The sequence below is a fragment of the Arachis stenosperma genome, chromosome 4 (genome assembly GCF_014773155.1).
Source record: "Arachis stenosperma cultivar V10309 chromosome 4, arast.V10309.gnm1.PFL2, whole genome shotgun sequence".
Taxonomy (NCBI): Eukaryota; Viridiplantae; Streptophyta; class Magnoliopsida; order Fabales; family Fabaceae; genus Arachis; species Arachis stenosperma.
Window position 1 is genome coordinate 44,515,686 of NC_080380.1, and position 62,204 is coordinate 44,577,889.

General features: G+C 40.1%; 3 protein-coding genes and 1 non-coding gene across 4 annotated transcripts; all 4 read left to right on the plus strand.

Moving 5' to 3' along the window:
• Positions 1–3,666: 3,666 nt before the first annotated feature.
• On the plus strand, positions 3,667–3,770 carry LOC130977276 (small nucleolar RNA R71). Its single transcript, XR_009084976.1, has one exon. It is a non-coding gene; the product is annotated as a small nucleolar RNA R71 (small nucleolar RNA).
• A 26,466-nt stretch (positions 3,771–30,236) lies between these two features.
• LOC130974936 (uncharacterized) lies at positions 30,237–30,722 on the plus strand. Its single transcript, XM_057899775.1, has 2 exons — positions 30,237–30,431; positions 30,513–30,722. The coding sequence occupies exons 1-2, from the start codon at positions 30,237–30,239 to the stop codon at positions 30,720–30,722; spliced, it is 405 nt and encodes a 134-aa protein (XP_057755758.1).
• A 6-nt stretch (positions 30,723–30,728) lies between these two features.
• On the plus strand, positions 30,729–31,649 carry LOC130974937 (uncharacterized). Its single transcript, XM_057899776.1, has one exon. The coding sequence runs from the start codon at positions 30,729–30,731 to the stop codon at positions 31,647–31,649; it is 921 nt and encodes a 306-aa protein (XP_057755759.1).
• Positions 31,650–33,643: 1,994 nt separating this feature from the next.
• LOC130974938 (uncharacterized) lies at positions 33,644–36,961 on the plus strand. Its single transcript, XM_057899777.1, has 4 exons — positions 33,644–33,793; positions 33,855–34,115; positions 34,222–34,681; positions 36,882–36,961. Exons 1-4 carry the CDS (start codon positions 33,644–33,646, stop codon positions 36,959–36,961), a joined length of 951 nt encoding a protein of 316 aa, XP_057755760.1.
• The last annotated feature ends 25,243 nt before the right edge of the window (positions 36,962–62,204 follow it).

The window sequence follows — 62,204 nt, forward strand, 5'->3', positions numbered from 1 at the left end:
CTCAAGGATTTCTTGTTGAGGTAGTTCCACATGCTCTTGCTGTGGTCCATGTGCTAGCTCTCTAGTTTGCTCCATCCTCTTCTTGATGATGGGCTTGTCCTCCTCAATAGGAATGTCTTCTTCTATAATAATTCCAGTTGAACTGCATAGATGACAGATAAAGTGGGGGAATGCTAACCTTGCTAAGGGGGAAGGCTTTTCAGCTTTCTTGTACAACTCTTGAGGTATTACCTCATGTACCTCAACCTCACTTCTAATCATGATGCAATGAATCATGATGGCTCTGTCAATGGTCACTTCTAACCGATTGCTAGTATGGATGATAGAGCGTTGGATAAATTCCAACCATCCTCTAGCTACAGGCTTGAGGTCAAGCCTTCTCAGTTGGATAAGCTTGCTTTGAGCATCCCTCTTCCACTAAGCTCCTTCCACACAAATGTTTGAAAGGATCTGGTCCAGCTTCTGGTCAATATTGACTCTCCTAGTATAAGGGTGTGGATCTCTTTGCATCATTGGCAAATAGAGCGCCAACCTTACACTCTCTGGGTTGAAATCCAAGGGTCGCCCTCGGACTATGGTGCTCCAATTTTTTGGATGTGGGTTCACACTAGTGTCATGATTTTTAGTAACCCAGGAATTAGCAAAGAACTCTAGCACCAACAAGATTCCAACTTCCAGAATCGGATTGGTTAGGACTTCCCAATTTCTCCTCCGGATTTCTCTTCGGATCTCCGGGTACTCATTCTTTTTTAGCCTAAAGGGGTCTTCAAGAATTGTCCTTTTCTTTGCCACTACTTCATAGAAGTGGTCTTGATGAGCTTTGGTGATGAATCTCTCCATCTTCCAAGATTCGGAGGTAGAAGCAGCTACTTTCCCTTTCATCTTTCTAGAAGATTCTCTCACTTTGGGTGCCATAAGTGTGAATGAAAAAAAAAGCAAGGATTTTCCAACACCAAACTTAAAAACTTTGCTCGTCCTCGAGCAAAATGTGAAGAAAAGAGTAGAAGAAGAAGAGAATAGAGGAGACGGAGAGGGATAGTGGATTCGGCCAAAAAGGGCTTTAGTGTATAAAGGGTGTATGAAGGCTAGAAAGATGGGGTATTTATAGGAGTAGGATAGGTTGGGTTCGAATGAATGGGTGGGAATTGGGTGGAAAATTTTGAATTTGAAGTAGGTGGGGGTTGGTGGGAGTTATGATGGTTTTGGGAAGTGATATGGATGTGATTGGGTTAGGATTTATTGGGAAGAGTGTATGGGGAAGAGTGAAAAGAAGGCGGGGTAGGTGGAAATTCTGTGGGACCCACTGATCCTGAAAGGCTAGGGAGTTCAAGTTCCCTGCCCCCTTGTGGGCGTTGAACGCCCAGCTCTTGCTCTTGGCTGGCGTTAAACGCCAGCTATGTGCCTCTCATTGGGCGTTGAACGATCTTGAGGGACATCCTCCCTGGCGTTCAATGCCAGGTCTGTGCCTTTGTTGGGCACGTTGAACACCCAGGTTCTGCCCCCTGACTGGCGTTCAATGCCAGTAGTGTGCTCCTTGGCTGGAGTTCAATGCCAGCAAGGTCTCTTCTCCAGGGTGTTCTGTTTCCAGCTATGACTGTTTTTGTTTTTGTTCTAATTACTGCACATGATCATAAACTTAAACAAATATGAAAATTAAACTGAAATAACTTAATTAAACTTAAAAAATGACAAGAAAACATTAATTATTGTTGGGTTGCCTCCCAACAAGCACTTTTTTAACGTCACTAGCTTGACAGTTAGCTCCTTATGGAGATGGATAAGGGCTCAGAATTTTGACCATTGCCTGTGCTCTCATGGATAAGTTCTACATGTTTCAGAGACAGGATCCTGTTCACAGTGTGTGGAATTATTGAATTGTCAGTGAAGATGACTCTCATGCCAGGTGAGAGGCCTTCAGTGGGGATTTTCTTATCACCCCAGCCTTTGGATACTTTCTTCTTAATACCTTTGTTCTCAGTGCTTGATAATGGCTGTCCGACACCAAACTTAGAATTGGTGTCTGGGGGCTCTGTATAACTTTGCACTGAGAGAGAGGGTTAGAACGCTAAGTGTTGCACAACTGTTTCTCTATTGTCTGAGGGAGAGTTAGGGTTAGGCATATTGAATAAGATGTGGTCCTCCCATAACTGTAGAATCAGCTCTACACGACCATAAGCCTTTTTCATTGACCTGTCTGCCATCTCTAGTGAGATTCTTATAGCTTGTACTTCAAAGATTTCCAACTTCTCCATTATAGAGAGTGCTATAAAGTTTATGCTTGACCTTAGGTCACACAGAGCCTTATCAAAGGTAATGGTGCCTATGGTGCAGAAAATCAAGAAGTGTCCAGGATCTAGCAGCTTCTGAGGTAGTTTCTGCTGAACCAAGGCATTGAGTTCCATGGTGAGCACTGGAGGTTCTTCCTCCAAGGTCTATGTGCCAAAAAACTTGGCATTCAGCTTCATCAGAAATCCTAGGTACCGAGCAACTTGCTCTTTCCTAGTTTCATCTTCTTCATCAGAGGAAGAGTACTTTGTAGATTCTATGATCTTCAACCAAGCATTCAAGGGAACTTCAATGGGCTCCTCATAAACCTTTGGTTCTATCAGTTCTTCAATAGGGAAGTTCTCAGTGGGCTTAGGGTTGCCAACTATCCCTATTGTGGCGTTCAACGTTAGGACTTGTGTGTCTTTGGGTGTTGAACGCCCATCATGCATACCTTTACTGGAGTTCAATGCCAGTGGTTGTGCTACCTTGGGCATTGAAGGCCCAGTAAAGTGCTCCTTACTGGCGTTCAATGCCAATGATGGTGCCTCATTGGGCGCTGAACTCCCAGTAAGGTCTTCCTTATTGGTGTTCAATTCCATTGCATCCTCTTCAGATTTGGCCTCCACCTCTACAGTGATGGCCTTGCACTCTTCTCTTGGGTTCACCTCAGTGTTACTGGGTTGAGTGTTAGGAGGGGTCTCAGGGATTCTCTTGCTCAGTTAACCAACTTGTACCTCCATATTTCTAATGGAGGACCTAGTTTCTGTTATGAAACTGTGAGTGGTCTTAGAAAGTTCAGAGACTATGGTTGCAAAGTCAGAAATGCTTTGTTTAGAAGTCTCCATCTGGTGCTGAGAAGATGGGAATGGTGGTTTATTGTTAAACCTATTCTGGGTTCTTCCACCTTGATTATTGTTGAAGCCTTGTTGAGGTTTCTGTTGATCCTTCCATGAAAGGTTAGAATGATTTTTCCATGAGGAGTTATAGGTGTTTCCATAGGATTCTCCCATATAATTCACCTCTTCCATTATGGGTTGATCTAGATCATAGTCATCTCCATCATAGGAGGTGTCATGAGTGTTGCTAGTTGTAGCTTGCACTCCAATCAAGTACTGAGAGATCATATTGACTTGTTGAGTTAATATCTTATTTTGAGCCAATATGGCATTCAGAGTTTCAACTTCCAGGACTCCTTTCTTCTGAGCTACCCCATTGTTCACAGGGTTCCTCTCAGAAGTGTACATGAATTGGTTGTTTGAAACCATTTCAATAAGTTCCTGAGCCTCTTCAGGCATTTTCTTCAAATAGAGTGATCCACCAGCAGAATGATCCAAGGACATCTTGGATATCTCAGATAGGCCATCATAGAAAATTCCTAGGATAGACCATTCTGAGAATATGTCAGGAGGACACCTCTTTATCAGTTGCTTGTATCCTTCCCAAGCTTCATAGAGGGATTCACCCTCTTTTTGTCTGAAAGTTTGAAATTCCACCCTGAGCTTGCTCATCTTTTGGGGTGGAAAGAACTTGGCGAAGAAAGAATTGACTAGCTTTTCCCAAGAGTTTAGGCTTTCCTTAGTGTTTCGGGGGTTACCTGAAATGGTAGGTCGATCTTTCTCGAGCTCTGTGGTGGTGGCTCGAGCTGTCGTGTCTGACTTGTTGAACTTGGTGGAGCTACTGATCCTTCGTCACCGGAGGGTGGTGGTACCTGCAATGGACTCCGATGCTTAACTTAGCACGTGCTTTAGGCAGGTTTTTGTAGAATCAGAGTATGAGTTATACCTGAGTGCTCCAGTGTATTTATAATGGTGAAGAGTGACTGATGAGCGGATAATTTATACGCTTTTTGGCATTGTTTTTAGGTAGTTTTTAGTATGATCCAGTTACTTTTAGGGATATTTTCATTAGTTTTTATGCTAAATTCACATTTCTGGACTTTACTATGAGTTTGTGTGTTTTTCTGTGATTTCAGGTAATTTCTGGCTGAAATTGAGGGACCTGAGCAAAACTCTGATAGGAGGCTGACAAAGGACTGCTGATGCTGTTGGAATCTGACCTCCCTGCACTCAAAATGAATTTTCTGGAGCTACAGAACTCCAAATGGCGCGCTCTAAACGGCATTGGAAAGTAAACATCCAGAGATTTCCAGCAATATATAATAGTCCATACTTTATTCGTGATTAGATGACGTAAACTGGCGCTCAATGCCAGCTCCATGTTGCTGTCTGGAGTCAAACGCCAGAAACACGTCACGAACCGGAGTTGAACGCCCAAAACACGTTACAACTTGGCGTTCAACTCCAAAAGAAGCCTAAGCTCGTGGATAGATCAAGCTCAGCCCAAACATACACCAAGTGGGCCCTAGAAGTGAATTTATGCATCAATTACTTACTTCTGTAAACCCTAGTAGCTAGTTTAGTATAAATAGAACTTTTTACTAGTTTATTAAGAGTCTTTGATCATTCGGTCTTGTGACCACATTTGGGGGCTGGCCATTTGGCCATGCCTGAACCTTTCACTTATGTATTTTCAACGGTGGAGTTTCTACACACCATAGATTAAGGGTGTGGAGCTCTGCTGTACCTCAAGTTTCAATGCAATTACTATTATTTTCTATTCAATTCGATTTATTCCTGTTCTAAGATATTCGTTGCACTTCAACATGATGAATGTGATGATCCATGACACTCATAATCATTCTCACCTATGAACGCACGTGACTGACAACCACTTCCGTTCTACCTTAGACCGGGCGCATATCTCTTGGATTCCTTAATCAGAATCTTCGTGGTATAAGCTAGAATTGATGGTGGCATTCATGGGAATCCGAAAAGTCTAACCTTGTCTGTGGTATACCGAGTAGGATTCCAGGATTGAATGACTGTGATGAGCTTCAAACTCCTGAAGGCTGGGCGTTAATGACAGACGCAAAAGAATCACGGGATTCTATTCCAACCTCAAGTTTCAATGCAAGTACTACTATTTTCTATTCAATTCGACTTATTCTTATTCTAAGATATTCGTTGCACTTCAACATGATGAATGTGATGATCCGTGACACTCATCATCATTCTCACCTATGAACGCGTGACTGACAACCACTTCCGTTCTACCTTAGACCGGGCGCATATCTCTTGGATTCCTTAATCAGAATCTTCGTGGTATAAGCTAGAATTGATGGCGGCATTCATGGGAATCCGGAAAGTCTAACCTTCTCTGTGGTATTTCGAGTAGGATTCTGGGACTGAATGACTGTGACGAGCTTCAAACTCATGATTGCTAGGCGTGATGACAAACGCAAAAGAATCAAGGAATTCTATTCCAACATGATCGAGAACTGACAGATGATTAGCCGTGCTGTGACAGAGCATTTGGACCATTTTCACTGAGAGGATGGGATGTAGCCATTGACAACGGTGATGCCCTACATACAGCTTGCCATGGAAAGGAAGAAGAAGGATTGAATGGATGCAGTAGGAAAGCAGAGATTCAGAAGGAACATAGCATCTCCATATACCTATCTGAAATTCCCACCATTGGATTACATGAGTAACTTTATCTTTATTTTATGTTTATTTACTATTATTTGATTTTCTAAATTCCATAATTTATTTGAATTCGCCTGACTGGGATTTACAAGATGACCATAGCTTGCTTCATACCAACAATCTCTGTGGGATCGACCCTTACTCACGTAAGGTATTACTTGGACGACCCAGTACACTTGCTGGTTAGTTGTGCGAAGTTGTGAAGTTATGTTTGGACCATGGTATTGCGCACCAGGTTTTGGCGCCATCACCAGGGACAATCAATTTCGAACAACAATTTAAGCATGAGTAACAATTTCGCTCACCAAATTTTTGGCGCCGTTGCCGGGGATTGTTCGAGTATTGACAACTAACGGTTCGTCTTGTTCCTCAGATTAGGTAATTTTCTTTTCAAAAAGTTTTCAAAAAAATTTTCAAAAACATTTTTCTTTATTTTCGTTTTTCTAAAGAATATTTTCGAAAAAATAATAAAAATACAAAAAAATCATAACATCATAAAAATAAAAAATATTTTGTGTTTCTTGTTTAAGTCTTGAGTCAACTTTTAAGTGTGGTGTCAATTGCATGCTTTAAAAATTTTTGTTGCATTTTTCGAAAATTCATGCATTCATGGTGTTCTTCATGATCTTCAAGTTGTTCTTGACAAGTCTTCTTGTTTGATCTTGATGTTTTCTTGTTTTGTGTTGTTTGTTGTTTTTCATATGCATTTTTCATTTGTTAGAGTCCATGCATTAAAGATTTCTAAGTTTGGTGTCTTGCATGTTTTCTTTGCATAAAAAATTTTTCAAAATTATGTTCTTGATGTTCATCATGATCTTCAAAGTGTTCTTGGTGTTCATCTTGACATTCATAGTGTTCTTGCATGCATCATATGTTTTGATTCATAATTTTCATGTTGTGAGTCATTTTTATGTTTTTCTCTCTCATAATTAAAAATTCAAAAATAAAAAAATATCTTTTCCTTATTTCTCTCAAAAATTTGAAATTTTGGGTTGACTTGGTCAAAAATTTTTAAAAATAAGTTGTTTTCTTGTTAGTCAAGTCAAAATTTCAATTTTAAAAATATTATCTTTTCAAAACTTTTTCAAAAATCAAATCTTTTTCAATTTTTTTTATATATTTTCGAAAATTACTTTTAAATTAGTTTTCAAAATCTTTTTTTTATCTTTATTTCATAATTTTCGAAATTACACTAACAATTAATGTGATTGATTCAAAAATTTGAAGTTTTTACTTTCTTGTTAAGAAAGGTTCAATCTTTAAATTCTAGAATCATATCTTTTAGTTTCTTGTTAGCTAAGTAATCAATTTTAATTTTAAAAATTAAATCTTTTTCAATCCTATCTTTTTATCATATCTTCTTATCTTATCTTATATCATATCTTTTTCAAAATTTTATCTTTTTTTCAAAAATTTGATTTTAAAATATCTTTTCTAACTTCTTATCTTCTTATCTTCTTATCTTTTCAAATTTGATTTTCAAATTTTTTTTCAACTAACTATTTGACTTTTTGTTTGTTTCCTATCTTTTTCAAAACCACCTAACTACTTCTCTCTCTCTAATTTTCGAAAATATCTCATCCTTTTTCAAAATTATTTTTAATTAATTAATTGTTTTAAATTTTAATTTTAATTATATCTTATCTCTAATTTTCGAAAATCACTAACTACTTTTTCAAAATTATTTTCGAAATTCTCTATCTCTCCTCTTCTTCTATTTATTTATTTATTTACTAACACTTCTCTTCACCTCTCTTCATCTCTTATCACCTCCCCTATCCTTACTCTTTATACAGACTATTCATCCATATCCTTTCTTTATTCCCTTTCTTCTTCTACTAACAATAAGGAACCTCTTTACTGTGACATAGAGGATTTTTCTTTCTTTTCTTGTTCTCTTCTTCCCTATATGAGCAGGAACAAGGAAAAAGATATTCTTGTTGAAGCTGATCCAGAACCTGAAAGGACTCTAAAAAGGAAACTAAGAGAAGCTAAAGTACAACAATCCAGAGACAACCTTTTTGAAATTTTCGAACAAGAGAAGGAGATGGCAGCCGAACCCAACAACAATAATGCAAGGAGAATGCTAGGTGATTTCACTAAACCAACGTCCAAATTTGATGGAAGAAGCATCTCCATTCCGGCCATTGGAGCAAACAATTTTGAGCTGAAACCTCAACTAGTTGCTCTAATGCAACAAAACTGCAAGTTTCATGGACTTCCATCAGAAGATCCCTATCAGTTTTTAACTGAGTTCTTGCAGATTTGTGAGACTGTAAAGACGAATGGAGTAGATCCTGAAGTTTACAGGCTCATGCTTTTCCCTTTTGCTGTAAGAGACAGAGCTAGAACATGGTTGGATTCACAACCTAAAGATAGCCTGGACTCCTGGGATAAGCTGGTCACGGCCTTCTTGGCTAAGTTCTTTCCTCCTCAAAAGCTGAGCAAGCTTAGAGTGGATGTTCAGACCTTCAAACAAAAAGATGGTGAATCTCTCTATGAAGCTTGGGAAAGATACAAACAGATGACCAAAAAGTGTCGTTCTGACATGTTTTTAGAATGGACCATATTAGATATATTCTATTATGGTCTATCTGAGTTTTCCAAAATGTCATTGGACCATTCTGTAGGTGGATCCATTTACATAAAGAAAATGCCTGCAGAAGCTCAAGAACTTATTGACATGGTTGTAAATAACCAATTCATGTACACTTTTGAGAGAAATTCCGTGAATAATGGGAAGCCGCAGAGGAAGGGAGATCTTGAAATTGATGCTCTGAATGCCATATTGGCTCAGAACAAAGTGTTGACTAAGCAAGTCAACATGATTTCTCAAGGTCTGAATGGATGGCTAAATGCATCCAACAGTAGTAAAGAGGCAGCTTCTGAAGAAGCTTATGATCCTGAAAACCCTGCAATAGCAGAGGTAAATTACATAGGTGAATCTTATGGAAACACCTATAATTCATCATGGAGAAATCATCCAAATTTCTCATGGAAGGATCAACAAAAGCCTCAACAAGGCTTTAACAATGGTGGACGAAATAGGCTGAGCAATAGCAAGCCTTTTCCATCATCTTCTCAGCAACAGACAGAGAATTCTGAACAAAGCACTTCTAATTTAGCTAATCTAGTCTCTGATCTGTCTAAGGCCACTTTAAGTTTCATGAGTGAAATAAGATCCTCTATTAGAAATTTGGAGGCACAAGTTGGCCAGCTGAGCAGGAAATTAACTGAAACTCCTCCTAATATTCTCCCAAGCAATACAGAAGAGAATCCAAAAGGAGAGTGCAAGGCCATTGATGTGATCAAAATGGCCGAATGCACAAGGGAGGAAAAGGACGAAAATCCTAGTGAGGAAGACCTCCTGGGACGTCTCTCAAACAAGAAGGAGTTCCTTATTAAGGACCTTAAGGAATCTGAGGCTCATATAGAGACCATAGAGATTCTACTAAATCTCCTTCTGCCATTCATGAGTTCTGAAGACTATTCTTCCTCTGAAGAGGATGAAGATGTAACTGGAGAGCAAGTTGCTCAATGTCTAGGAGCCATCATAAAGCTAAATGCCAAGTTATTTGGTAATGAGAGGAAGCATGAACAGCTTCTCTCAATGCAGAGTCAAACAGAGCCCCCACAGCCAAACTCTAAGTTTGGTGTTGGGAGGCCACAACCAAACTCTAAGTTTGGTGTTGAACCCCCACATTCAAACTCTAAGTTTGGTGTTGGGAGGTCCCAACAATGCTCTGAACATCTGTGAAGCTCCATGAGAGCTCACTGTCAAGCTATTGACATTAAAGAAGCGCTTATTAGGAGGCAACCTAATCTTTATTTATCTAATTTTATTTTATTTTCATTGTTCTTTTATGTTTTATTAGGTTCATGATCATGTGGAGTCACGAAAAAAATATTAAAATTAAAAACAAAATAAAAAACAGCAGAAAAAAAACCACACCCTGGAGGAAGGACTTACTGACGTTTAAACACCAGTAAGGAGCATCTGGCTGGCGTTCAACGCCAGAACAGAGCATAGAGCTGGTGCTGAACGCCAGAAACAAGCATGGAACTGGCGTTCAACACCAGAAACATGCTGCACATGGGCGTTGAACGCCCAGAACGTGCATCACTTCGGTGTTCAAATGCCAGAATTGTATGCAAAGGCGTTTTACATGCCTCATTGGTGCAGGGATGTAAATCCTTGACACCTTAGGATATGTGAATCCCACAGGATTATCTCAGGATCTGTGGACCCCACAAGATTCCCACCTACCTCAACTCACCTTCTCTCTTCTTCACCAATCACCTCAATATCTCTTCCCCTTCACCTCTTTACCACTCACATCCATCCCTCTCTTCATCTCTTCCCCAACCAATCCCACCCAACCCCACCCAGATGGCCAAAACACAAACATCTCTCCCTCTCCCCCATATCTTCTTCTCCTTCTTCTATTCTTTCTTCTTTTGCTTGAGGGCGAGCAACATTCTAAGTTTGGTGTGGTAAAAGTATAGCTTTTTTGCTTTTCTTACTTTTCGATAACCATTGATGGCACCTAAGGCCAGAGAAACCTCAAAAAAAAAAAAAGAGAGAAAAGAAAGAGAAGAGAAAAGAGAAGACAAAAGCTTCCACCTTTGAGTCATGGGAGATGGAGAAATTCATCTCAAGGGTCCATAGCTCAGTAGAAGAGCATTTGACTGCACATCAAGAGAGCATGAGAAATTTCCTCTTCAAGAAATCCCTGAGATACCTCAGGGGATATATGTTCCTCCACATAATTATTGGAAGCAACTAAGGATAGGAACACCAAAATCACTAGGGATCATGCAACAGAAGCAAGGAAGAGACATAAAGGAGCTCAAAAAGCACCATTGGACCTTCAAGAAGGCGCCACCCTCACTCAGGTGGACTCATTTCTTGTTCTTATTTTCTCTACTTTTCAATTTTTATGCTTCATGTCTATTTATGTTTTGTATCTCTACTTCATGATCATTAGTATGTAGTAACTATGTCTTAAAGCTATGAATAAATTCCATAAATCCTTCACCTCTCTTAAATAAAAAAATGTTTTTAATTCAAAAGAACAAGAAGTACATAAATTTTGAAAATTGTCCTTGAATTTAATTTAATCATATTGATGTGGTGACAATACTTTTTGTTTTCTGAATGAATGCTTAAACAGTGCATATTTTTTATCTTGTTGTTTATGAATGTTAAAATTGTTGGCTCTTGAAAGAATGATGAACAAAGAGAAATGTTATTGATGATCTGAAAAATCATAAAATTGATTCTTGAAGCAAGAAAAAGCAGTGAAAAAGCAAAGGTTTGCGAAAACAAATAGAAAGAAAAAGAAAAAGCAAGCAGAAAAAGCCAATAGCCCTTAAAACCAAAAGGCAAGGGTAAAAAGGATCCAAGACTTTGAGCATCAATGGATAGGAGGGCCCAAGGAAATAAAATCCAGGCCTAAGCGGCTAAATCAAGCTGTCCCTAACCATGTGCTTGTGACATGCAGGTCCAAGTGAAAACAAAATGCTGGAAAACAAAATGCTTAGGGCCACGGCCAAGACTCATAAAAGTAGCTGTGTTCAAGAATCAACATACTTAACTAGGAGAATCAATAACACTATCCGAAATTCTAAGTTCCTAGAGAAGCCAATCATTCTAAACTTCAAAGGAAAAAGTAAGATGCCAAAAAGCTACAAGTCCCGCTCATCTAATTAGAATTAATATTCATTGATATTTTGGGATTTATAGTATATTCTCTTCTTTTTATCCTAATTGATTTTCAGTTGCTTGGGGACAAGCAACAATTTAAGTTTAGTGTTGTGATGAGCGGATAATTTATACGCTTTTTGGCATTGTTTTTAGGTAGTTTTTAGTATGATCCAGTTACTTTTAGGGATGTTTTCATTAGTTTTTATGCTAAATTTACATTTCTGGACTTTACTATGAGTTTCTGTGTTTTTCTATGATTCAGGTAATTTTTGGCTGAAATTGAGGGGCCTAAGCAAAACTCTGATAGGAGGCTGACAAAGGACTGCTGATGCTGTTGGAATCTGACTTCCCTGCACTCAAAATGGATTTTCTGGAGCTACAAAACTACAAATGGCGCGCTCTCAACGGAGTTGGAAAGTAGACATTCAGAGCTTTCCAGCAATATATAATAGTTCATACTTTATTCGTGATTAGATGACGTAAACTGGCGCTCAACACCAGCTCCATGTTGCTGTCTGGAGTCAAATGCCAGAAACACGTCACGAATTGGAGTTGAACGCCCAAAACACGTTACAACTTGGTGTTCAACTCCAAAAGAAGCCTCAGCTCGTGGATAGATCAAGCTCAGCCCAAACATACACCAAGTGGGCCCTGGAAGTGGATTTATGCATCAATTACTTACTTCTGTAAACCCTAGTAGCTAGTTTAGTATAAATAGAACTTTTTACTAGTTTATTAAGAGTCTTTGATCATTCGGTCTTGTGACCACGTTTGGGGGCTGGCCATTCGGCCATGCCTGAACCTTTCACTTATGTATTTTCAACGGTGGAGTTTCTACACACCATAGATTAAGGGTGTAGAGCTCTGCTGTACCTCAATTTTCAATGCAATTACTATTATTTTCTATTCAATTCGATTTATTCCTGTTCTAAGATATTCGTTGCACTTCAACATGATGAATGTGATGATCCGTGACACTCATCATCATTCTCACCTATGAACGTGCGTGACTGACAACCACTTCCGTTCTACCTTAGACCGGGCGCATATCTCTTGGATTCCTTAATCAGAATCTTCGGGGTATAAGCTAGAATTGATGGCGGCATTCATGGGAATCCGGAAAGTCTAACCTTGTCTGTGGTATTCCGAGTAGGATTTCGGGATTGAATGACTGTGATGAGCTTCAAACTCCTAAAGGTTTGGCGTTAGTGACAGACGCAAAAGAATCACGGGATTCTATTCCAACCTGATTGAGAACCGACAGATGATTAGCCGTGCTGTGACAGAGTATTTGGACCATTTTCACTGAGAGGATGGGATGTAGCCATTGACAATGGTGATGCCCTACATACAGCTTGCCATGAAAAGAAATAAGAAGGATTTAATGGATGCAGTAGGAAAGCAGAGATTCAGAAGGAACATAGCATCTCCATATACCTATCTGAAATTCCCACCATTGGATTACATGAGTAACTTTATCTTTATTTTATGTTTATTTACTATTATTTGATTTTCCAAATTCCATAATTTATTTGAATGCGCCTAACTGGGATTTACAAGATGGCCATAGGTTGCTTCATACCAACAATCTCTGTGGGATCGACCATTACTCACGTAAGGTATTACTTGGACGACCTAGTAGTTAGTTGTGCAAAGTTGTGAAGTTATGTTTGGACCATGGTATTGCGCACCAGGTTTTGGCACCATCACCAGGGACAATCAATTTCGAACAACAATTTAAGCATGAGTAACAATTTCGCTCACCAGTGACCTTTCTGGGGATAAGATAGTTATCTTATCTTATCTTTGAGTGAAATCATCTTTATCTTTTCAGGGGAACCACATTATCTTTCTAGGCTTTGTCTGCCTTTAGATTTGGGCTGTGTTCCTTTGTTTTGGGCCTGGTTTGGGCTCCTCTTGTGATTTGGCCGATCTATTTGAGAAGAGGTCGGTAATGGGCCAACCTTCCAAGAGGTCGGTCATGGGCCAACCTTCTAAGAGGTCGGCCAACCCCATCCATTATAGCTCGAACCGATGCATGAACAGTGCCCCTGCTTGTGTTCGGACCTTTCCGTGAGATCATGCTTTCAGAGCTTCGATCTCTTTGGGGAAGTCGTGCTCAAGCATCCTGACTTTGAGTAGTTTCTCCTTGTGCGAGTCTGGTATTGCCCTTTTTAGTTTGTTAAGAGGACTTTTCAGCCTTCTTTCGACTTGTTTGTCTTCACTGCTCGGGCTTTCTAGTCATAATCCAACAACTTTTTTAGGTAGTGTTCCGATGGGGAATCTTTTTATAGTTTGTTTGGATGACTTTTTAGCGCCGTTTTGATTTGTGATTTTTCCTTTTAAGTAGTGTCTTTTTTCAAGACTTTGTAACTTTCAGTAAAGCATTCCTGACCATCCTCTGGCTGTTTGTGAGATGTCTTTGTCCCTTTTGTGGATCTTTGTAGAGTGTTGATACTTTTTTGTCCGACCTCTTTTGATCACTTCTGGTTTTGTCCACTTTCTGCTTGGTCGAGGTGGTCCTTGGGGCTAACTTGTTCGACGACTTTTTAGTGTTCTCGTAGAACACTTTTTAGTCAGTCTGAACAATTTTGATAGCCTTGTCATGGAGTCGTGGCTTTTTGGGCAAAGTTGTGTCCCTTTTAGCGCACGCCCTTCGTTGGTCCGACTTCTCTTGTCGATCCTTCTCGAGTTATTTTTAGTAATCCATTTTTTAATCAGGGCTGGCCATGCCTCTTTCTATGGATTACTTTTTATAACTTTGTCGCTTTGGTTAGTCTGGTCCGACTTCTTCATGTCGGTCTATTCTAAGTTATTTTTAGCAATCCATTTTTTCTCAGTCCTCGTCAGGCCTCTTTTTATGGATTACTTTTTATAACTTTTGTCGCTTTGGTCGATCTGGTCCAACTTCTTCATGTCGATCCATCCTAAGTTATTTTTAGCAATCCATTTTTTCTCAGACCTCGTCAGGCCTCTTTCTATGGATCACTTTTTATAACTTTTTGTAGCTTTGGTCGATTGGTCCGACTTCTTCATGTCGGTCTGTTCGAAGTTATTTTTAGTAATCCATTTTTATGGGTTACTCTTTTAACTTCTTGCATTAATCTGTTTTTGTCGCTTTTTCATTTTGCCAATTTTGTAGAAATCGGGCGGTGAGTTTGGTTCTCACTTGGCCAATCTTGTCGAAGTCGGGTGATGAATTTGGTTTTCACCTTGCCGACCTTTATCAAAATCGGACGATGAATTCGATTTTCATCGTGATCAAGCGGTGAATTTGGTTTTCACCTTGCCGACCTGTAGCTTTGTAATCGGGCGATGAATTTTTTGCGCTCAAATTAATGCGTCTTGGTAGTGAGACTTTGTAGAGAATCTAAAAAAGTTTTATTCAAGTAGAAAATAGACATGTAGGTATAAAAATATATACATGTGGGTGCTTACCCTTCTAGATCTTGGTTTGGTGCCTTGTTAAAAAACCTTTTCAGGAAAAAGAGTGCACCTTGGCCTAAGATCCTAACTATAATACCTTCTTAGGTTGCAGGCATGCCATGACCTTGGTAGCTCTTGCCCCTCGAGTTCGGACACCCTGTAGTAGCCTTTTACCTAGTACCTCTGTGACTCGGTAGGGTCCTTTCCAGTTAGCTGCTAGATTCCCCTCTCCTGGTCGACTTGTTCCGATATCCTTTCAGATTAGGATGAGGTCGTTGTTAGCAAATCTTCGTTGTACTACCTTTCGATTGTATCTTGAGGCCATTCGGCGTTTTAACGCCTCCTCCCTGATCCGAGCTTTTTCCCGGATTTCTGGAAGTAGGTCGAGCTCTTCCCTTTGAAGTTGGAAGTTGGCCTCTTCGCTGTATAAGATCGTTCTGGGGGACCCTTCTTCGACTTCCACTGGGATCATTGCCTCCATTCCATAAGCTAGTCGGAAGGGTGATTCCCTCGTCGTGGAGTGTGGAGTTGTCCGATATGTCCATAGGACTTGTGGGAGTTCTTCAGCCTAGGCTCCTTTTGCATCTTGTAGTCTCCGTTTTAACCCGACTAGTATGACTTTGTTGGCAGCTTCTGCTTGTCCATTAGCCCTGGGGTGTTCTACAGATGTGAATTGGTGCTTTATTTTCAGGTCAACTATTAACTTCCTGAAACCTGCGCCTGTAAACTGAGTGCCATTGTCTGTGGTGATGGAGTGGGGAACCTCAAACCTTGTGACAATGTTTCTGTATAAGAACTTCCGACTTCTTTGAGTAGTGGCATTAGCTAGGGGCTCTGCCTCAATCCATTTCATAAAGTAATCGACCCCTACAATGAGGAACTTGACTTGTCCTGATCCTTGGGGAAAGGGTCCCAGGAGGTCGAGTCCCCACTTTGCGAACGGCCAGGGTGATGTTACGCTAATGAGCTCCTCTGGTGGGGCGATGTGGTAATTAGCATGTTTCTGACATGGTGGACATGTCTTTACGAACTCTGTTGCTTCCTTTTGTAAAGTCGGCCAAAAAGAATCCGGCTCGGAGTACTTTTTTGGAGAGAGCTTGTGCTCCAAGATGGTTGCCACATATGCCAATGTGTATTTCTTTCAAGACCTCTTTTGTGTTGGAGGTGGGCACACATTTTAATAGGGGTGTCGAGATCCCTCTTTTGTATAGAGTGTTGTTTATGATGGTGTAGTATTGTGCTTCTCACCTTAGTTTCTTCGCCTGCTTCTTATCTGTAGGGAGTGTCTCCGATTTGAGGTTGTTGATTATAGGGGTCATCCATCCAGGATCCTGTCCTGATATGGCTAGGACCTTTTCTTCCTTTGAAATTGACGGACTCTGTAGTATTTCCTGGATGAGGCTTCTATTATTGCCCCCTGGTTTGGTGCTGGCAAGTTTTGAGAGTGCATCAACTCGAGCATTCTGTTCCCTCGGTATATGGCAAACCTCATATTGCCCGAGTTGTCCGAGATATTCCCTGGTTTTGTCCAGGTACTTTTTCATGGTGGGATCTTTAGCTTGGTAGCTTCCTTCTATTTGTGAGGTGACTACTTGTGAATCGCTGAAGATGATAAGCTTTTGAACACCCACCTCCTTAGCCAGCCTCAAACCAGCTAGTAATGCCTCGTATTCGGCTTGGTTGTTTGAAGCAGGGAACTCAAATTTTAGGGAGAGTTCGATTTGGGTTCCCTGGTCACTTTTTATTATCACCCCCGCACCACTCCCAATTTTGTTTGAAGAGCCGTTTACATAAAGATTCCATTTTATAGGAGTTACCAGAGTGTCAGTGTACTCAGCGACGAAGTCGGCCAAATATTGTGACTTGATGGCCGTCCGAGCTTCATATTGCATATCGAATTTAGATAGCTCGACTGTGTAAGAACCGCAACTAATCAATTGGTTAATTAAGTGATTAATTTCCTAAATCAGATTCTGAAAAGTTAGAGAGAGAATTTGAGGATTTAATGGAAATTTTTGAACTCAGTGGGTCTTTCTAAGTCAGAAAATGTGCTTTCTGTGAAAAACCATGAAAAATCACAAATCGGTAGTCAAACCGATTGAACCAGTTTAAGTTTGCCCGGTACCGCACGAGAAAAGTAAAAACCGTGAAAAACCTTAGAAAAACATTAGAAATGGAAAACCGGGTGTTAATTTTAAAGATTTAGCCCGAAGTTGGGCCAAACAGGCTAAAAATGCTAACGGGTTGGACCGGAGCCAAGCCCAACTTATAAAAGGTTCATTAATGAACCCATTTCCAGCACACACACACATAAACACAACACTCATGCTGAAAAGAGAAAGGGGAGGAGAGGAAGAAGAAACATTATTCACCTCATGCTTATCTAGCTAATATCTTGAGCTTCGGTGCTCCAATTTGCATGCCGTCAGTAGCTACGCGTTCCTCGTGAAGATCTCTACAAATCCCACGCAAGAAACCTTCAAGATAATCATGAAATATTCTCAGTTTCTCTCCTCAAAATTTTGGGTTTATAGGGTTCTTGATTAAATGAGTTTTTGTGATTTTGGATGTTTAGCTTTGCTCTAATCCTTGCTTAGCCTTGGATTCTTGCTATTAAATCTGTAGGAGAAGGTAAAAGCCACTAAACCCTTGTGAATTTATGTTTAATTGGAACCCTAGGTTGATTTGAGGTGATTTATATGTATCTAGTTTGATTATTGTGGCTTTGGGAGCTCTTGGAACCTATTTGTGCTTATTGAAGTGGAATTGAAAGCTTGGTTTGTGGTTGGAAGCTTGGTTGTGCTAAGTTGGAATTTGGGTGCATAAAGAGAATCGGCCAAGGTATGGTTTCGGTTTCCTCTATGTAGTATATAATATTCATGGACACATAGGCTAGTGACCAATAGGATAAGCTGAACCAAAATGATGGTTGGTGTGTTAAATGTTGATGAATTGATGATTGTTGGGTTGAGGGTGATAAATGATGGTAATATGATAGTGATGATTGATTGTGTAATTTGAAAAGGCATAATGATGATATAAGTGATGTTGAATTGGATGATTTGGTATTATGGTTGTAAAAGTGTGATATGTTGGTGTTGATGTTGAATATGATGAAATGTGAAAGAAAATGTGAAAATGTTGGTGTATTAAGGCACAACAGGTCAGTTTTGATGAAAGATGAGGTTTTTGAATGGTTTTGGTATGATTTGGAATGTGTAGGGTAAGAAATTGTGTAAATAGTGAAGTTTGGTAAAATTGGATTTTTGGTAAACTTTGTTCGATCAAAACTTTTGCCTCGGTTTCTAAACTTTGTTCGATCATAACTTTGAAAAGCCTTTAATTTGATATAAAGTTTGCCAAATTTGGAATTTTGTAGAGGAAGTTATGATCATTCAAAGTTGGTATGAAAAATCTAAAATTCTGATATGTGCGGGCGCACATTCTTGTGCGGACGCACAACCTGCAAAAATTTTGACCTGTGCGCACGCACAGGCGAAGAAGTGCATTCAGTTTGCCGTGCTAGCACAGCTTGTGCGCGCACATATCTAAGGGAAAACTTCAATCTATGCGGACGCACAGGCCTGTGAGGTCGCACACGTTGAGAAGGCCAATCTATTGGGGGCGCTGGCACGGGTTGTGCGAGTGAACAGATTCTGAAAGTTTTGCCACCTGTGCGTACGCACACCCCTGTGCGTACACACACATTTTAAAATTTTCTGGGCGTGTGCACGCACAGACCCCTGTGCAGTCGCACACGTCCTGTTTCTCAAATTTACTTGTTTTTTAACTATTTTACCTTCCCAACAAGGTTGTAAGCTTCTATAACACCATTTTATGACTTTTGGGCTTGGTTTTGAGTATTAGCAAACGGAGGTCTAGGTTTCTAGCGGGCGGAGGATGGTTTGATGTCACATGAAGTGTGTTGGATATAGGAGATGAGAAATTATGATTTGTTGATGTTTGGAAACTGAATTGTGAATGAACATTGGTTGAGATGCTTTTTGAAAACCACTGAAATAATGTTTTTATTGAGATTTTGAGACGCTATGCACCTGGCAGGGACGGTGGTTAATCCCGTCTGTCGAGGTAGCGGCGGCGGCGTAAGGACGGTGGTTAATCCCGTTTATGTTGAGATGTGAGGTATGAGGCAGAGTATCCCCCTCGCATCCCTTTGGATCTATAGGGCGTGCAGGCGCCGGTACCTGGGCAGTGATCCGGGCACTATATCTCGGAGGTTCCCATATGAGAAATCCGAAGGGCGACGTCTCCATGGAGATGTGTCGGGTTGGAAGTTGAACCGACAATGTGATATCACAGCCAGTAGGGCAGGCATTCATCATATGCATTTTCTATCTGTTTGTATGCTTTATTTACTTGAAATGGCTTGCCTAAGTGAATCACATGCTTACTTGCTATCTAAATTATTTGCCTTATATGCTTCTACTTATGCTTTACTTGCATTGTATATTACTTGTGTTTTCTGCTGGGATTGAGGAGGTTCGGAAGGCGATGGTGATGGGATCGCATGGAGGATCCGTTGGTGAAGGCTGTGGGATAGCGGTGTTTGGTTAGAGTAGAAATCCCCTAAGAATATATTACTTGGACATTTTAGTCAATGTTGGTATATTATGCTTATTTGTTTTAGAATGCTTTTAAGTTGAAATTTGTGATGGATATGGAGCTTAGGATTGCCTTTGGTGTCCCGGGGTTTTATATCATACATCACTGGAAACTGTTACCATATTGAGAACCTCCTGTTCTCATGCCATATCTTTGTTGTATTTTTCAAATGCTGGTCGCAACCCACCTCGGTAAGTTGCTTTGGATGGTGACAGCAACGGAGAATCTTGGATTCTTTTGGAGTCTTTTGTTTATTTTTGTGTATGCATCTCTCACTTTTGTATTTTGTCCTTGCCTAAAGGTTGGTATATGAGAGAACCAAATTTGTATAAGCTATTTCTTAAACTGTCAAGTTTCTGTATGGTCTGTATATGGTTAGCCGGCTTAAACTCCGCGAGTCGAGGCTAGTTCCTTTTGATATACACTATTATACTATTATCCTATTTATATTTCATCTATATATTGTACCTTAAGTTAGTAGCTGATTTAGTTCACTTTGTGCTTTTAAATCCTATTTTGAGCTATATTCTTCATCGGGCTTCTAGATATTAATAATTCCTTCTTTATATGATATGTATGAGTGATGAGCGGATAATTTATACGCTTTTTGGCATTGTTTTTAGGTAGTTTTTAGTAAGTTCAAGCTACTTTTAGGGATGTTTTCCTTAGTTTTTATGATAAATTCACATTTCTGGACTTTACTATGAGTTTGTGTGTTTTTCTGTGATTTCAGGTAATTTCTGGCTGAAATTGAGGGATTTGAGCAAAACTCTGAAAAAGGCTGACAAAAGGACTGCTGATGCTGTTGGATTCTGACCTCCCTGCACTCAAAATGGATTTTCTGGAGCTACAGATCCAATTGGCGCGCTCTCAACGGCGTTGGAAAGTAGACATCCAGGGCTTTCCAGCAATATATAATAGTCCATACTTTATTCGGAAATTGACGACGTAACTTGGCGTTGAACGCCAAGTTCATGCTGCTGTCTGGAGTTAAACGCCAGAAAAAAGTCATGATCCGGAGTTGAACGCCCAAAACACGTCATAACTCGGAGTTCAACTCCAAGAGAAGTCTCAGCTCGTGGATTGATCAAGCTCAGCCCAAACATACACCAAGTGGGCCCCGGAAGTGGATTTATGCATCAATTACTTACTCATGTAAACCCTAGGAGCTAGTTTATTATAAATAGAACTTTTTACTATCATATTATCATCCTGGATTGTATTTTGAATCTAGTGATCATACTCAGGGGGCTGGCCTCTTGGCTATGCCTGAACCTTTTACTTATGTATTTTCAACGGTGGAGTTTCTGCACACCATAGATTAAGGGTGTGGAGCTCTGCTGTACCTCAAGTATTAATGCAATTCTATTTTCTTTTATTCAAATCTCTCTTATTCTTATTCCAAGATATTCATTCGTACCCAAGAATATGATGAATGTGATGAGTAAATAACCCTCATTAGCATTCTCACTTATGAAAGCACGTGATTGACAACCACTTCCGTTCTACATGCAACAGAGCTTGAATGTGTATCTCTTAGATTCCCCAACAGAATCTTTGTGGTATAAGCTAGATAGATGGCGGCATTTTTGAGGATCCGGAAAGTCTCACCTTGTCTGTGGTATTCCGAGTAGGATCCTGGGAATCCGGAAAGTCTAACCTTATCTGTGGTATTCCGAGTAGGATTCCGGTAATGAATGACTGTGACGTGCTTCAGACTTGCAAGTGCTGGGCGTTAGTGACAAACGCAAAAGAATCAAGGGATTCTATTCCAGTAGGAGCAGGAACCAACCAGTGATTAGCTGTGCTGTGACAGAGTGCGTGAGCGTAGTTTTCACTGCGAGGATGGGATGCAGCCATCAACCATGGGTGATGCTTCTAGACGATTAGCCATGCGAGTGACAGCCGCAGAGGACCATTTTCCCGAGAGGATTGAAAGTAGCCACCGCTGATGGTGAACCCCTATACACAGCTTGCCATGGAAAGGAGTAAGAAGGATTGAGTTGAAGCAGTAGGAGAGCAGGCGTCCTTGAGCCATACAGCATCTCCATATGCCTATCTGAAATTCCCACCAATGAATCTGCATAAGTGTTCTATCCCTTTTATTATATATCATCTATTTTCTTATTATTTCTATTTTCGAAACCCATAACTTTTTAATCTGCCTAACTGAGATTTACAAGGTGACCATAGCTTGCTTCATACCAACAATCTCTGTGGGATCGACCCTTACTCACGTAAGGTTTATTACTTGGACGACCCAGTACACTTGCTGGTTAGTTGAACGGAGTTGTGAATTCAACCAGTGCCATAATGAAGCCTTCATCTCAAAATAATTAGAACATTGATCACAAACAATTCAAACATGATCACAATTTCGTCCACCAAGTTTTTGGCGCCGTTGCCGGGGATTGTTCGAGTATGGACAACTGACGGTTCATCTTGTTGCTCAGATTAAGTAATTTTCTTTTTAAAAATCTTTTTCAAAATTTTTCTTTTAATTTTCGTTTTTCTTCACATTATTTTCGAAAAAATTAATAAAAATCCAAAAAAAAATTAGAAAATCATAAAAATAAAAAATATTTTGTGTTTCTTGTTTGAGTCTTGAGTCAATTTTTAAGTTTGGTGTCAATTGCATGCTTTTAAAAATTTTTCTTGTAATTTTCGAAAATCCCATGCATTCATAGTGTTCTTCATGATCTTCAAGTTGTTCTTGATAAGTCCTCTTGTTTGATCTTGATGATTTCTTGTTTTGTGTTGTTTGTTGTTTTTCATATGCATTTTTTGTTTGTTAGAGTCCATGCATTAAAGATTTCTAAGTTTGGTGTCTTGCATGTTTTCTTTGCATCAAAAATTTTTCAAAATTGTGTTCTTGATGTTCATCATGATCTTCAAAGTGTTCTTGGTGTTCATCTTGACATTCATAGCATTCTTGCATGCATTCATTGTTTTGATCTAAAAATTTCATGCATTGAGCATTTTTGTTGTTTTTCTCTCTCATAATTAAAAATTCAAAAATCAAAAAAATATCTTTTCCTTATTTCCCTCCAAAATTTCAAAATTTTGGGATTGACTTGGTCAAAAATTTTCAAAATTAGTTGTTTCTTACAAGTCAAGTCAAAATTTCAATTTTAAAAATCTTATCTTTTCAAAATCTTTTTCAAAAATCATATCTTTTTCATTTTTTTTTCTATTTTTCGAAAATTTCAAAGATCTTTTTCAAAATATTTTCAAAATCTTTTTCTTATCTTTACATCAAATTTTCGAAAATTAGCTAACGATTAATGTGATTGGTTCAAAAATTTGAAGTTTGTTACTTTCTTGTTAAGAAAGGTTCAATCTTTAAGTTCTAGAATCTTATCTTGTAGTTTCTTGTTAGTGAAGTAAATAATTTCAAAATTTTTGAATTAAATCTTTTTATCTTTTATTTGATCTTTTTCAAAAATTTTATCTTTTTCAAAATTTGATTTCAAAATATCTTATCTAACTTACTATCTTCTTATCTTTTTTAATTTTGATTTCAAATCTTTTTCAATCAACTAACTAACTTCTTGTTTGTTTCTTATCTTTTTCAAAACCACCTAACTACTTCTCCCTCTTCTATTTTTGAAAATATCTCATCCCTTTTTCAAAAATTCTTTTTAATTAATTAATTGTTTCATGTTTTAATTTTAATTACATCTTATCTCTCAATTTTCGAAAATTACTAACCTCTTTTTCAAAATTATTTTCGAAATTTCCCTTCTCTTTTCTTTTTCTATTTAATTATTTAATTACTAACACTTCTCTTCACCTCTCTTTATCCAAAAATCCGAATCTCCCTTTTCATTCTTCTACCCCTTCTTTTTCTACTAACATAAAGGAATCTCTATACTGTGACATAGAGAATTCCTCTCTCTTCTCTTGTTTTCTTCTCTTTCATATGAGCAGGAACAAGGATAAAGGCACTCTTGTTGAAATTGATCCAGAACCTGAAAGGACTCTGAAGAGAAAATTAAGAGAAGCTAAATTAAATTATTCTAAAGGTAACCTTTCAGAAACATTAGAACAAGAGAAGGAGATGGCAGCTGAAAATAATAATAATGCAAGGAGAATGCTTGGTGACTTCACAAAGCCAACGTCCAAGTTTGATGGAAGAAGCATCTCTATTCCTGACATTGGAGCCAATAACTTTGAGCTGAAACCTCAGCTAGTTGCCTTAATGCAACAAAATTGCAAGTTTTATGGACTTCCATCTGAAGATCCTTATCAGTTTTTAACTGAGTTCTTGCAGATCTGTGAGACTGTAAAGACGAATGGAGTTGATCCTGAAGTCTACAGACTCATGCTTTTCCCTTTTGCTGTAAGAGACAGAGCTAGAATATGGTTGGATTCACAACCCAAGGATAGCCTAGACTCATGGGATAAGCTGGTCACTGCCTTCTTGGATAAATTCTTTCCTCCTCAAAAGCTGAGCAAGCTAAGAGTGGATGTTCAAACCTTCAAACAAAAAGATGGTGAATCCCTCTATGAAGCTTGGGAAAGATACAAGCAGCTGACCAAGAGATGTCCATCTGACATGTTTTCAGAATGGACCATATTAGATATATTCTATTATGGTCTCTCTGAATTTTCGAAAATGTCATTGGACCATTCTGCAGGTGGATCTATTCACCTGAAGAAAACGCCTAAAGAGGCTCAAGAACTCATTGACATGGTTGCAAACAACCAATTCATGTACACTTCTGAGAGGAATTCCGTGAACAATGGGATACCTCAGAAGAAAGGAGTTCTTGAAATTGATACTCTGAATGCCATATTGGCTCAGAACAAAGTGTTGACTCAACAGGTCAACATGATCTCTCAAAATCTGAATGGATTGCAACATGCATCCAACAGTACTAGAGAGGCAGCTTCTGAAGAAGCTTATGATCCTGAGAACCCTGCCATGGCAGAGGTTAATTACATGGGTGAACCTTATGGAAACACCTATAACTCATCATGGAGAAATCATCCAAATTTCTCATGGAAGGATCAACAAAAACCTCAACAAGGTTTTAACAATGGTGGACGCAACAGGCTGGGCAATAGCAAGCCATATCCATCATCTTCTCAGCAATAGACAGAGAATTCTGAACAAAACACCTCTAATTTAGCCAATGTAGTCTCTGATCTGTCAAAGGCCACTTTCAGTTTCATGAATGAAACAAGATCCTCCATTAGAAATCTGGAGGCACAAGTGGGCCAGCTGAGTAAGAAAGTCATTGAAACTCCTCCCAGTATTCTCCCAAGCAATACAGAAGAAAATCCAAAAGGAGAGTGCAAGGCCATTGACATAGTCAATATGGCCGAATGCACAAGGGAGGAGGAGGACGAAAATCCTAGTGAGAAAGACCTCCTGGGACGTCCCTCAAGCAAGAAGGAGTTTCCTATTAAGGATCCAAAGGAATCTGAGGCTCATATAGAGACCATGGAGATTCCCTTAAACCTCCTTCTGCCATTCATGAGCTCTGAAGACTATTCTTCCTCTGAAGAGGATGAAGACGTGACTGGAGAGCAAGTTGCTCAATATTTAGGAGCTATCATGAAGCTGAATGCCAAGTTGTTTGGTAGTGAGACTTTGGAAAGTGAACCTCCCTTGCTCATTAATGAACTGGATACTTGGATTCAGAAAATTCTACCTCAAAAGAAACAAGATCCTGGCAAAGTTCTTAATACCCTGTACCATAGGCACCATGATCTTTGAAAAAGCTCTGTGTGATCTGGGGTCAGGGATAAATCTAATGCCACTCTCTGCAATGGAGAAGCTGGGGATCATTGAGGTACAACCGGCCTTGTTCTCATTACAACTGGCAGACAAGTCATTGAGACAAGCTTATGGAATAGTAGAGGACGTGCTAGTAAAGGTTGAAGGCCTTTACATCCCTGCTGATTTCATAATCTTAGACACTAGGAAGGAAGAGGATGATTGCATCATCCTTGGAAGACCTTTCCTAGCCACAGCAGGAGCTGTGATAGATGTCAACAGAGGTGAGTTAGTCCTTCAATTGAATGGGGACTACCTTGTGTTTAAGGCACATGGCCATCCCTCTGTGACAGAAGAGAGTAAGCATGAAGAGCTTCTCTCAGTTCAGAGTCAAGAAGAGCCCACACAGTCAAACTCTAAGTTTGGTGTTGTGAGGCCACAACCAAACTCTAAGTTTGGTGTTAAGATCCCATATCCAAACTCTAAGTTTGGTGTTGGGACTACACTAAAATTGACCTGATCACCTTGTGGCTCCATGAGAGCCACTGTCAAGCTATTGACATTAAAGAAGCGCTTGTTGGGAGGCAACCCAATTTTATTTATCTAATTTTTATTTTATTTTGTTTTATTGTTATTTTGTGTTTTATTAGGTACATGATCATAAGGAGTCACAAAAAAATCAAAAAAATTAAAAACAGAGTCAAAAACAGAAGAAAAAAATTTTTCACCCTGGAGGACGCACAGGCTGGCGTTCAAACGCCAGTAAGATGCATCTGGCTGGCGTTCAACGCCAGAACAGAGCACCATTCTGGCGCTGAACGCCAGAAACAAGCAACAACCTGGCGTTAAACGCCAGGAATGTGCCCAGAGAGGAAAAACTGGCGCTGAACGCCAGTAACAAGCATGAAACTGGCGTTCAACGCCAGAAACATGCTTTACATGGGCGTTGAACGCCCAGAATGTGCACCAATGGGCGTTTAAACGCCAGAATGGTGTGCAAAGGCATTTTACATGCCTATTTGGTGCAGGGATGGAATTCCTTGACACCTCAGGATCTGTGGACCCCACAGGATCACCTCAGGATCTGTGAACCTCACAGGATCCCGACCTACCTCGCCCTCTCTCTCTCATTCATGGTCATCCCTTCTGTTTTTCATTCACCACCCACATTTATCCACTCTTCCCCATACACCCCACCTACCTTTACAATTCAACTTCTCCTTCCCACCCAATCCCACCCATATAGCCGAATCCATCTCCCCTCACTCTCCTCCATTTTCTTCTTCTTCTTCTTCTCTTCTTTCTTCTCTTGCTCGAGGGCGAGCAATATTTTAAGTTTGGTGTGGTAAAAGCATAGCTTTTTTTTTCCATTACCATTAATGGCACCTAAAGCCAGAGAAACCTCAAAGGGAAGACAAAAAGCTTCCACCTCTGAGTCATGGGAGATGGAAAGACTAATATAAGCCGTCATAGCTCAGTGGTAGAACATGTGGCTGCAAATCAAGAGATCCCTGAGATACCTCAGGGGATAAGTTGTCCTCCACACAAATATTGGAAGCAACTAAGGGGAGGAACACCAAAAATTACTAGGAATCATTCAACAGAAGCAAGGAAGAGACATAGAGGAGCTCAAAGAGCACCATTGGACCTTCAAAAAGGCGCCACCCTCACTCAGGTGAATTCATTCCTTGTTCTTTATTTCTTTCTGTTTTCGGTTTTTAATATTGTGTTTATCTATGTTTTGTGTTTTTATTTCATGATCATTAGTATGTAACCATGCCTTAAAGCTATGAATAAAATCCATTACTCCTTCACCTCTCTTAAAAGAAAAATGTTTTAATTCAAAAGAACAAGAAGTACATAAATTTCGAAAATAGCTCTTGAATTTAATTTAATTATATTGATGTGGTGACAATACTTTTGTTTTCTGAATGAATGCTTGAACAGTGCATATGTCTTTTGATCTTGTTGTTTATGAATGTTAAAATTGTTGGCTCTTGAAAGAATGATGAACAAAGAGAAATGTTATTGATGATCTGAAAAAAATTCATGAAATTGATTCTTGAAGCAAGAAAAAGCAGTGAAAAAAAAATGGCGAAAATTTTAGAAAGAAAAAGAAAAAGCAAGCAGAAAAAGCCATGAGCCCTAGGCAAGGGTAAAAAGGATCCAAGGCTTTGAGCATCAATGGATAGGAGGGCCCAAGGAAATTAAATCCATGCCTAAGCGGCTAAATCAAGCTGTCCCTAACCATGTGCTTGTGTCATGAAGGTCCAAGTGAAAAGCTTGAGACTGAGTGGTTAAAGTTGTGATCCAAAGCAAAAGAGTGTGCTTAAGAGCTCTGGACACCACTAACTGGGGACTTTAGCAAAGCTAAGTCACAATCTGAAAAGGTTCACCCAGTTATGTGTCTGTGGCATTTGTGTATCCGGTGGTAATACTGGAAAACAAAGTGCTTAGGGCCACGGCCAAGACTCATAAGTAGCTGTGTTCAAGAATCAACATGCTTAACTAGGAAAGTCAATAACACTATCCCAAATTCTAAGTTCCCCAGAGACGCCAATCACTCTAAACTACAAAGGAAAAAAGTGAGATGCCAAAACTGTTCAGAAGCAAAAAGCTACAAGTCTCGCTCATCTAATTATAATTAATATTCATTGATATTCTGGGATTTATAGTATATTCTCTTCTTTTATCCTATTTGATTTTCAGTTGCTTGGGGACAAGCAACAATTTAAGTTTGGGGTTGTGATGAGCGGATAATTTATACGCTTTTTAGCATTGTTTTTAGGTAGTTTTTAGTAAGCTCAAGCTACTTTTAGGGATGTTTTCCTTAGTTTTTATGATAAATTCACATTTCTGGACTTTACTATGAGTTTGTGTGTTTTTCTGTGATTTCAGGTAATTTCTGGCTGAAATTGAGGGATTTGAGCAAAACTCTGAAAAAGGCTGACAAAAGGACTGCTGATGCTGTTGGATTCTGACCTCCCTGCACTCAAAATGGATTTTCTGGAGCTACAGAACTCCAATTGGCGCGCTCTTAACGGCGTTGGAAAGTAGACATCCAGGGCTTTCCAGCAATATATAATAGTCCATACTTTATTCGGAAATTGACGACGTAACTTGGCGTTGAACGCCAAGTACATGCTGCTGTCTGGAGTTAAACGCCAGAAAAACGTCATGATCCGGAGTTGAACGCCCAAAACACGTCATAACTCGGAGTTCAACTCCAAGAGAAGCCTCAGCTCGTGGATTGATCAAGCTCAGCCCAAACATACACCAAGTGGGCCCCGGAAGTGGATTTATGCATCAATTACTTACTCATGTAAACCCTAGGAGCTAGTTTATTATAAATAGAACTTTTTACTATCATATTATCATCCTGGATTGTATTTTGAATCTAGTGATCATACTCAGGGGGCTGGCCTCTCGGCCATGCCTGAACCTTTTACTTATGTATTTTCAACGGTGGAGTTTCTGCACACCATAGATTAAGGGTGTGGAGCTCTGCTGTACCTCAAGTATTAATGCAATTCTATTTTCTTTTATTCAAATCTCTCTTATTCTTATTCCAAGATATTCATTCGTACCCAAGAATATGATGAATGTGATGAGTAAATAACCCTCATTATCATTCTCACTTATGAACGCACGTGATTGACAACCACTTCCGTTCTACATGCAACAGAGCTTGAATGTGTATCTCTTAGATTCCCCAACAGAATCTTCGTGGTATAAGCTAGATAGATGGCGGCATTTATGAGGATCCGGAAAGTCTCACCTTGTCTGTGGTATTCCGAGTATGATCCTGGGAATCCGGAAAGTCTAACCTTGTCTGTGGTATTCCGAGTAGGATTCCGGTAATGAATGAATGTGACGTGCTTCAGACTTGCAAGTGCTGGGCGTTAGTGACAAACGCAAAAGAATCAAGGGATTCTATTCCAGTAGGAGCAGGAACCAACCAGTGATTAGCCGTGCTGTGACAGAGTGCGTGAGCGTAGTTTTCACTGCGAGGATGGGATGCAGCCATCAACCATGGGTGATGCCTCCAGACGATTAGCCATGCGAGTGACAGCCGCAGAGGACCATTTTCCCGAGAGGATTGAAAGTAGCCACCGCTGATGGTGAACCCCTATACACAGCTTGCCATGGAAAGGAGTAAGAAGGATTGAGTTGAAGCAGTAGGAGAGCAGGCGTCCTTGAGCCATACAGCATCTCCATATGCCTATCTGAAATTCCCACCAATGAATCTGCATAAGTGTTCTATCCCTTTTATTATATATCATCTATTTTCTTATTATTTCTATTTTCGAAACCCATAACTTTTTAATCTGCCTAACTGAGATTTACAAGGTGACCATAGCTTGCTTCATACCAACAATCTCTGTGGGATCGACCCTTACTCACGTAAGGTTTATTACTTGGACGACCTAGTACACTTGCTGGTTAGTTGAACGGAGTTGTGAATTCAACCAGTGCCATAATGAAGCCATCATCTCAAAATAATTAGAACATTGATCACAAACAATTCAAACATGATCACAATTTCGTCCACCAATGAGCTTAGAACTGTCATAATCTCTGATTAACCTTTGCTTTACGACGCGAGATAAGACTTAGGCTAATTAGGGTGTTACATTTAGTGGTATCAGAGTGGTTCGTCCTCATGAGCCTGAAGGATAGACCGATTGTGCTTTATTGCATACTCTGTGTGTCTTTTATTTGATGCTGTTAGGTTATCTGTTTGATATATGCATAGCATGCTTGTTTGTGAGTGCCTGTTTGGGATAATTGAAGCACTAGACTTTTGATATTAAGACTGATCACCTTGATATCGATTGTTTGGTGTAGACAGGAACCCTGCATGGCCACTCGCAGACAAGGCTGAACATGAACGCGAGAAAGTAAGAATAAGCAACCAGCTGACAATCATGCCGAATTCATGGCGGCAATGGCAAATCTCGCTAATACCATGGAAGCTAATGCTTCTGTGACTCTGCAAGCTGTGCAGAGATTGGGCCAACCGGCTGGGAATGAAAATGGCAATGGGAATAGTGAAAGGAATGCCAATGATAATGCTGAGGGTAACGGCGCCAACACAGGAGGAGTTCTGATGACCCTGGCGACGTTCCTTAAGGTTCATCTGCCAATCTTTCGAGGATCGACTAATCCTATTGAAGCGAACCACTAGTTCCAGGCTATGGAGCATGCTTTACAGGCACAACATGTTCCCCTCAATCAATACGTAAAGTTTGCCGCTTATCAAATAGCGGGAAAGGCCCAGCCCTGGTGGCAAGCTGAGTGTCGTTTGCTACAGCTTCAGAACGCCGACATTCCATGGGAGGTGTTCCAAACGGCTTTCTATAAGAAATACTTCCCTGAGTCTGCAAGGGAAGCAAAGGAGATGGAGCTAATGCAGCTGAAGTAAGGTTTCATGTCTGTGGCTGAGTATACCAACAAGTTCGAAGAGCTTTGTAGGTTTTTTCGGGTGTGTCAGGGTGACCCAGAGACTTACGAGAGCTGGAGATGCATTAAGTACCAAAAGGGTTTGAAGGATAACATTATGACTGCTGTGGCTCCTTTGGAGATCCGTGTCTTCTCTGACTTAGTGAACAAGGCTAGAATAGTGGAAGAATATGCCAAGACCGTGGCGGCATCCAAGGACACTCATGGAGGGAGCTCTAGTCGGGGGCATGGCAAGTACTTTCATCCGAGAGGACAAAGCTTCAAGAGAGGAGGATATACGCCTCAAAGCCAAGGGGGCTTCGGAAAGAATAATCAGAATCAATTTCAGTATGCTAAGGGAAGAGGAAATCAGAGTAAGAATTCTCCGGATTTGAGTTGTGTACGTTGTGGGCATTTCCATCCTTATGACTCATGCAAAATTGGTTTAGGTGGTTGTTTCAATTGTGGGTTTCCTGGCCACATTGCGAGGGATTGCACTTGTGGGAGGAACCAAAATGTGGGCCAAAGTCAGCATCAAGGTCGAGTCTTTGCTGTGAATGCCAAGGATGCTTCCAAGGCGGATCCGTTGATGAGAGGTATATGTCTAATTGGTGATAAGTCCTTAGATGCATTATATGATACTGGAGCTTCGCATTCGTTTATTTCGTTTGCTAAAGTTGAGGAGTTAGGCTTGAAAGTGTCAGAGTTACCTTTTGATCTGCATGTGCATACTCTGCATCAAACAATTATGACTAGGTCAGGTTGTAGACAAGTAGGTTTCAAGCTTGAGGGTAGAGACTTTGTGCACGATTTAATCTGTTTACCCATGGTGGGGCTAGAAATGATTTTGTGGTTTGATTGGTTGTCAAAGAATCGGGTTTTGTTGAATTGCTTTGAACGGACTATCTAGTTTATGCCGGAAGGAGAGAATGGATCAGTGGTAGCCACGGGGTATTACTTGAACTCTGTAATGGTGCATTGTAGTGGGGAGGAATGTCAGGGTTATATTCTGTTGGCTGCTAATGCGTTGGGTGATGCCCAGAACTTAGATCAGATTTCGGTGGTTAGAGATTTTCCAGAAGTGTTCCCGAAAGATATCCCTGAGTTCCCACCTCAAAGGGAAATTGAATTTGCAATTGAATTGGTGTCGGGACCAGGACCAGTGTCGATTGCACCATATAGAATGGCTCCGATAGAACTCGTCGAATTAAAGACTCAGTTGGAAGAACTTCTGAATAAGAGGTTCATTCGACCGAGTGTATCACCATGGGGAGCGCCAGTTTTATTGGTGAAGAAGAAAGATGGAGGAATGCATTTGTGCGTGGATTACCGACAGTTGAACAAGGTGACTGTGAAGAATAAGTACCCGCTGCCAAGGATAGATGACTTGATGGACCACTTGCAAGGAACTAGAGTGTTTTCCAAGATTGATTTGAGATCCAGTTACCATTAGATAAGGGTGAAGGAAGATGATATCCCTAAGACTGCGTTTAGAACACGCTATGGACACTACGAGTTTGTGGTAATGTCCTTTGGGTTAACGAATGCACCTGTTGTTTTCATGGATTACATGAACAGAGTCTTTTGTCCCTTTTTGGACAAATTTGTGGTAGTTTTCATAGATGACATCTTAGTTTACTCTAAGACGGCAAAAGAGCATGAGGAACACTTGAGAATTATGTTACAAATCTTGAAGGAGCGAAAGTTGTATGCTAAGTTGTCAAAGTGTGAGTTCTGGAAAGAAGAAGTAAAGTTTTTAGGCCACGTGGTGAGTAAAGGAGGAATAGCTGTAGATCCTTCTAAGGTAGAAGTAGTGATAGAATGGGAGAGACCAACGACGGTGATGGAAGTGAGAAGCTTCTTGGGTTTAGCCGGATATTATAGGAGGTTTATCGAAGTATTTTCCCAGATTGCATTACCGATGACAAAATTGACAAGGAAAGAAGTGCCATTCGTGTGGATGTCGGAGTGTGAAAAGAGTTTTCAGACTTTGAAGCAGAGGTTAACTTCAGCACCTATTTTAATCTTACCAGAACCGTATGAACCGTTTGAAGTATATTGTTATGCTTCTTTGAAGGGTTTAGGTTGCGTGTTGATGCAACACCGGAACGTGGTGGCTTACGCATCACGTCAGCTAAGACCGCATGAGGTAAATTACCCCACTCATGACTTGGAATTAGCGACGATTGTGTTTGCCTTGAAGATTTGGAGGCACCACTTGTACGGAGTAAATTTTAGCGTCTTCTCTGATCATAAAAGTCTCAAATACATCTTTGACCAGAAAGAGATAAATATGCGTCAAAGGAGGTGGATGAAGTTGTTGAAAGATTATGATTTTGAAATGAGTTATCATCCTGGAAAGGCAAATGTAGTAACAGACATATTGAGTCGGAAGCCTCTAACAATTGCTTGGATGAGAATCAAGGAAGAGGAGCTGGTAGATAAGTTTGTAGCCCTTAAGCTGGATATGGGTGAAGTTGCCGAAAGAGCTTGTTTGAACCAGTTACAGATCTCAAGCACGTTTAAATCAGAAATACAAAGGGCTTATCAAGATGAGCAGAAGCTTCAGCAATTGTTTCAACAAGTTGGTGAAAGGAGGCGCGAAGAATTCACTAAGGATGATGAAGGGTTGTGGAGTACAAGGGAAGGATTTGCATACCGGATGTTAGTTTGAGGCGAGACTTGTTATTGGAAGCTTATAACAGTGGGTTTTCTAATCATCCCGGGAGTACGAAGATGTATTATGACCTGAAGAAGATGTTCTAGTGGCCTGGGATAAAGGGTGATGTAGCAACAGTGGTATCCAAATGTTTGACTTGTCAAAAAGTGAAGATAAAGCATCAGAAACCATCGGGAATGCTACAGCCTCTTGAGATTTCTCAGTAGAAGTGGGAAGGAATTGCTATGGATCTTGTGACCGGTTTACCGAGGACTAGGTCGGGATTTGATGCGATTTGGGTGATCGTGGATCGCTTAACAAAGTCTGCTCACTTTCTGCCTATCCGAGTAAACTGTTCTATAGAAGAGTTGGCAAGATTGTACATCAAGGAGATAGTAAGGTTGCATGGGTACCGTCAAGCATAGTATCGGACCGTGATTCCCGATTCACTTCAAGGTTTTTGGGAGCTTTCCAAAGAGCCTTCGGTACGAAGCTGTGTCTCAGTACCGCATATCACCCGTAAACAAATGGACAATCGGAGAGGACTATTCAGACGCTGGAAGATATGCTGAGAGCATGTGTGTTGGATCAACATGGGAGTTGGGGACCGTTACATGCCATTGGTGGAGTTTGCATACAACAACAGTTTTCATGCGAGCATTAGGATGGCTCCATATGAAGCATTGTAGGACGGAAGTCCCAGTCTCCACTCTGTTGGTATGAATCAGGTGAAGCAAGCGTTTTGGGCCCAGATTTAGTAGCAGAGACTACTGAGAGCATTAAGAAGATTTGTGCAAGAATACTAACTGCCCAAAGTCGATAGAAGAGTTATGCGAATCAGAGAAGAAAACCGTTAGAGTTTGAAGTGGGAGAACATGTATTTCGGTGGGTTACAACGACAACTGGGATTGGAAGAGCAATCAAGACTAAGAAGTTGAACCCAAGATATATAGGACCGTTTGAAATTTTGAAGAGATTTGGGCCCGTGGCGTATCAAGTGGCTTTGCCACCTCATTTGTCTAACTTGCATGACGTATTCTATGTGTCACAACACCGTAAGTACACACTGGATGCGTCCCATGTGTTGGAGCCTGAGTCAGTTGAGTTGAAGGAGAACTTAACATTCCAATTAATGCCAGTGAGGATCGACGATACTAGTGTGAAGAAGTTGCGAGGAAAGGATGTTTCATTGGTTAAAGTTGCTTGGGAGCGAGCAGGATTAGAAGAGCACACTTGGGAATTGGAGTCGGAGATGCGAAAGGACTATCCCGAGCTTTTCTCAGGTAATTCAAATTTTGAGGGCAAAATTTCTTATTCGGTGGGAAGAATGTAAGAACCGTAACTAATCAACTGGTTAATTTAGTGATTAATTGCCCAAATCAGATTCTGAAAAGTTAGAGAGAGAATTTGAGGATTTAATGGTGATTTTTGGACTCAGTGGGTCTTTTTGAGTCAGAAAATGTGCTTTTTGCGAAAAACCCTGAAAAATCGTGAACCGACAGTTGAACCGGTTGAACCGGTTCAAGTCTGCCTGGTACCGCACGAGAAAAGAGAAAACCGTCAAAAACCTTAGAAAAACATTAGAAATGGAAAACTGGGCATTAATTTTAAAGATATGGCTCGAAGTTGGGCCAAACAGGTTAAAAACGCTAACGGGTTGGACCGGACCCAAGCCCAACATATAAAAAGTTCATTAATGAACCCATTTCCAGCACACACACACATAAACACAACACTCATGCTGAAAAGAGAAAGGGGAGGAGAGGAAGAAGAAACACTATTCACCTCCTTCTTCTCTAGATAATATCTTGAGCTACGGTGCTCCAATTTGCGTGCCGTCAGCGGTTACGCGTTCCTCGTGAAGATCTCTACAAATCCCACCCAAGAAACCTTCAAGATAATCACGAAATATTCTCATTTTCTCTCCTCAAAATTTCGGGTTTATAGGGTTCTTGATTAAATGAGTTTTTGTGATTTTGGATGTTTAGCTTTGCTCTAATCCTTGCTTAGCCTTGGATTCTTGCTATTAAATCTGTAGGAGAAGATAAAAGCCACTAAACCCTTGTGAATTTATGTTTAATTAGAACCCTAGGTTGATTTGAGGTGATTTATATGTATCTAGTTTGATTATTGTGGCTTTGGGAGCTCTTGGAACCTATTTGTGCTTATTGAAGTGGAATTGAAAGCTTGGTTTGTGGTTGGAAGCTTGGTTGTGCTAAGTTGGAATTTGGGTGCATAAAGGGAATCGGCCAAGGTATGGTTTCGATTTCCTCTATGTAGTATATAATATTCATGGACACATAGGCTAGTGACCAATAGGATAAGTTGAACCAAAATGATGGTTGGTGTGTTAAATGTTGATGAATTGATGATTGTTGGGTTGAGGGTGATGAATGATGGTAATATGATAATGATGATTGATTGTGTAATTTGAAAAGGCATAATGATGATATAAGTGATGTTAAATTGGATGATTTGGTATTATGGTTGTAAAAGTGTGATATGTTGGTATTGATGTTGAATATGATGAAATGTGAAAGGAAATGTGGAAATGTTGGTGTATAAAGGCACAATAGGTCAGTTTTGATGAAAAATGAGGTTTTTGAATGGTTTTGGTATGATTTGGAATGTGTAGGGTAAGAAATTGTGTAAATGGTGAAGTTTGGTAAAATTGAGTTTTTGGTAAACTTTGTTTGATCATAACTTTTGCCTCACTTTTCAAATTGATTGAAATTTGTTTAGAATTAAAGATCTTTAAAAACCCTTTAATTTGATATATAGTTTGCCAAATTTGGAATTTTGTACAGGAAGTTATGATCATTCAAAGTTGGTGTTAAAAATCTAAAATTCTGATATGTGCGGGCGCACACTCTTGTGCGGACCCACAACCTACAAATATTTTGACCTGTGCGGACACACACACCTGTGCGCACACACATATCTAAGGGAAAACTTCAACCTGTGCGGACGCACACGTTGGGAAGGCCAATCTGTTGGGGGCACTGGCACGGGTTGTGCGAGTGAACATATTCTGAAAGTTTTGCCACGTGTGCGTACGCACACCCCTGTGCATACGCACACATTTTAAAATTTCCTGGGCGTGCGCACGCACAGACCCCTGTGCGGCCACACACATTTTGTTTCTCAAATTTACTTGTTTTTCAACTATTTTACCTTTCCAACAAGGTTGTAAGCTTCTATAACACCATTTTATGACTTTTGGGCTTGGTTATGAGTATTAGCAAATGGAGGCCTAGATTTCTGGTGGGCGGAGGATAGTCTGATGTCACATGAAGGGTGTTGGATACATGAGATGAGAAATTATGATTTGTTGATGTTTGGAAACTGAATATTAATGGACAGTGGTTGAGATGAGTCAGGGACTCGAATTGAGATGATGGATCTCTGTATACTGAAAATGCTTTTTGAAAACCACTGAAATAATGTTTTTACTGAGATTATGAGACGCCATGCACCTGGCAGGGACAGTGGTTAATCCTGCCTGTCGAGGAAGCGGTGGCGGCGTAAATATGGTGGTTAATCCCACTTACGTTGAGATCTGAGGTCTGAGGCAGAGTATCCCGCTCGCATCCCTTCGGATCTATAGGGCGTGCAGGCGCCGGTACCTGGACAGTGATCCGAGCACTATATCTCGGGGGTTTCCATATGAGAAATCCGAAGGGCAACGTCTCCATGGAGATGTCTCGGGTTGGCAATTGAACCGACAATGTGATATCACAGCCAGTAGGGCAGGCATTCATCATATGCATTTTCTATCTGTTTGTATGATTTGTTTACTTGAAATGGCTTGCCTATGTGAATCACATGCTTACTTGCTATCTGAATTATTTGCCTTATATGCTTCTACTTGTGCTTTACTTGCATTGTATATTACTTGTGTTTTCTGCTAGGATTGAGGAGCTTCGGAAGGCGGTGGCGATGGGATCGCAGGGAGGATCGGTTGGTGAAGGCTGTGGGACAGCGGTGTTTGGTTAGAGTAGAAATCCCCTAAGAATATATTACCTGGACATTTTAGTCAATGTTGGTATATTATGCTTATTTGTTTTAGAATGCTTTTAAGTTAAATTTTGTGATGGATATGGAGCTTAGGATTGCCTTTGGCGTCCCGGGGTCTTATATCCTACATCACTGGGAACTGTTACCATACTAAGAACCTCTAGTTCTCATACCATATCTTTGTTGTATTTTTCAGATGCAGGTCGCAACCCGCCTCGGTGAGTTGCTTTGGATGGTGACAGCAGCGGAGAATCTTGGATTCTTTTGGAGTCTTTTGTTTATTTTTGTGTATGCATCTCTCACTTTTGTATTTTGTCCTTGCCTAGAGGCTGGTATATGAGAGAACCAAATTTGTATAAGCTATTTCTTAAACTGTCAAGTTTCTGTATGGCCTGTATACTTTGCAAACGTTATTGGCATTCACCTTTTCCAATAACGTTGCTCTTTGCCTCTTTTCCCCACGTTAGAGTTCACGTTAGTATAACTAACGTGACCCTTAACGTGGGCATGCCTAAGGTTCGAGAGCGTTAGTGACATTTACCTTTGTCACTAACGCTCCAGACGCCCCTCATTCCCACGTTAGAGTTCACGTTAATTGGATTAACGTGACCACTAACATGGTGGTGATTGCCATCTCCAACGTTAGTGACAAAGGTGAGTGTCACTAACGTTGGCCTATCATGCTTAACTCCACGTTACTCTTCACGTTAGTGGTCTTAACGTGACAACTAACATGGGCACTATTGGCTTAGTCCAACGTTAGTGACAAAGGTGGGTGTCACTAACGTTGGCGATTGCTTCCTCTTCCCACGTTAGAGTTCACGTTAATTGGATTAACGTGACTCTTAACATGGCTAAATGTGCCTTTTTGGAATGTTAGTGGTATTCACTTTTACCACTAACGTTGGAGCTCTCCTCCTCCTCTACGTTAGCTACCACGTTAATGTAGTTAACGTGGCAACTAACGTGGGCTATGATGGCTTCGAAGGCGTTATTGGCGATCACTTTTTCCATTAACGCTACAAGCTTGTCTCGATTCCACGTTAGTGGTCACGTTAATTAGACTAACGTGGCTGCTAACGTTGCTCCTTCTTGCTTCCTTTGTCCTAAAATTAAGCAATTAAAGTGCATCAAAGCTCTGTTCCATGTCATGAGATTATGCATCATCTATTTTATCATTCAATTCCTGCCTAATTCTCATGAAATCATGTAAAGTTCACAATGTTTGCTTGAATCAAGGTGTAAGTGTATTTTTATCCAAAACTTGCTTATTTACTAAGAAAATGCATGAAACTACCCTAAAACAATAAAGAAAAGGTCAGTGAAACTGGCCAAGATGCCCTGGCATCAACGGATCATCACATTCATCAGGTTGAAGTGCGAGTGAACATCTTAGAATAAGAATAAGCTTGAATTGAATAGAAAACAGTAGTAATTGCATTAATACTCGAGGAACAGCAGAGCTCCACACCTTAATCTATTGTGTGTAAAACTCCACCGTTGAAAATACATAAGTGATAATGGTCCAGGCATGGCCGTGAGGCCAGCCCCCAATGTCTAAGGAGTAAAAATGATCCAAAGATGTTCCAAAAGTCCCCAGTTCCCCTAGTACAATAATAAAAAGTTCTATTTATACTAAACTAGTTACTAGGGTTACATAAATAAGTAAATGAGGCAGAAATCCACTTCTGGGCCCACTTGGTGTGTGCTTGGGCTGAGCATTGAAGCTTTCATGTGTAGAGACTTTTCTTGGAGTTAAACGCCAGTTTGCAGCCTGTTTTGGGCGTTTAACTCAAGCTTGTAACCTGTTTCTGGCGTTTAACGCCAAAATAGGGCAGGAGGTTAGCGTTTGATAGCCAGTTTGCATCGTTAAAACTCGAGCAAAGTATGAACTGTTATATGTTGCTAGAAAAACCCTGGATGTCTACTTTCCAACGCAATTGAGAGCGCGCCATTTGGATTTCTGTAGCTCCAAAAAATCCATTTCGAGTGCAGGAGGTCAGAATCCAACAGCATCAGTGGTGCACGGAATTGTGATTCATATGTTATTGCATTTTGTAAAATTCATTGCTTTTTCTTTCCCTGGCAATGGCGCCAAAAACTTGGTGTCAATGCCATGGTTCACAACTTTGCACAACTAACCAGCAAGTGCACTGGGTCGTCCAAGTAATACCTTACGTGAGTAAGGGTCGATCCCACGGAGATTGTTGGTATGAAGCAAGCTATGGTCATCTTGTAAATCCCAATTAAGTGGACTCATAAAGTCAAATGTGATTAGATTGGATAAATAAAGATAAATAAAATAAAAAGGGATAGAAATACTCATGTAAATCAATAGTGGAAATTTCAGATAGGTGTATGGAGATGTTGTGCTCCTCTTGTATTTCTACTTTCTTATTATATTCATCCAATCCTTCTTACTCCTTTCCATGGCAAGCTGTATGTAAGGCATTACCGTCGTCAATGGCTACTTTTCATCCTCTCGGGAAAATGGTCCTATGCGCTGTCACTGCATGGCTAATCGTCTGGAGGCATCACCCTTGTCGATGGCTACATCCTATCCTCTTAGTGAAAATGGTCCAAATACTCTGTCACAGCACGACTAATCATCTGTCGGTTCTCAATCAGGTTGGAATAGAATCCCTTGATTCTTTTGCGTCTGTCACTAACGCCCAGCCTTCAGGAGTTTGAAGCTCGTCACAGTCATTCAATACCGGAATCCTACTCGGAATACCACAGACAAGGTTAGACTTTCCGGATTCCCGGAATCCTACTCGGAATACCACAGACAAGGTTAGACTTTCTGGATTCCCATGAATGCCGCCATCTATCTAGCTTATACCACGAAGATTCTATTAGGGAATCTAAGAGATATGCGCCCGGCCTAAAGTAGAATGGAAGTGGTTGTCAGTCACGCGCGTTCATAGGTGAGAATGATGATGAGTGTCACGGATCATCACATTCATCAAGTTGAAGTGCAACGTATATCTTGGAATAAGAATAAAAGTGAATTGAATAGAAAATAATAGTAATTGTATTGAAACTTGAGGTACAGCAGAGCTCCACACCCTTAATCTATGGTGTGTAGAAACTCCACCGTTGAAAATACATAAGTGAAAGGTTCAGGCATGGCCGAATGGCCAGCCCCCATGAAGGTGATCAAAAGACCGAATGGTCAAGAGATGTCTAATACAATAGTTAAATGTCCTATATATACTAGACTAGCTACTAGGGTTTACAGAAGTAAGTAATTGATGCATAAATCCACTTCCGGGGCCCACTTGGTGTATGTTTCGGCTGAGCTTGATCTATCCACGAGTTGAGGCTTTTATTGGAGTTGAACGCCGAGTTATAGCGTGTTTCTGGCGTTCAACTCCGGGTTGTGACGTGTTTCTGGCGTTTAACTCCAGACAGCAGCATGTACTTGGCGTTGAGCGCCACTTTACGTCGTCAATTCCCGAATAAAGTATGGACTATTATATATTGCTGGCAAGCTCGGGATGTCTACTTTTCAACGCCATTGAGAGCGCGCCATTTGGAGTTCTGTAGCTCCAAAAAATCTATTTCGAGTGCAGGGAGGTCAGATTCCAACAGCATCAGCAGTCCTTTGTCAGCCTCCTTCTCAGAGTTTTGCTCAAGTCCCTCAATTTCAGCCAGAAATTACCTGAAATTACAGAAAAACACACAAACTCATAGTAAAGTCTAGAAATGTGAATTTAACATAAAAACTAATGAAAACATCCCTAAAAGTAGCTTGAACTTACTAAAAACTACCTAAAAACAATGCCAAAAAGCGTATAAATTATCCGCTCATCAATCAGCAGTCCATTTTCAGCCTCTGAATCAGATTTTTGCTCAGGTCCCTCAATTTCTGCCAGAAAATACCTGAAATCCCAGAAAAACACACAAACACATAGTAAAGTCCAGAAATGTAAATTTTTCTTAAAAACTAATAAAAATATACTAAAAAGTAGCTAGATCCTACTAAAAACTACCTAAAAACAATGCCAAAAAGCGTATAAATTATCCGCTCATCACAACACCAAACTTAAATTATTGCTTGTCCCCAAACAATTGAAAATAAAATAGGATAAAAAGAAGAGAATATACAATGAATCTCATAATATCAATGAAACTTTGTCCCAATTAGATGAGCGGGGCTAGTAGCTTTTTGCTTCTGAACAGTTTTGGCATCTCTCTTTATCCTTTGAAATTCAGAATGATTGGCATCTATAGGAGCTCAGAATTTTGGATAGTGTTATTGATTCTCCTAGTTCAGTATGTTGATTCTTGAACACAGCTACTTTATGAGTCTTGGCCGTGGCCTTAAGCACTTTGTTTTCCAGTATTACCACTGGATACATAAATGCCACAAACACATAACTGGGTGAACCTTTTCAGATTGTGACTCAGCTTTGGTAAAGTCCCCAGTTAGAGGTGTCCAGAGTTCTTAAGCACACTCTTTTTGCTTTGGATCACGACTTTAACCACTCAATCTCAAGCTTTTCACTTGGACCTTCATGACACAAGCACATGGTTAGGGACAGCTTGATTTTGCCGCTTAGGCCTGGATTTTATTTCCTTAGGCCCTCCTATCCATTAATGCTCAAAACATTGGATCCTCTTTACCCTTGCCTTTTGGTTTAAAGGGCTATTGGCTTTTTCTGCTTGCTTTTTTCTTTTTCTTTCTTCTCTTTTTTTTGCCATTTTTTTCACTGCTTTTTCTTGCTTCAAGAATCAATTTCACGATTTTTCAGATTATCAATAACATTTTTCTTTGTTCATCATTCTTTCAAGAGCCAATAATAAAAAATATGCACTGTTCAAGCATTCATTCAGAAAACAAAAAGTATTGCCACCACCTAAAAATAATTAAACTAATTTCAAGATAAAATTTGAAATCCAAATACTTCTTGTTCTTTTGTAATTAGGCACATTTTTCATTTAAGAGAGGTGAAGGATTCATGGAATTATTCATAGCTTTAAGATATAGACACTAGACACTAATGATCATGTAATGAAGACACAAACATGGATAACACATAAAGCATCAAATTTGAGAAACAGAAAAATAGGAACAAGGAAATCAAGGAACGGGTCCACCTTAGTGATGGCGGCTAGTTTCTCCTCTTGAAGGTCCAATGGAATGCCTGAGCTCCTCCCTCATAGCTCTTTGATCTTCTCTAATCTCTTGGAGAATGATGGAGTACTCTTGGTGCTCCACCCTTAGTTAGTCCATGTTGTAACTCAAGCCTTCCAAAGAGGTGTTGAGTTGCTCCCAATAATTATATGGAGGAAAATGCATCCCTTGAGGCATCTCAGGGATTTCTTGATGAGGAATTTCCTTATACTCTTGTGAAGGTCCGTGAGTGGGCTCTCTTGTTTGCTCCATCCTTTTCTTAGTGATGGGCTTGTCTTCTTCAATGAGGATGTCTCCTTCTATGTCAATCTCAGCCGAATTGCATAGGTGACAAATGAGATGAGGAAAGGCTAAGCTTGCCAAAGTGGAGGACTTGTCAGCCACCTTGTAGAGTTCTAGAGGTATGATCTCATGAACTTCCACTTCCTCCCCAATCATAATACTATGGATCATGATGGGCCGATCCACAGTCACTTCAGATCGGTTGCTAGTAGGAATGATAGAGTGTTGGATGAACTCTAACCATCCTCTAGCCACAGGCTTAAGGTCCGATATTCTCAATTGAACCGGCTTGCCTCTTGAGTCTCTTTTGCATTGAGCTCCTTCCACACATATGTCCATGAGGACTTGGTCCAACCTTTGATCAAAGTTGACCCTTCTAGTGTAGGGGCGTGCATTTTCTTGCATCATTGGCAAGTTGAACGCCAACCTTACATTTTCTGGACTGAAATCTAAGTATTTCCCCCAAACCATTGTAAGCCAATTCTTTGGATTCGGGTTCATACTTTGATCATGGTTCCTAATGATCCATGCATTGGCATAAAACTCTTGAACCATTAAGATTCCGACTTGTTGAATGGGGTTGGTGAGAACTTTCCAACCTCTTCTTTGGATCTCATGTCGGATCTCCGGATACTCATTCTTCTTGAGCATGAAAGGGACCTCAGAGATCACCTTCTTCTTGGCCACAACTTCATAGAAGTGGTCTTGATAGACCTTTGAGATGAATCTCTCCATCTCCCATGACTCAGAGGTGGAAGCTTTTGCCTTCTCTTTCCTCATTCTAGAGGTTTCTCCAGTCTTAGGTGCCATAAATGGTTATGGAAAAATAAAAAGCAATTATTTTACCACACCAAACTTAAAAGATTTGCTCGTTCTCGAGCAAAAGAAGAAAAAAGAAGGGAAAGAAGAAGAAAATGAAGGAGATGGAGGGAGAGATAGGTTCGACCAAGGGGTAGGAGAGTGTTTGTGATGTGTGAAAATGAAGGAGTGAAGAGGTGTATTTATAGGGAAAGAGAAGGGGGAGTGGCCGAATGGAATTGGGTGGGTTTGGGAGGGAAAAGTGTTTGAATTTGAAAGAGAGGTAAGTGGGGTTTTTTTGGGGAAGAGGGATGAAAGTGATTGGTGAAGAGAATAGGATTTGATAGGTGAGTGGTGTTTTGGGTAGAGTGTTATAAAGATATGTGAGGGGGAGAGAGAAAGGTGGGATAGGTGGGGATCCTGTGTGGTCCACAGATCTTGAGGGATCAAGGACTTCTCATCCCTGTTCCATTTAGGTGTGCAAAAATGCCCTTAGATTGCAATTCTGGCGTTTAACACCAGACTGCTGCCTGTTTCTGGCGTTAAATGCCAGCTTTTATACCTTTCCTGGCGTTTAACGCTAGTTTGATGCTCTGTTCTGGCGTTAAACGCCAGTCTGGCGCCCATTTCTGGCGTTAAACGCCCAGAATGGTGCCAGAGTGGGCGTTTAACGCCCATTCTGCTACTCATACTGGCGTTTAAACGCCAGTAAGCTTATCCTCCAGGGTGTGCTGTTTTTAATGCTGTTTTTGAATTTGCTTTGATTTTTGCAGTTGTTTTTGTGACTCCACATGATCATCAACCTAAAGAAAACATGAAATAACAAAGATAAATAAAAATTAGGTTGCCCCCCAATAAGCGCTTCTTTAATGTTAATAACTTGACAGTGAGCTCTCATGGAGCCTCACAGGTATTCAGAGCATGGTTGGGGCCTCCCAACACCAAACTTAGAGTTTGGTTGTGGCCTCTTATCACCAAACTTAGAGTTTGGTTGTGGCCTCCCAATACCAAACTTAGAGTTTGAATGTGGGAGCTTTGTTTGACTCTATATTGAGAGAAGCCTTTCATGATTCTTCTCCATGTGTACAGAAGGAGAATCTTGAGTCTTGAATACAAGGTAGTCCTCATTCAATTGAAGGACCAACTCTCCTCTGTCAACATCAATCACAGCTTTTGCTGTGGCTAGTGATGACAAGTCATCATATACCCATTTTTCAAGCTAATTTCACTTGTTTTGTTAGCATTTATGCACTTTCTTGCATCCTAAGTTAGTGATTTGGAGTAAAAATGCATAACTTCTCTAAATCAAGCAACCACTATGAAATTAATGATAAATCATGAGGTTTAAGCTAATTTTAATTGCATTTTAATTGATTTATAAGCCTCTTGAATTTAGTGATACTTTGAGTGGTTGTTTGGTTTATTTTAGGTGAAGAAAAGAAAAGAAAATGAAAAGCGTGGCCTAAGAAGCGTGACAAAAGAAAAGGGAAGCGTGGCCAAAGAAGGGAGAAGCGTGCCTCAACTAATGGGGGAAGCAACCTTGCCCTCCACAAGGGCAGAATGCCCTCTAGGAGGGCAGCACTAAGTGACCGAACCAAGACAAGGCAACCTTGCCCTGCCCACTCCAAGGGCAGAGCACAAAATGGTGCCTTGGAGCCAAGAGAAGCAAATTCTGCCCTGCCCTTGTGGAGAGCAGGATCGGGCACATCAAGGAAAGAAATCCAAGGAAAAATAGCTCCCATGCATGCCACAAGGTTCGAACCAAGAACCATGAGGAAGCCAAGCCTTGAGACATACTAGCGTGCCAAGAAACCAAGAAAAATAATTGGCGTGTTTGCACTCTCCCAGGATCGAACCCACGATGTGAAGGAAAGGATCCTGCCCTGCCCTTGGCGCGGGCAGGGCAGAAATTTGAATGGCGCACCAACTTTGCTCCCTGGCGCACCAATTTCCTCGTCCTGGCAGCATCGCGCGGGCACATTCCTTCCTTGGCGCACCAACCCGTTTCTGCCCTGCCCTTGGCGCGGGCAGGGCAGCCTCCCACGCACCAGTGCGCATCCTGGCGCGCCAAATTTCTTCCTGGCAGCACCATCCGCACGCACGTTCGTCCTTGGCGCATCAACCTTCCTCGCCCTGCCCTTGGCGCGGGCAGGGCAGCCTCTGGCGCACCAAGCCCATGCCAGACGCGCACCAAACTTGCACCAACAAGCACCAAGGCCGCACCAAATCACACCACCATGCATCAATTTTCCGCCCTGCCCTCCACAAGGGCAGGGCAGCCTCCTGGGAGTGGTTTTTGGGCCAAAATTCAAATTAAAAATAAATTTGAATTCATTTCTTCACCAATCCAAAAGCCCATCCAAATCCCATTATCCAAGAATAGAAAGTGTATAAATAGGACTTAGTTTGATGTAATTAGGACCTTTATGCTCACTTTTGAATTTTTACTTTTACCTTGGCTTTTGAATTTTCATTTTCACATTCCTTTGGAGCTTTGACTCTCTTGGAATTGTTCTGGAGAGAATTGGCCGAGACTTCAGAGGATCAAGGGAGAGTTGATTGATCTCCTTCCTCAATTCCCTTGGGCAATTCTACTCTTCTGTTTTCTGAGTTGTGGATGTGTGAAATTGGGGAAATTCTGTCCCAATTCCCATTCTAGCTCTGTTTAAATTTGCTTTCTGCATAATTCACTTTCAATTCGGTTCTTCTATTGCTTCTTCTTTAATTTTCTGTCAATTGCTTAGTAACTTCAGATCTGGGAAGGAAATTGGGTTTTAGGCTCTGTTACCTAAGCCCTTGGGATCCTGAGATCACTTTTGGTTCCTCTGTGAACCTTTACTGCACTTTAATTTCCTTGCTGTTTAAATTTCCTGTTTGCATCCAATTCATTTCTGCTACCTTCTTTACTGCAATTTACTTCTTCTTGTTTAGATCCTGCAATCCCATTCCTCAATTCCCCTTTACATTCAGCAATTTATCTTTCTTGCCATTTAAGTTACTGCAATTTAAGTTTCTTGCACTTTAAGTTTCAGTCATTTACTTTCTTGCTCTTTAAGTTTCTGCACTTTTACTCTTCTGTTCTTTATTTTACTGCATTTCTCCCTTCCCCCTTTACATTTACTGTCATTTAATTTCTGTTAAACACAAATCACTCAACCAAAACTTGATTCGCTTGACTAAACCACCCACTAAACTAAAATTGCTCAATCCTTCAATCCCTGTGGGATCGACCTCACTCATGTGAGTTATTATTACTTGATGCGACCCGGTACACTTGCCGGTTAGATCTATGTGTTTGGAAAATTTGTTTTCCACAAAAACACCATCAAGTTTTTGGCGCCGTTGCCGGGGATTGAAATAGATTGACAATGATTAAGTGAAGTGGAGGTCTAGATTAAGCACTTTTTCTTTTCTGTTATTCTAACTCTCACTAACACACTAACTGTTTGAGAAATTGCCTCTATTAACTCACTAACAAATTATCTCAAATAACTGAATCTAATTCTCAAGCGTGTTGTTGTTTGGTCATCCTGATTGTTTGCATATCACAGGAAATCAAGTCCCTACAGACAAAGAAGATCATGACATGAAGCCACCTCTCATTACACTCATCAAGAACAATTGTTCTTTTGACGGAAGTCCATCGGAAGATCCTCAGCAGCACATAACCACTTTTCTAAAGACCTGTAATGCAGTCAGAACCGATGGTTCAGATCATGAAACTTATAAAATTCTGTTATTTCCCTTTTCATTGAAGGGTGAAGCTGCACAATGGTTTGAAACTTTTCCCCAAGGAAGTATCACTAGTTGGGATGATTTGGTCATCAAATTTCTGGCCAAATTCACCTCATCCAAACAGATCATTCAGCTGAAAGAGGAGAAACATCTATTCACACAAGGGGACGAAGAACCACTCTTCACAGCCTGGGAAAGATACAAGAGAGCAACTGATAAAGTGGGCTTCCGAGCTTTCTATGAAGGATTGACCCCAGAAACAAGAAAAGCAGTGGACTACTTCTCAGATGGCCTACTTAAAGCAACAACAAATGCTCAAGGAATTACAGACTTCAATGACAAAGGAACCAACAACCAACATCCATCTGAGAAACCACATAGTGCAATCTCAGAAGAAGAAGTGGCAAATATTGAAGGAGTGAATGCGTTCAAGGACCAAAACAAACAGATGCATCCTCAACCACAGCAAAACATGGAAACATCTGCTGCAGTGAATGCCAAATTTCCACCATGGAGACCCCATTCCTATCTGAGAATGAGGGAGTTTCAACATCAGGAACAAGGAAGTTTTCGCCAGGACAATTCCATGACCACAACCAATCAATATCTTCCCCCCACTAATACCACCCAAAGCCAATACCCACAACACAGACACTCCCAAACCCATCTTAACTGGAGAAGGGGTGAGTACCAAAATCACAGACCAAGGGAATTCCATTATAACAACCCGAACTTCATAAATCATCAAAAATACCATTACAGCAATAACAACCATTACATGCCTCCACCACACCCACCCTTCCTACCTTCAACATGTCATCACCAACCAACCTCGCAAGACTCTCAGAGAATCACAAACTTGGAGATCCTAATGGAGAGAATGATGAAACATCAAGAAGAAACAACAAAGAACCAAGAGATGTTAATGAGAGGGCTTGAGGAGCAGATAGCTCAACTAGCGAAGCAATTTGCAGAAATGGGTGAGAAGAAATCAGATATTTTCTTCAAAACCAATGAAGATAAACCAACCAACAACAAAGATGCTACAAAGAAGGAAGGATGGAAAGGGATCATGGAGGACAACGAGAAAATACTGGACAAAGGAAGCACCAGCCAAGAACAATACAACAAGGAATTCTTTCAAGAGGAAGCAGAGGATAGAACTAAAGAAAAGAAAAAAATCCTCACTGGAAAGTTTTCACTAGGGGATCGAGTGATGATCAATATTCAACCCTTGAAGGTATCCCCACAGTTGTCTGAACACTACACGGTGACTAAGATCCTTTCACAAGAATGTATAGAAGTCATCAAAGAGGAAACCGGAAGGAAGTTCACAGTGAAGACAGACAAGTTAAGGCACTGTGATTTCCGACCTCCATGATAAGCAGAAATGGAAATGTCAAGCTAATGACAATAAAAGAGCGCTTGTTGGGAGGCAACCCAACCTGAGGTAGTTGTCTTTTTCATAGCTTTTCAATAAAGATGTTGAATAATTGGTATGCATTGCAAGGAGCTAAGTTTGGTGTTGCGCACCAAAACAATTTGAGGGAGAATGAAAACTTCTAAGTTTGGTGTTCCACCAAAAATATCATTTAAAAAAAAACACATCCTCACCTCTTGCATGATTCTAGCTCCAAGCAAGCAAACATATTATTCAACTGTTAAATTGTTTTCTAGCTTTTGTTTCATTTAACCTATAGCAAGGATACATGGTTTCACTTATGGTTAATTTGGTACATCTGAGACAGTGGCAAAACAATTAAGTTTGGTGTTCATACACCAAAATCAATTCAAGAGCCACACTCAGTATTATGCTTACTAACCATGTAATTAAGGGCTTGAGAATCAAGCAACTTTGAGAACTATGCAGGATATAAGCCAATATTTGAAGACATTATGCATTGTAACTCAAAGAGGACATAGCAGAAAGAAAAATCAAAGGGCTGCAACTTCAAAGGTTGTATCTGAACTTAATCCTTGCTGCTGTGTGATGTTTCAATTCTGGAAGCCATTGTATTTCTTGCTAAAGTGTTCATTTAGCTACAAGTGAAATTGTTTGTGAAAAATGATGAGTCTGCATAATGCTTGTATCCATCACTTAGCTTTAAATATTGTCTTGTTTCCCATATGCTTGAATAAAAGAGTTTGGTTTGAATTGAAAAGAGAAAAATCCAATGTTGCATGAGTATGAATGGAAGTTGGTGGTGGCACATGTGTTTGATTAAATGCATAACTCATGAAATAAATGTTGCATAATATCATTCCCATTCAATTGTAAGTTAGCTTGCTGTTACATAGACCTTTATCAATAATGAAGCACCCTTGATAACAAAAACAGAAAGAAAAGGAAGAAAGAAAAAGCCAAAATGGCAAGAAAAAAACAAAGAATAAAGGTTGGACACCAATGGTTTGGACCCTAGGACAAATGCCTGTGGTGTTCTTGTACTGAGATCTGCTTGGATGAGTAAATTCTAAGGGGTATTTTGAAACCCGGTCACTTAGATCAACTGATTTGGGATGGCCAATTGAAAATCCACAATAAAGAGCAACTTAGATACAAAGCACTTAGTGATCCAAAGAGATGCTGGGCATCAATGATCCTAGGAAGAATTAGTGAGCTAAGTGTCTGTGGTGGAAAGATGTTGAGCAAAATAAAAGAAAATGAAGCCAAAGGCTAAGCTGCAACATTTAACACCAAACCTCTTAAAGAATAAAAAGCTTATTAAAGCATTATGAGCCAAGAAGAGTTAGCAAGGGAGTGAGTAAAAGGTGAGTCTTATAACAGCAAGTTTAGCAAGCCTTTGAATAAAGATATGTATTATGCAGCAGCAACAATAAGTGAGTATCATTGTCTGCATAAATGCCCCATAAATTGAAGTTCTGCTATCTGCATAATAAGGATTTATGTTCTTTTCTTATTCATATCATTTACTCTTAGTTTTGATGCTTGCTTGGGGACAAGCAAGGTTTAAGTTTGGTGTTGTGATGACAAGTCATCATATACCCATTTTTCAAGCTAATTTCACTTGTTTTGTTAGCATTTATGCACTTTCTTGCATCCTAAGTTAGTGATTTGGAGTAAAAATGCATAACTTCTCTAAATCAAGCAACCACTATGAAATTAATGATAAATCATGAGGTTTAAGCTAATTTTAATTGCATTTTAATTGATTTATAAGCCTCTTGAATTTAGTGATACTTTGAGTGGTTGTTTGGTTTATTTTAGGTGAAGAAAAGAAAAGAAAATGAAAAGCGTGGCCTAAGAAGCGTGACAAAAGAAAAGGGAAGCGTGGCCAAAGAAGGGAGAAGCGTGCCTCAACTAATGGGGGAAGCAACCTTGCCCTCCACAAGGGCAGAATGCCCTCTAGGAGGGCAGCACTAAGTGACCGAACCAAGACAAGGCAACCTTGCCCTGCCCACTCCAAGGGCAGAGCACAAAATGGTGCCTTGGAGCCAAGAGAAGCAAATTCTGCCCTGCCCTTGTGGAGAGCAGGATCGGGCACATCAAGGAAAGAAATCCAAGGAAAAATAGCTCCCATGCATGCCACAAGGTTCGAACCAAGAACCATGAGGAAGCCAAGCCTTGAGACATACTAGCATGCCAAGAAACCAAGAAAAATAATTGGCGTGTTTGCACTCTCCCAGGATCGAACCCACGATGTGAAGGAAAGGATCCTGCCCTGCCCTTGGCGCGGGCAGGGCAAAAATTTGAATGGCGCACCAACTTTGCTCCCTGGCGCACCAATTTCCTCGTCCTGGCAGCATCGCGCGCGCACATTCCTTCCTTGGCGCACCAACCCGTTTCTGCCCTGCCCTTGGCGCGGGCAGGGCAGCCTCCCACGCACCAGTGCGCATCCTGGCGCGCCAAATTTCTTCCTGGCAGCACCATCCGCACGCACGTTCGTCCTTGGCGCATCAACCTTCCTCGCCCTGCCCTTGGCGCGGGCAGGGCAGCCTCTGGCGCACCAAGCCCATGCCAGACGCGCACCAAACTTGCACCAACAAGCACCAAGGCCGCACCAAATCACACCACCATGCATCAATTTTCCGCCCTGCCCTCCACAAGGGCAGGGCAGCCTCCTGGGAGTGGTTTTTGGGCCAAAATTCAAATTAAAAATAAATTTGAATTCATTTCTTCACCAATCCAAAAGCCCATCCAAATCCCATTATCCAAGAATAGAAAGTGTATAAATAGGACTTAGTTTGATGTAATTAGGACCTTTATGCTCACTTTTGAATTTTTACTTTTACCTTGGCTTTTGAATTTTCATTTTCACATTCCTTTGGAGCTTTGACTCTCTTGGAATTGTTCTGGAGAGAATTGGCCGAGACTTCAGAGGATCAAGGGAGAGTTGATTGATCTCCTTCCTCAATTCCCTTGGGCAATTCTACTCTTCTGTTTTCTGAGTTGTGGATGTGTGAAATTGGGGAAATTCTGTCCCAATTCCCATTCTAGCTCTGTTTAAATTTGCTTTCTGCATAATTCACTTTCAATTCGGTTCTTCTATTGCTTCTTCTTTAATTTTCTGTCAATTGCTTAGTAACTTCAGATCTGGGAAGGAAATTGGGTTTTAGGCTCTGTTACCTAAGCCCTTGGGATCCTGAGATCACTTTTGGTTCCTCTGTGAACCTTTACTGCACTTTAATTTCCTTGCTGTTTAAATTTCCTGTTTGCATCCAATTCATTTCTGCTACCTTCTTTACTGCAATTTACTTCTTCTTGTTTAGATCCTGCAATCCCATTCCTCAATTCCCCTTTACATTCAGCAATTTATCTTTCTTGCCATTTAAGTTACTGCAATTTAAGTTTCTTGCACTTTAAGTTTCAGTCATTTACTTTCTTGCTCTTTAAGTTTCTGCACTTTTACTCTTCTGTTCTTTATTTTACTGCATTTCTCCCTTCCCCCTTTACATTTACTGTCATTTAATTTCTGTTAAACACAAATCACTCAACCAAAACTTGATTCGCTTGACTAAACCACCCACTAAACTAAAATTGCTCAATCCTTCAATCCCTGTGGGATCGACCTCACTCATGTGAGTTATTATTACTTGATGCGACCCGGTACACTTGCCGGTGAGTTTTGTGTTGGATCGTTTTCCACACATCAGCTAGGAAAGGTCTGCCAAGGATGATAGATTCATCCTCATCCTTCCCAGTGTCTAGGATTATGAAATTAGCAGGGATGTAAAGGCCTTCAACCTTCACTAGCACGTCCTCTACTAGTCCATAAGCCTTTTTCATGGATTTTTCTACTATCTCTAGTGAGATTCTTGCAACTTGAACCTATAAGATTCCCAGTTTCTTCATGACAGAGAGTGGCATGAGGTTTATGCCTGACCCCAGGTCACACAGAGCCTTCTCAAAGGTCATGGTGCCTATGGTACAAGGTATTAAGAACCTTCCAGGATCCTCTTTCTTTTGAGGTAATGTCTACCTAACCAAGTTATTCAGTTCATTGGTGAGCAAGGGGGGTTCATTTTCCCAAGTCTCATTACCAAATAGCTTGGTATTCAGCTTAATGATTGCTCCTAAATACTGGGTAACTTGCCCTTCAACAATGTCTTCATCTTCTTCAGAAGATGAATAGTCATCAGAGCTCATGAATGGTGAAAGGAAGGTCAAAGGAATCTCTATAGTCTCTATATGAGCCTCAGATTCCTTTGGTTCCTCAAATGGGAACTCTTTTTTGTCCAGAGGACGTCCTATGAGGTCTTCCTCACTGGGATTCACGTTCTATTCCTCCTCTGTGCATTTGGCCACTTTGGTTATATTGATGGCCTTGCACTCTCTTTTTGGATTCTCTTCTGTATTGCTTGGGAGAGTACTAGGAGGAGTTTTAGTGACTCTTTTACCCAGCTGGCCCACTTGTGCCTCCAAATTTCTAATGGAGGACCTTGTTTCATTCATAAAATTGAGAGTGGATTTAGATAGATCAGAGACTATATTTGCTAAGCTAGATGAGTTCTGCTCAAAATTCTCTGTCTGTTGCTGAGAGGATGATGGAAAAGGCTTGCTATTGCTAAACCTGTTTCTTCCACCATTATTAATGCCTTGTTGAGGCTTTTGTTGATCCTTCCATGAGAAATTTGGATGATTTCTCCATGAGGGATTATAGGTGTTTCCATTGGCTTCACCCATGTAATTCACCTCTGCCATTGCAGGGTTCTCAGGATCATAAGCTTCTTCTTCAGAAGATGCTTCTTTAGTACTGTTGGATGCATTTTGCAATCCATTCAGACTCTAAGAAATCATATTGACTTGCTGAGTCAACATTTTGTTCTAAGCTAATATGGCATTCAAAGCATCAATTTCAAGAACTCCCTTCCTCTGAGGCGTCCCATTATTCACACGATTCCTTTCAGAGGTGTACATGAACTGGTTATTTGTAACCATTTTAATGAGTTCCTGAGCTTCTGCAAGGGTTTTCTTTAGGTAAATAGATTCACCTACAGAATGGTCCAATGACATCTTAGACAATTCAAACAGACCATCATAGAATATATCCAGGATGATCCATTCTGAGAGCATGTCAGAAGGACACTTTTTGGTCAGTTGCTTGTATCTTTCCCAAGCTTCATAGAGGGATTCACCTTCTTTCAGCATTTGAACATCCACTCTAAGCTTGCTCAGCATTTGAGGAGGAAAGAATTTGGCTAAGAAAGCCGTGATCAGCTTATCCCAAGAGTTCAGGCTATCTCTAGGTTGAGAGTCCAACCATATTCTAGCTCTGTCTCTTACAGCAAAAGGGAAAAGCATAAGCTTATAGACCTCGGGATCAACTCCATTGGTCTTAACAGTAACACAGATCTGCAAGAATTTAGTTAAGAACTGAAAAGGATCTTCTGATGGAAGTCCATAAAACTTGCAATTCTGTTGCATCAGAGAAACTAATTGAAGCTTTAGCTCAAAGTTGTTTGCTCCAATGGCAGGGATCGAGATGCTTCTTCCATGGAAGTTAGAATTTGGTGCAGTAAAGTCACCAAGCATCTTCCTTGCATTGTTGTTGTTGGGTTCGACTGCCATATCCTTTTCCTGTTCGAAAATTTCAGTTAGGTCCTCCTCAGAGTATTGTGCTTTAGCTGCTCTTAGCTTCCTCTTCAAGGTCCTTTCAGGTTCAGGATCAACTTCAACAAGAATGCCTTTTTCCTTGTTCCTACTCATATGAGAGAGAAGAAAACAAAGAAAGTATGGAATCCTCTATGTCACAGTATAGAAATTCCTTTATGTGAGTAGAAGAGAAGAAGAATAAGAATGACGAAAAAAAGAGAAAATTTTGAACTCAGAGAGAGAGAGAGGGTTCAAATTTTTTATGAGTGGAGGATAAGTGTTAGTAAATAAATAAAATAAATAGAAGGAGAGAGGGGGGAGTTTTCGAAAATAATTAAAAGGAAAAGGAAATTATTTTTGTTTTTATTTTAAAATTTAGTTAGAATTTGAAAATTAAGAAAAGGAATAAAATTAAAAGTTAAAACAATTAGTTAAATAAAAAGATTTTTGAAAAAAAGGAAGGTGATTTTCGAAAATTAGAGAGAGAAAAGTGGTTAGGTGGTTCTGAAAAAGATTTTGAAATTAATTTTGAAAAGATAAGAAGTTAGAAAAAGATATTTTGAAAAAGATATGATTTGAAAAAGATATGATTAAAAAGATAGGATTGAAATTTATTTTGAAAAATATTTGAAAAAGAAATTTAGAAAGATTTGATTTTGAGAATTAAAGTTAATGACTTGACTAACAAGAAACTAAAAGATATGATTCTAGAATTTAAAGTTTGAACCTTTCTTAACAAGAAAGTAACAAACATGAAATTTTTGAATCAATCACATTAATTGTTAGTAAAGTTTTTGAAAATTTGAAATGAAATTAAGAAAAAGATTTTGAAAAATAATTTTCAAAATTTTCGAAAAATAAAGGAAAAAATGAAAAAGATTTGATTTTGAAAAAGATTTTGAAAAGATAAATTTTTGAAATTGAAATCTTGACTTGACTAACAAGAAACAACTTATTTTAAAATTTTTTGACTAAGTCAACCCAAAGATTTTGAAATTTATGAGAGAAATAAGGGAATGATATTTTTTTGATTTTTTGAATTTTTAATGAGGAGAGAGAAAAATACAAAAATGACTCAAAACATGAAAAATTAATATCAAAACAAAGAAAACATGTAAGAACACTTTGAATGTCAAGATGAACACTAAGAACACTTTGAAGATCAAGATGAACATCAAGACTTATTTTTGAAAAATTTTCAAGAAAAGAAAAACATGCAAGACACCAAACTTATAAATTTTCAATGTTTAGACACTATGGATTAAAAAATGCATATGAAAAACAACAAAAGATACAAAACAAGAAAATATGAAGATCAAACAAGAAAACTTACCAAGAACAACTTGAAGATCATGAAGAACACCATGCATGAGTTTTCGAAATTTTTTTTTAGAAAAATTAAAACATGCAATTGACACCAAACTTAAAAATTGACACTAGACTCAAACAAGAAACACAAATTTTTTTTTGGTTTTTATGATTTTATTAATTTTTTTATTTTTCAAAAATATCTTTTTGGAAAAGCAAAAACAAAGAAAAATTTTTTTTTGAAAGATTTTTGAAAACTTTTTGAAAAGAAAATAAAGGTTGAAACAAGAAAATTACCTAATCTGAGCAACAAGATGAACCGTCAGTTGTGCAAACTCGAACAATCCCCGGTAACGGTGCCAAAAACTTGGTGCACGAAATTGTGATCTCAATGGCGCCAACAACTTGGTACGCACAATTGTAATCTCAACTCTTTTTCACAACTTCGCACAACTAACCAGCAAGTGCACTGGGTCGTCCAAGTAATAAACCTTACGTGAGTAATGGTCGATCCCATGTAGATTGTCGGCTTGAAGCAAGCTATGGTCATCTTGTAAATCTCAGTCAGGTGGATTCAAATGGTTTTGAAGTTTTGATAATTAAAAGATAAATAAAACATAAAATAAAAGTAGAGATACTTATGTAAGTCATTGGTGGAAATTTCAGATAAGTGTATGGAGATGCGTTATTCCTTCTGAATCTCTGCTTTCCTACTGCCTTCATCCAATCCTTCATACTCCTTTCTATGGCAAGTTGTATGTTCGGGTATCACCGTTGTCATGGCTACCTCCCGTCCTCTCAGTGAAAATGGTCCAGCTACGGGTTACGTACGGCTAATCATCTATCGGTTCTCACTTGTGTTGGAATAGGATCCAGTGATCCTTTTGCGTCTGTCACTACGCCCAACAGTCATGAGTTTGAAGCTCGTCACAGTCATCCCATTCCGGATCTCAAGAACGCTGCCAATTGGTTCTAGCTTATACCACAAAGACTCTGATCTCAAGGAATTGAAGACTCTGTTGTCAAGAGAGGCAATCAAATGCAAGGACCAGGAATCCAAGAGATACACACTCTAGCTTTCGCAGGTAGAACAGAAGTGTTTGTCAGGCACGCGTTCATAAGTGAGAATGGTGATGAGTGTCACAGATCATCACATTCATCAGGTTAAAGTGCGAGTGAACATCTTAGAATAAGAATAAGCTTGAATTGAATAGAAAACAGTAGTAATTGCATTAATACTCGAGGAACAGCAGAGCTACACACCTTAATCTATGGTGTGTAGAAACTCCACTGTTGAAAATACATAAGTGATAATGGTCCAGGCATGGTCGTGAGGCCAGCCCCCAATGTCTAACGACTAAAAATGATCCAAAGATGTTCCAAAAGTCCCCAGCACCCCTAGTACAATAATAAAAAGTTCTATTTATACTAAACTAGTTATTAGGATTACAGAAATAAGTAAATGAGGCAGAAATCCACTTCCGGGCCCACTTGGTGTGTGCTTGGGCTGAGCACGCTTTCATGTGTAGAGACTTTTCTTGGAGTTAAACGCCAGTTTGCAGCCTGTTTTGGGCGTTTAACTCTATCTTCTAACCTGTTTCTGGCGTTTAACGCCAGAATAGGGCAGGAGGCTGGCATTTGAACGCCAGTTTGCGTCATCAAAACTCGAGAAAAGTATGGACTATTATATATTGCTGGAAAGCCCTGGATGTCTAATTTCCAACGAAATTGAGAGCGCGCCATTTAAGTGTTTGTAGCTCCAAAAATTCTATTTCGAGTGCAGGGAGGTCCGAATCCAATAGCATCAGCAGTCCTTTGTCAGCCTCTGAATCAGATTTTTGCTCTGTCCCTCAATTTCAGCAAGAAAATACCTGAAATCACAGAAAAACACACAAACTCATAGTAAAGTCTAGAAATGTGAATTTTGCTTAAAAACTAATAAAAATATACTAAAAAGTAGCTAGATCCTACTAAAAACAACTTAAAAACAATGCCAAAAAGCGTATAAATTATCCGCTCATCACAATCCACCACGTTGAGATGACTCATGCCCTCTCATCTAGCCACCTCTAGGTTTCACACTATAGTAGAAGATGAAGCTCTAAGCTGTCCACTCCCCTACACGATCCTACTCAAAGTGCCACAGACAAGGCAGATCTTCCAGATCAGAAAGTGCTGCTTCTCTGACTCTAGCCTTATAGCCGCAGAAACTTCATGCACCCATAGTCAACGGGATTATATGTCACATATCCAAAGTTTCTCAGATGCTCTATTGGAATCCGCAATGTAATCTCTAGCTTTAGTTCAAGGCTATCTGGGTCAGGAATCGCACGGAATCCATGTAGAACAAGGGTGATTGTCTTGGGTCACCCTCAATTCATAAGATGAAGAACGAGGTTGCATAAGAGAATAGAATCAGACATGTTGAATGAAAATAGTAATATTATTGATCCATGAAACTCAGCAGAGCTCTTAAACTTAACCTTAGGAGGTTAGTGACTCATGCTGTTCAAAAATACAATGGGAAAATTAAAAGTGGGCAAGAGTCCCCTAACAAGGGTGAACTCTTGTATATATATATATATATATATATATATATATATATATATATATATATATATATATATATATATATACTAATCTGCTAAATAGGAATTACAGAAATAAGATAAACTAGTCTTGTAGTGTGAAAATTCACTTCTGGGGCCCACTTGGTGAGTGTTTGGGCTGAACTTGAGTGTTTCCCATGAGCTAGTACCACTTAGGGCGGTTGAGCGCTGGCTAGGGACTCCATTCTAGGCGTTGGATGCCAGCTGCTCCCTTGTGGACACTGGACGCCAGCAATAGGGTTGGCGGCTGGCGTTGAGCGCCAGTTTTGGGCCTTCATTTCAAAAGCAAAGTATGGACTATTATATATTTCTGGAATGCCCTGGATGTTAGCTTTCTATACCATTGAGAGCGTGCCAGTTGGACCTTTGTAGCTGCAGAAAAGCTCCCTTGAGTGCACGAAGGTCAGATCCTGACAGTATTTATCCTTTCTCTGCTTGTGAATTAGAGTTTTGCTCAAGCTCCTCAATTTCAGCCAGAAAATACCTGAAATTACCATAAAACACACAAACTCAAAGTAGAATTCAAAAATAAAATTTTTGCAATAAAACCTATGAAAACATAATAAAACTTAAACAAAACATAATGAAAGCTATACGAAAATGATGCCAAAAAGCGTATGAAATATACGCTCATCACTTCTCGTTTAATATTTCCTTCTAATCACACACACACACACACACACACACACACACACACACACACACACACATACACACACACACTTGAGTCGTACCACTTTAGTATCATTGACTTTTGACTCAAGCATAAGAATTTGAATGTTAAGGTGTAACACCCTAATTACCCTAAGCTTTACCTCTAGCCATAAAGCAAAGGTTATTCAGAGTTACGACAGTTCTAAGGCTTATACATATTTATATAGAAGGAAATAATATATTCTAGAAGCCCAATGAAGGATTAAGCTTAAAAACATAATTTCAAAGGTGCGAGACGTTCACACGAGGCTAATGCACAAGACACAAAGTTTAGATGTAAAAGAATAAAACATATATATAGATACAATATTATTATAATCATAGAGAACTAGCCGCAGCTCGTGGAGTTTAAGCCGACTAGTTACAAATAGAAAATACAGAATTTTGAAGTTAAAATAGCTTCTACAACTTATCTCTCAAGTAAACCTCTAAGGCCATAAAGTTAAATATACAGAAGGTGAGAGAATACTACGACAAAAGTAAAGCAGAAACATACGAGGAAAGAACTATACTCCGCTCGGTCACCATGTCTGCAATTTCACCGAGGTGAATTACGACCTGCATCTGAAAAACAACAACAAAGTATGGAATGAGAACCGGAGGTTCTTAGTATGGTAATAGTGCCCAATGATGTAAGATGTAAGGCTCCGGGACACGGAAGGTAATCCTAGAACTTCACACCGTATACGGATATTTAAGCTTAACGAAATAAAATAAATAAATCAAATAAGAAAATTAAACCATAAACCTGGTTATCTAAGCTTAGGGGAATTGTAATTAATACTAATCACACCGCTGTATCCCACAGCCTTCACCAACCTAACCTCTGGGCGATCCCCTCGCCACCGCCTACCTAACTTCCTCAGCACCAGACAATCACAATTAATGCAAGCAAGGAAAACACAGGTAATAGTCAAATAGATAACAAGTAACTCAAGAAGCAAGTAGGCATATTATACAATTAGGCAAACTCAAGTAATCAAAGCAAACAAGCATATAGACGATGCATATGATGAATGTCTATCCTATTAGCTAGTGATATCACTTGTCAGTCAGTAAATACCAACACGACACATCCTCCCGGATGTAGCCTTTTCTGCCACGCCAGAGATATAGTGTTCTACACACTCATCAAGCAGCGAATCTGCTACGTCAAAGATATAGTGCCCTGCACACTCATGTAGTAGGAAGTCTACTACGCCAGGGATATAGGCCCCGCACACTTCCTGCAGCAGAGAAGGAACCAACCACAACAAGTCATGCAGCAGAACAATCTACCATGCCGGGGATATAGGCCCGCACACTCTCAACATCTCAACAAGTCATGCGATAGAAACATCTTCCACACCGGAGATATAGGCTCCGCACACTTTCAACAACAACTAGTCATGCAGCAGAACAATCTACCACGTCGGGGATATAGGCTCCACACACTCTCAACATCCATCAAGATCATCATTTCTCTTCAAGTCCCCGCCTCATCACAACCATCATCAATTTATGATTTTGGTGGACGAAATTGTGATCATCATTATATGTTTCTTGGATTTTGAATGAAAGCTTTTTTATGGCACTGGTTGAATTCACAACTCCGTTCAACTAACCAGCAAGTGTACTGGGTCGTCCAAGTAATACCTTACGTGAGTAAGGGTCGAATCCACAGAGATTTTTGGTATGAAGCAAGCTATGGTCACCTTATAGATCTCAGTCAGGCGAATTAAACATTATTTATGGGTTCGAGGATAGGAATAATAAAATAGAAAATAAATAATTAAAAGGATAGAAATACTTATGTAGATTCATTGGTAGGAATTTCAGATAAGCGGAATGGAGGTGCTGTAGAGCTCACGGACGCCTGCCTTCCCACTGCTTCTACTCAATCCTTCTTACTCCTTCCCATGGCAAGCTTTGTATAGGGGTTCACCATCAACTGTGGCTACTTTCAATCCTCTCGGGGAAATATCCTATGCGGCTGTCACTCGCACAGCTAACCAGTCTGGAGGCATCACCCATGGTTGATGGCTACATCCCATCCTCGCAGTGAAAACTAATGCTCACGCACTCTGTCACAGTACGGCTAATCACCGGTTGGTTCCCTCCCCTACTGGAATAGAATCCCTCTTTTGCGTCTGTCACTAATGCCCAGCAGGTTGCAAGTTTGAAGCACGTCACAGTCATTCATTACCGGAATCCTACTCGGAATACCACAGACAAGGTGAGACTTTCCGGATTCCCAGGATCCTACTCGGAACACCACAGACAAGGTTGGACTTTCCGGATCCTCATAAATGCCGCCATCTATCTAGCTTATACCACGAAGATTCTGTTGGGGAATCTAAGAGATACACATTCAAGCTCTGTTGCATGTAGAACGGAAGTGGTTGTCAATCACGCGCGTTCATAAGTGAGAATGATAATGAGGGTTATCTAACTCATCACATTCATCATGTTCTTGGGTGCGAATGAATATCTTGGAATAAGAATAAGATAGAGACCGAATAAAAGAAAATAGAACTTCATTAATACTTGAGGTACAGCAGAGCTCCACACCCTTAATCTATGGTGTGCAGAAACTCCACCGTTGAAAATACATAAGTGAAAGAGGTTCAGGCATGGCCGAATGGCCAGCCCCCTTAAACGTGATCAATAGTCTCTTAGGATGAAGAATAAAACAAAACTGAGACCAAAGATGTCTAATACATTAGTAATTCATCCTATTTATAATAAACTAGCTCCTAGGGTTTACATGAGTAAGTAATTGATGCATAAATCCACTTCCGGGGCTCACTTGGTGTATGATTGGGCTGAGCTTGATCAATCCACGAGCTGAGGCTTCTCTTGGAGTTGAACTCCGAGTTATGACGTGTTTTGGGCGTTCAACTCCGGATCATGACGTTTTTCTGGCGTTTAACTCCAGACAGCAGCATGTACTTGGCGTTCAACGCCAAGTTACATCATCAATTTCCGAATGAAGTATGGACTATTATATATTGCTGGAAAGGTATAGATGTCTACTTTCCAACGCCATTGAGAGCGCGCCATTTGGAGTTCTGTAGCTCCATAAAATCCATTTTGAGTGCAGGGAGGTCAGATTCCAACAGCATCAGCAATCCTTTTGTCAGCCTTTTTCAGAGTTTTGCTCAAGTCCCTCA

Excerpts from the sequence above, each read along its gene's own strand:
- LOC130974938 (XM_057899777.1), top strand. The coding sequence starts at position 33,644 with ATGGATCTTGTGACCGGTTTACCGAGGACTAGGTCGGGATTTGATGCG. Across the intron at positions 34,116-34,221 it reads TCCCAGTCTCCACTCTGTTG|AAGAGTTATGCGAATCAGAG; the intron begins GTATGAATCAGG and ends CAAAGTCGATAG. Across the intron at positions 34,682-36,881 it reads CTATCCCGAGCTTTTCTCAG|GGACAGTGGTTAATCCTGCC; the intron begins GTAATTCAAATT and ends TGCACCTGGCAG.
- LOC130974937 (XM_057899776.1), top strand. The coding sequence starts at position 30,729 with ATGTCTGTGGCTGAGTATACCAACAAGTTCGAAGAGCTTTGTAGGTTT.
- LOC130974936 (XM_057899775.1), top strand. The coding sequence starts at position 30,237 with ATGGCGGCAATGGCAAATCTCGCTAATACCATGGAAGCTAATGCTTCT. Across the intron at positions 30,432-30,512 it reads CCCTGGCGACGTTCCTTAAG|GCACAACATGTTCCCCTCAA; the intron begins GTTCATCTGCCA and ends CATGCTTTACAG.